We start from the raw sequence: 72089 nt of genomic DNA, 5'->3' as shown, positions 1-72089 counted from the left end.
ATTAGTTCATTAATTTTACTAATAATTGATTAATTGATGGGTTCTAACTAATTAGTTAATTAAATAACTTATTGAATAATTTACTTAAATTTATTAATCTACATTAAGGTTAATTATGTTTATTAAGATAATTAAGTTAAATAAAGTTAATTAGGTAATTAGATAACCTAATTAGACAATATTATTTAATTAGATAATTAGGGCTAAGTTAAAATAAATTATTACCTACGTGCCACCCCTAGGCTTGTGTAGCACGGCTTGGATTTATCAAAATAAAATACAATAAAATAAATTATTACCTAATTAATCATGTTGCCTACCATACATGATTAAAGGCAACCATATACGAAAAGAGCAAGTTAAAAGGCAACCATACATCATTTAACATGATTTTGAATAATGGGTCAAAATATGTCCCATTTGTCTTAATGGGTTAGTTAACATTGTTTTGAAAGAAAGTGTCATCCAACATTATTTAAATCGGATGTAGTTTTTATTTATTTATTTATTTTGGTATTAATCACTGACTGGCACCCTATAGGGGTCGTTACTACACTTTTAAGTGAACACTACAACACTATATTAATAATTCTTTTCTTATAGAGATGATAATAGCAGGATTCAAAACCACAATTCATCCAGTGCACCAACTGAGCTACCCCTCAGTTGGTTAATCAAATGTAGTTAAGGGTTCAGGTGTTAAGGGGATGGGCTACCTACTACCCCTGTTGTGTAGTCCCATGAAGCCAAAGAAAAAGAATAAGAAAAAAAAGTAGAATGTAATAATGAAATGTGTCAAATATGGGACATGTTTATCCCATAATTCCCATTTATATCATCTTCTTCATCTGTAATGTTAATATGGATACTTCCAGAAAATCGTTTTCTAACATGCTTTTGAATCCATATTTGACTCAAGGCATTTTTTAGAACATATTCAGGTTGCAAATCGTTATTTGATTGTTCAAAATACATAAAATAGGTTCTATATTTTGAGATTTTGCAACAAAAAGAAACGTAAGCGAAAGCGTAAATAAAAAACCTACCTTTTTTATCCAGAAGCAGGTGTCTTCTGTGTAGTTTCAATCCCAAATCTCACTTTCACTTAGAACATATTAATAAGTGATGGAAACATTCAAAGAAACTTAAAAGAAATAGGAAAAAATATAGTTGATTTTACAGATTTGGTTTTTGACAAATAAACTTACCACAGTGTATGTTCAGATCCACTTGGTATTCGCTAGATTAAAATAAAACTCAAGCAAAAATTCTCCATTTACTAAACTCTAGCTTAAAAGAGAAAATATATGATGTCGAAAAAACATGGTTTCGAAAGAATTTTGACCAATCAAAACCCACCCATGAATTTTGATAAATTCCACCTGATTGGTTAATACGTTTATGATACCAGTTGATTGGTCACAAACTTTTTTGGATATCATATCTTTCCATCCTTAATGTAGACCAACTTGGTATTTTCTAGAATGAAATAAAATTCAGGCAAGAATTCTCCATTAACTAAACTCTGGTTTAAAAACTTTAGTGCAGATCACATTATCAACTTAAACAAAGTAATGATGGAAAGGAAAAACAAAGATTGGAAGCAATAAATATGTAATTAATCTTTCCAAAATTTGTAGTTTCTTTCCCAATAACAAGTTACTATTTTGAAAGAGGGATGCCAACAAGTCTCTATCCCTCTAGGCTTTTGTAAACTTCCTTTTTGAGGTAATTTTATTTATAAAAATTGTTAAAGATAACAAAATTTTGAAAAGTTCTAAAAAGGGGGAAAAAGGTAAATAATTTATCTCAAAGGAGAGGGTTGGTAACATGGAAAACATTGCCATAGTATATCGATATACATAGATTCAAGAGGCAGATGGAGATAATTAATTGTTGCAAAGGGATTTGCCCCTCCAAGAGTTTAAGAAAATATCTTGGAGTATACTTAATGAGATAAATATAAATTTCCATTGATGGGTGATTGATAAATGTTATATCAATTTAATTTGCAAACTATATAATGTATATATGTAAATAAACTTAAATGGATTTCAAGTGGTTTAAAATTCAAACGATAAAAAGACTCACATTTGTTGCTAAAAGGGAATAAATCTTTCACTAAGGAGATTTATATAAACATTAGAAGGCAAAAGAATTATTATAAAATTATTTATCTGGTGAGATACCTCTTACATAATGCTTGATACTTGATTTTCTAACTAATAATTGGATAAAGAAGCGTCCAACAATTAAACATGAAACTGTGAAACTTAAGTAGTGCCCAATTGTGAAACTTTCCTTCTACTATTATCTTTGTTGCCATGATTTTTTATGAGAGGATAAGAGGGGCCCAATTCCCTTAATTCACCTTTTCTATAAGTACTTGATAATAAAATTTCAAGGTGAAAGTAAAACTCATTTAGACGAGAACTAAACAATTGAGACCAGGCAATGGGGACAATAAGCAATTTCATAAAGACCATAATTATTCACTAGGTGAAAAGATTTAGAGGGCATTCGCTTTTTGGATTTTAACAGGGGAAATTGGTCAATGGGATTATGTGTCCCATTGACTAAGAAACCTATGTTCCTTTTTTAGATTTATGTCGGGACTGGGGAAAATTTAGGTGGGTAAATAACTTTCCCACTTGGGGAAGTTGTCAACACTTGGATTGGACAAAAATTCCCCTTTTAATAATTGATTTTTTATGGTTAAAACGATTATTGTTTTATAATTTATCTAGGTAAATATTTTTCAAGAAACATTTATTTAGATAAATGCATTTACCTGAGTAATTAGGAACTTACCGAAAAGCGAACGGGGCTTTAAAGACTTCTCATATGATGACATATCAAGAGGATGGTACACAATGGTAGTATCAATCAATTCCCTAATGCCCCCTTCTAATAAATAAATGAAGTCAAGCTTTTGATGATTATAAAATTGATAATCTAGAACAATTAGGCATTGGAGAAATTATTAGAAATCATGTGAAAGATATTATTGTTGAAAACTATATAGAAAACACAAATTCTATAAATACAAAACCACAAGCAAGTAGCATAAAAGTTTAACCATAACATTGTAAGCATATCACTAAGGAGTGAAGAGGGACTAAGCCATAGTGAGATGGCTAAAGGTAGATAGATTTGGGTTAAGATTACAAGCAAAAATTTGTTGGATGCCTAGATAATTGGTTGATTCCATGGTATGTGGAGTTTATAGCATGTTTTAAGATAGGGAAAGTAGCTTTGGTATGTGGTTTGAGGTGTTGTTCTTAATGGAGCAATTATGTTCTATATGTATATTGTTCAATTTAGGGGCTTGTTAATCTCCCTTATATTATCTTTTTGTATTTGTTTCTTGTTCAGTATAAATAATTTTTTGCAATACCAAAAAAATAATAAATGCAAAAAATAAGAGGTATGATTTTAAAAGATTCTAGTGGGTTCTTTGTTAGTTTAGTGTAGTAGAAAATAAAATTAATTAATCTTGAAATGCCCATGGTGATGCACAAAACCTTATTTACATAACCAAAAACTTTATACATGTTATGTAGATTCAATTTATTGAAGCAAAACTTTAGTAATACTAATTCTAATTGCAACTTTACAATCGTTTGGTCTTTAATTAGTGGTTTTATTGCTACAACTATTTTATAAAACCATTGTTGAAAGACACTTATAGCAACAGTTCATCGTGAAAACTGTTACTACATAATACCTATAACAATGTTTATTTCTGAAAATTGTTGCTAAATAATACTTATAATAATGATTCATCATGCAAACCGTTTCTAAATAATACCTATAGAAATAATTTTTATGATGAACCATTTTTATATAATAAATATATTAACAATTCACCATGAAAATTATTGCTCAATAAAACCTATGGCAATAGTTACAACACATTTCTAACAATGGTTATTATATAGAACCGTTGCTAAAAGTTGCATATAGTAACAGTTTGACAAAAAAACCATAATTATTATAACATATATCTGGCAATGGTTTTTATACATAAGCATTGCTAAAATTCATTTAAAGTAAAGTCTTTATTTATGATTGATGCTAAAAGTTATTTCAAATAGTTTATCATACAAGCATTGCTATAACATGCTTCTAGCTATGATTGTTTATAAAAAATTGTGGTTACATACTTCTACCAACATTTTTTATAAAATCATTGTTAAAAGTCATCTATATCAATGGTTTTTTATGATAAACAATTGCTATAGTTTATTTTTAGTAATGGTTTTCTGTAATTTTCATTGCTATAATTAAATTTTAGTTATAGTTTTATGCATTTTTCATTGCAATTTCACATCATTATTATAACCCATCATAAGATAACTAGATGATTATCAAACCATTGTAACATGTTATAAAATAATTATATGGCTACCAAATCATTGTTATTTGTTATAACATAACTAAATGGTTATCAAACCATTGTTATAATCTATTACAAGATAACTGTTATTATCAACTTGTAAATTTTGATTTTCCTAATATACAAATGTAATCACAAAAACTATCACTACAAGAAAAATGACACTAAAAAACTATCACTAGAAACTTTACCAGCAATCGACAAACTGCCGCTAAAAGAATTGTCGCTAGAAGTTCTACCGGTAGTTTTCAAGGCTGCCAGTACAAATACAAAACTATCGCAAAAAAAAAAACTTTTAACAGCAGTCGTAATTGTTGCTAAATACTGAACTAACCGACGCTATAAGTCTGACACATGATATTTAGTGGCAGCCAAGGACATCTTTAGCGGCAATCGCGACTACTGCTAAATCTATGTTTTTTTTTCATAGAACCTTTTTTTTAATTTTTTCCTAATTACTTCAAATAACATGTTTTCTTATATTCATCTAAATTGAAATGAAATTCAAAAAATAAAAAAAAAACATTGATTACAAATAAAATTTAAAAACACATTCTCCATTCAAAACATTTGAATCACAAATACATCTTAATTTCAATTGAATAAATTCTTAGTTTGTACAAGAAATATTCCTTTTACAATGCCATTTTGAGAGTTTTTCAAAACAAGACTCATCCTACTTTCCTGTTCCCTTCACAAATACATCTTCTTTGTTGTTTGAATTCCAAGAGGAGAGTCAATTTGAAGAATCTTTGAGACCCTTTTTCCAGGTTGAGAAAAGCTTCTCTTTACGGTGTTGCAAACTAAGTCGACAATTTTGAAACTCCAGTTAATGGCTACCATGAAGAGCAATGAAAACAAAGCCTATTTTTCTGGAGCGCTTTGCGTTGGTTGTAAACATAGTTTATCAGATGATAATAAAGCAAAGAAAAAACATGATCCATATCCTCAAAATGTTGTGCTAGACAATTGAATAATAATTTATATTCTGGGTTGAATTAAATGTCATAATCGATGAAATAAAAAGTTATAGTTTAACATCTTAAATCAATACAACACCTATAGTGCCCTCATGCGTTGGATCATTATCCAAATTTAAATTTGATCATAGTATTATAGATATGGATATCAAATAGTGGATCCATTTATAACCAGATTGAGTGTGGATCAACCCCAATATAGTCCAAGTGTAGTTGCTTCTTTCATCACATTCATAATCTCGTGTGACAAATTAGTTAAATCCCAACCACTATGAGAATCCAATTGGACCCAAATACAAAAATATATTATACACTCTTTCCACATTAATTTAAGCTTAAAAAATTGTCTTTGGAAGGTAAAGGGTTCTCACACTCCTCGAAAGTTGTTAGCATTCCTCCTAGGTGCTTCTTCCTTAATCTCATTATAAGCTTGTTATGCTTGATGTAGATGCACACCAGTCTAACTTGTGCTCACCTTACATAAATTTCCTAATGCCCCCTCTAATAAATAAATGAAGTCAAACTTTTGATGGCTATAAAATTCATAATCCACAACCATTAGGCATTGGAGAAATTATTAGAAATCATGTGGAGGATATTGTTGTTGAAAACTACATAGAAAACATAAATTTTATAAATACAAAACCACAAGCAATAGCATAAAAGTTGAACCATATCAGTATAAGCATATCATTAAGGAGTGAAAAGGGACTAAGCCATAATGAGATGGCTAAAGGTAGATAGAGTTGGGTTAAAATTACAAGCATAAATTTGTTGGATGCCTAGATAATTGGTTGATTCCATGGTTTGTGGAGACATGTTTTAAGATGGGGAGAGTAGCCTTAGTATGTGGTTTGAGGTGTTGCTCTTAATGGATCAACTCTATTCTATATGTATATTATTCAATTTAGGGGTTTGTTAATCTCCCTTATATTATCTTTTATATATTTATTTCTTGTTGAATATAAATACATTTTTGTATTACTAATAAAATAATAAATACGAAAAAATAAGAGGTATGATTTTGAAAGATTCTAATGGGTTCTTTGTTAGTTCAATGTAGTAGAAAATAAAATTAATTAATCTTGAAATGCCCATGGTGATGCACAAAACTTTATTTACATAACTAAAAACTCTATACATGTTATGTAGATTCAATCTGTAAAAGCAAAACTGTAGTAAAATTAATACTAATTTTAATTTTAATTTCTCTACCCTCTGTCCTTCATGTTCCCAGATTGAGCACTAATTTGTTATTTGGTAGTAGTTTGACTAAGAACCTGAACTGCTCAGTAAATTTTTGTCCTGGTTGTTGTATTTTGCAGGATCTGGATTCAAAGAGGACGATTGGGAGTGGTCGTGAAGTGAATGAAATCTACCTCCTTGATGTACTTCCTTCTCATCAGAGTCATCATGTCATCAGGGATAGTGAGTCAAGGTCTGTGAGTCAAAGTATTCTTTGGCATAATCGTTTGGGTCATTTACCATTTTCTTCTTTGAGTTTTTTGTTTCCAAAACATTTTGAGTCTGTTAATTTATCAAGTCTCGAGTGTGAATGTTGTCAACTTGGCATGCATTGTAGACACTCATTTAAACCTAGTAATAAAAGATGTTCTTCTTCTTTTGATGTTATTCATTCGGATGTGTGGGGTCCTTACCATATTCCTTCTATGGGAGGCTATCGCAATTTTTTCTTATTTGTGGATGATTTCTCATGATACTCTTGGATTTACCTGATGAGATCCCACGATGAGGTACCATCCTTGGTGAGGCAATTTCATCAGATAGTACTAAAACAGTTTGGAACAAGAATAAAGGTGTTCAAATTTGACAATGCTAGAGAATATTTTGAAAGACGTCTTGCCTCATATCTGTTAGAATATGGTGTTGTCCATCAGAGCAGTTGCCCCTACAGCCCACAGCAGAATGGTGTTGCAGAAAGGAAGAACAAGCTGGAGCATGATCTACACAAAAGGTGTTGCAAAGAACAAATTGGAGCATGATCTACGCAAGTTGGGAATGTATGACATTTACTCCCAACTTGAGGGGGAGTGTTGAGTTGATCCGGTTTGTTTTTATTTAGTTAGGAAGTTGTTGGGCTTTAGGCCCATTAGTTCATGTTTTTTAAGTTGTGACTGTTCCCTACTAAGGGCATCCTTATAATATCTCATCTTTTTGAGTTAAGTATAAATATAATGAGAGGGGGGCAGCTAGGGTTATTCTTCATAATCCTAGTTGACTTCCTTCTCTCTTCTTCTTCTCCTTTCTTCTCTACTACTGAAATCTTCATCTTCCCCTCTTTCCTCCACAAGAAATTCGACTAAATCTGCAATTAGTGATCTCTACATAGTATCAGAGTAGGTCAAAGGTTCCTTGAAGTTGTTCTCTCAAGCAGCCCTAGATCGGCCGATTGCATGGTGATTTAAGAGGCTGATCAAAGCTCTCAACTAAGCTCAGTTTTTGGATTTTTTTTGTGGATTTGTGTGCCTTGTACCTGGTCTAGGGTTTCTCATCAAAATAAAAAAAAAACTAGAGAAAGGGGAAGAGTCCTGTTTCTGTTGGACTCTTCAATTTTGACCTAGGAAGTGGTGCCCTAATATTTTAGGGTTCCTTGGAGTTTTTTTTGTAAGGGGCGATTCAAGTCCTGCCTGATTTAGAGGCTTCTAGAGAGGGCGGCTGCCTCTTCTCTCTCTTCTCCCGTTCTACAGAAAAGGAATCTTTTGTGGGAAGAAAGTCTAGGACACCAGAAAGGTGTTGTTGGTTCCAAAAGGTGTTTTGTTTGATCTTGCTGCAAATTTCAGTTATTTTCTTTACATTTTTTTAGAAGCATGGAGGGTCACGGAGTTGAAAATAAGCCCGGGAGTGAAATGGGACCAGTGGGAGGAGGTGCTGGAGGCCCTTTTGGGGCTGGGACCATTACTATAGTTAGGTTAGATGGTGCAAATTACTTAGAATGGTCACTATTATGATTCGGCCTGCCTTGGAGTTCTATTTGTTTGAGATCAATCACGTAGAGAGAGATAGAAAGGTGGAAGAAAGAGAGAGAGAGAGAAAAGGAGAAAGTCTGGTTCGAACTGGAAGTCAAAAAACCTAACTCCCATTCGGCCAGACATGTGCTTTTATTATTAAAATAAATGGAAAAGACATATATGCCCTTATTTAAGTAAGGAGCACTGGTTCTAACATAATATTACAGATCAGCAACCTTAATATAAGTATAAAGACAGAAATACCCCTTACGCTAACACTTCCCCTCAAACTAGTGAGTATATATCATATAATCCTAGCTTGTTACATATGTAGTCCACTCTTCCCCGACTCAACCCTTTTGTAAATAAGTCTACCCACTGGTTTCCTGTATTAACGTATGTAGTGTCTAGCTCTCCATTCAGCACCTTCTCCCTCACAAAGTGACAGTCAACCTCAATGTGCTTGGTTCTTTCATGAAACACCGGATTAGAGGAAATATGAATTGCAGCCTGATTGTCACAATAGAGTTTCATTGGAGTATTGATGTTATACCCTACTTCCTGTAGAAGGTTCCTTAGCCACACTAATTCACAAGCAGTATGCGCCATAGCCCTATATTCTACTTTTGCACTACTTCTTGCCACAACTGTCTGCTTCTTACTTTTCCATGTCACCAAGTTACCCCTCAAGAAAGTGCAATAGCCTGTGGTAGACTGCCTATCAGACATAGAACCAGCCCGGTCAGCATCAGAATACCCTTCTATTCCTCGCATAGGGAGAACTTGAGAATGGTTTCTATGTTCTCCATCCTTCTCTAGAAACTAACATAACCGAAACTACATCGGGTGACATCCCCAAGAAAAGAACCCATAATACAGTTAATCCCATGTGTCTGTGGCATTACCGACTTGGCCATATTGTATCACAAGGTTGGTAAAAGATGGTCCTTTGGATTTTCTAACTATAGAAAATCTTCCAACCTGTGAACCTTGCCTTCAGGGTAAGATGACGAAATGGCCATTTAACGATAAGCCTAAAAGATGTACAGGCACGCTTGACCATATACATACTGATGTATGTGGCCCCATGAGTGTTAGGACACGTAACCAATACGTTTATTTTATAAGATTCACCGATGATTACTCTCGGTATGGTTACGTGTACCTAATGAGACACAAGTTTGAATCATTTGAAAAGTTCAAAGAGTTCAGACAAGTGGTCGAGAAGCAGTTAGGGAGAGAAATTAAGACCCTTCAATCGGATCGAAGTGGCGAATATCTCTCTGACGAATTTAGGGACTACTTAAAGGTCAATGTGATAGTACCACAGTTAGCTCCTTCTGCTACACCACAACTAAACGGTGTGTTAGAGAGGAGGAACCAAACTTTATTGGATATGGTCCGATCACTTCTCGTACACTCAGAGTTACCCACATCCTTTTGGGATTACGCATTAGAAACTGCAATATATGTGTTGAACCGGGTTCCAACCAAATCAGTTCTGAAGACTCCCTATGAGCTTTGGACTGGTAAGAAACCAAGTGTGAGACACTTGAAATTTGGGGTTGTCCAGCACATGTTAAAAGAACGAGTGCGGACAAATTGGAATCCAAGACCAGTCGTTGCCTATTCGTAGGCTACCTCAAAGGCTCTGTGGGTTACTTATTCTATGACCTAGGAGAACAGAAGGTGTTCTATAGTCGAAATGCCCATTTCTTGGAAGATGATTACATCCTGAAAAATCATCGTCAGGAAGTTGTTCTTGATGAGGAGAGCTCAGGGGTAGTGGGAGATGTCCCACAAGCTCCAGGTAATGACCAACCTAGAAGATCTACCCGGGTTTCTAGGCCTCTAGTGGGTTTCAGCTATGGCTAGGATAGTTACTTGGTGGAAGCTACGACTAGTGAGGAGGATCCTGTGACTTATACGGAAGCTATGTTGGACATAGATTCCTTGAAGTGGGTGGATTCTATGAGAGCTGAGATGGACTCAATGGAGACCAATGGAGTCTGGACTCTAGTAGATCCGCCCCTTGGGGTAAAAGCAATTGGTTGCAAATAGATCTATAAGAGGAAGAAGGGCCTCGATGGTAAGGCTGAAACCTACAAGGCTCGTTTTGTGGTGAAAGGGTACACTCAGAAAGAGGGAATCGATTATGAGAAAACCTTTTCGCCGGTGGCCATGCTTAAATCCATTAAGACCCTGCTAGTTGTAGCAGCAAAGCATGATTATGAGATTTGGCAAATGGATGTCAAAACAGCATTCCTGAATGGAGATCTTAGTGAAGATATCTACATGCAACAACCGCAAGGTTTCATAGCTGCAGGTCAGGAACACATGGTATGTAAATTAAATAGATCCATATATAGACTTAAGCAAGCTTCTACGAGTTGGAACATCCGGTTTGACTATACCATCAAAAGGTTTGACTTTGACCAAAATCTGGATGAACCCTGCGTTTACAAGAAATCCAGTGGGGATAAGGTTATGTTCTTGGTTCTATATGTAGATGACATTCTACTCATTGGGAATGATGTAGGAATGTTAACTACGGTGAAAGTGTGGCTTTCACAACAATTCTCCAAGAAAAATCTTGGAGAAGCCTCCTATATACTGGGTCTTCAGCTCTATAGAGATAGATTGAAGAGGATAATAGGATTATCCCAATCTACTGATGAGTACATAATTTACATACAATTTATAAAGATTTATGCAAGATTTTTATGGCAGTATATTTGAGTTTCACTCCATTTCAGCTTAATTTTATGAAATATTTCAGGGGAAACCAACTCAGGAGAAAAAAGGCATAAAACAAAAAGAAAAGAGCCAAAGTTGAGGTAATTTAGCCCAACTAGAACCATGGCCCAGCCGAGAGAGGTTCACTCGGCCCATGTAGCCCATGCTACACTCTTTGGGAGAACCCAAAGAGAGAGCCTAGAGCCTAGCAAGAAAGCCAATTCGGCCCAGCAAAGAGGAGGACAATTTCAGCTCAAGAGTAGCCTAAATTGCAACCCAAAAATAGCCCAAATTTCAGCCAAGGTGCAGCCCAAGAAGAGCTAGGGGCGGCAACTTCTAGAGAGTTCAAGAGAAAGGGGTAGCATTTTCTAGAAGGTTCAAGAGGAGAAAAGGGCAGCAAATTCTAGAAGTTTCAAGAGAGGCTAGAGGTGGCAGCTTCTAGACTCCTTGAAATCCTATTTAAGGAGGTCTCTTGGAGGGGAATGGTGTTCAATTGCCTAAGTTCAAGTCTCATGGTCTCTTGGGTTCAAAATTCAAGGAGAGGAGAAAGGAGATAGCTAGGCACAAGAGAAAAGGAGCTGAGGAGATCCAAGCATTCCAAGAAGAGAAGAAGGTGAATTCGAAGGAGGAGAAGCTTTTGAGAGATCTAGGTCACACTCTTACTTAATTTTTGCAAACTTTGTGTTCGAATTCAGCTAGAGATTATGTAATTTCTCCATCCATCTCTCTTTCTTGCTGTAATGGAAGTTTGATTGTTGTAAATTCAATTCTATAATTAGTTTTCTTCAATCATTCGAATAGATCAGATCCAACTTTGAGTTTCTTGATTATAATATTAATTGTAGAACTGATCAGCCAAACTGCTATCTTACAAATTCAGATTTGTAATTTGTAATGTCTGAATTGCTTGAGAGAGAATTCAGACATTCATCATCCAGTATTGGTCGATCTGTTCTAGACTCTTGGAGCAGGTGCTTAGGAGATGCAAAAAGACACATCTAGTGCTGAACTGGGAAAAGTGTCATTTTATGGTGCAAGAAGGCATAGTGCTTGGACATAAGATTTCATAGAAAGGTATAGAAGTTAACAAAGCTAAGGTGGAGGCAATTGAAAAGTTGCCACCACCATCATCCGTCCATTCTGTAAGAAGCTTCTTAAGACATGTTGGATTCTATAGAAGATTTATTAAGGACTTCTCCAAGATAGTCAAGCCATTGTCTACTCTGCTTTAGAAAGAAGTAGCTTTTGAATTCTCAGTTGAATGCCTACATGCATTTAACACCTTGAAAGACAAGTTGATCAATGCACCCATCATGATAGCACCAAATTGGACACTTCCATTTGAGCTGACGTGTGATGCGAGTGATTCAGCTGTAGGAGTTGTTTTAGGACAAAGAGTGAACAAACACTTTCAGCCGATTTACTATGCTAGCAGAACCTTGAGTGGAGATCAACTGAATTACACCACCATAGAAAAGGAACTATTAGCGGTAATCTTTGCACTTGATAAGTTTCATTCATATTTGATTTTGTCCAAAGTTATTGTGTATACAGACCACTCGGCCTTGAGACACTTGCTTACCAAGAAAAATTCAAAACCAAGATTGATCAGGTGAATCCTACTTCTGCAAGAATTTGATATTGAGATCTGTGACACAAAGGGTGCCGCAAACCTGCCTGCTAATCATCTCTCCCGGTTAGACAAGGTAGACTCAAAAGAGGAGATAATCAACAACATCCGAGAAGAATTTTCGGATGAACAGCTTTACTCCATTTAGGAATATTCATCTCCTTAGTTTGTTGATTTTGCAAATTATCTTGCTACACAAGTTATCCCTCCTAACCTTTCATATCACCAAAAGAATAAATTCTTTTCTGATGTAAAATACTATTTGTGGGAGGAACCCTTTTTGTACAAATTATGTACAAATCAAATCATAAGGAAATGTGTCCCCAAGGAGGAGATGGAGTCGGTACTCCAATTTTTCCATGATAGAGAAGTAGGAGGCCATTTCGGAGCCAGCCGCACAACAGCCAAGGTCTTGCAATCAGGTTTTTATTAGCCAACATTATTCAAAAATGCCCATAGGTATATGTCCACTTGCGACAAATGTCAGAGAACGTGTAACATTTCCTGACAGAATGAAATGCCCCTTTCTAATATCTTGATTTGTGAAATTTTTTATGTATGGGGTATAGACTTCATAGGGCCCTTCCCGAATTCTTTTGGGAATAAGTATATCCTCGTTGTTGTTGATTATGTGTCTAAGTGGGTGGAAGCCATGGCTTTACCCAAAAATGACTCTAAGAGGGTAGTACAGTTCCTGAAAAAGCTTTTCACCCGATTTGGCACTCCTCGAGCTATAATTAGTGATAGGGGAACTCATTTCTGCAATACTCAATTTGCGCGGCTGATGCAGAAATGTGGAATTAAACACAAATTGGCTACCCCTTATCACCCTCAAACCAGTGGCCAAGTCGAGTTGGCTAACAGGGAGCTCAAAAGAATTTTAGAGAAGACCGTAGCATCTGCCAGGACAGATTGGGCCATCAAGTTAGATGATGCATTATGGGCATATAGAATTGCATATAAAACACCTCTCGGCATGTCCCCATACAGGCTAGTCTTTGGTAAAGCATGGCATCTATCGGTTGAGTTAGAACATAAGGCCTATTGGGCACTAAAATTCTTAAAATTTGACTTACAGGCTACGAGCGCTAAGAGGCGGTTGCAATTGAATGAGATGGACGAATTCAGGCTTGCCACCTATGAGAATGATAGGGTTTACAAGGACAGAATTAAAAGGTGGCATGATAAGAACTTGCTGAGATGGGTTTTCATGTGGGCCAACAAATATTGTTATATAATTCCCATCTCCGCTTGTTCCCAAGCAAGCTGAGATCCAGGTGGTCTGGACCTTTCACAATTATACAGGTTTTTCCCCATGGGGTCGTAGAGGTCACCCACTTGGCTCAAGGCACATTTAAAGTGAATGGTCAGCGCCTTAAACAATATTTGGTGGGTGGAACAATGCCCCCCCCCCATCCACTATTTATCTAGACAACCAGTGACCCTCTAGACTGTTAAAATTCAGATACTTAGTCATAAACGGTCTGACTTGCGTACTGCTTTTCTCATCTATAGCATTTCACTTTTGATTATTTTTAAGATGTTAGTTAGAATAAAGCTTCTGATCTCTCCTTCTAGTACTTGGTGATTTTCCACAGCGAGACCCCTCATCAGCAAAGCCATTGTAGAATTTGAAAATAAACTTCAAGGAGTCCTCTATACCTCTCTCCTTACTTGATGATGCTCTTACTGGATTTATTGTTACTCCCTAACACTAGGAACATTGAGGACAATGTTCATCTTAAGTGTGGGGGAGTTAAGCTGAGGTCAAGGTGTGGGGCTGGAACCATGCACCTCAATCACCCCAACACACACATGCAGGCAATGACATGACGAATTAGAGTGAAATCCCTCAAGTTCATTGATGTTTATTAAGTGAATTTAAAGAGGGAGTATAAACACTTGAGAGAGACCAACGTATGTATTAGTTTTTATTCTTATGAAAGATCCAACTTAGCACATGCATGAGGTTAAGGGGGCTAAATATGTCTTTCATCATGACCAGCCCTAACTACCTTCATGTGTATGAAAGCACTTGATTTCAGAATTAATGAACAGTCGAGCTAGTTCACATATGAATTGTTAATGCATGAGATTCAACAACTACAAAAGGACAAAGTCCAATTGACTCCGCTATTCCAAGCTGAATAGTAAAACTAGCAATTTGGAATATGAGTCTTGTTATCTGCTTCAAGCCTGTGACTAATGTGAGATAGAGCATAAAATGCACTCACACTAAAAAAAGTGTGAGGTGGAACATAAAATGCACTCACACCAAAAGAAAAAGGAAAAAGTGTGAGATGGAGCATAAAATGCACTCACAACCAAAAAATTGAAGAAAGAAAGAAAATTTGGTGACGACTGAGGTTCAAGGGGACAAAATGCAATTGATCACTCATGAGGTGCAGTTACAGATTTGAAACCTAGTTCAAAGTGATGGTTAATTCTGGCGGTCAATGAGCTGATCTACATATTGAATGGGAGTGAAAGCTGGAACTTGAAGGATCTCATATTCTCCCTTTCTTTAGCTCTTATGCATATGGTAAAATGGTAGTTTATAGGAATAGGAGCAGAATACTTACAAAAGTTTTCCGACCACTCAATGCATTCCCCTCCTAAAAATTCATCCAGTAAATGGTGAGAATAAAAGCAGGGATGATCAATTTATGGCTAATGTCTTTGCTTGAGGACAAGCAAAAGCTTAAGTGTGGGGGTATTTGATGAGTACATAATTTACAGACAATTTATAAGGATTTATGCATGATTTTTATGACGGTTTATTTGAGTTTTACCCCATTTCAGCTTAATTTCAAGAAATATTTCAGAGGAAACCAACTCAGGAGAAAGAAGGCATAAAACAAAAAGAAAAGAGCCAAATTTGAGGTAATTTAGCCTAGCTAGAACCATGGCCCAGCCGAGAGAACAAGAGAGGTTCACTTGGCCCATGCAGCCCATGCTACACTCTTTGGGAGAACTCAAAGAGAGCCTAACAAGAAAGCCAATTCGGCCTAGAAAAGAGGAGGCCCATTTCAGCTCAAGAGCAACCTAAATTGTAGCCCAAATTTCAGCCAAGGTGCAACCCAAAGTTCAACCCAAGAAGAGCTAGGGGCGGCAACTTCTAGAGAGTTCAAGAGAAAGGGGCAGCATTTTCTAGAAGGTTCAAGAGGAGAAAAGGGTAGCAAATTCTAGAAGTTTCAAGAGAGGCTAGAGGTGGTAGCTTCTAGACTCCTTGAAAGCCTATTTAAGGAGGTCTCTTGGAGGGGAATGGTGTTCAATTGCCTAAGTTCAAGTCTCATGGTCTCTTGGGTTCGAAATTCAAGGAGAGGAGAAAGGAGATAGCTAGGCACAAGAGAAAAGGAGCTGAGGAGATCCAAGCATTCCAAGAAGAGAAGAAGGTGAATTCGAAGGAGGAGAAGCTTTTGAGAGATCTAGGTCACACTCTTACTTAATTTTGCAAACTTTGTGTTCGAATTCAACTAGAGATTATGTAATTTCTCCATCTATCTTTCTTTCTTGCTGTAATGGAAGTTTGATTATTGTAAATTCAATTCTATAATTAGTTTTCTTGAATCATTCGAATAGATCAAATCCAACTTTGAGTTTCTTGATTAGAATATTAATTGTAGAACTGATCAGCTGAACTGCTATCTTACAAATTCAGATCTGTAATTTGTAATGTCTGAATTGCTTGAGAGAGAATTCAAACATTCATCATTCAGTATTGGCCGATCTGTTCTAGACTCTTGGAAATTCTAGAGTGCTTGAGAAAGACTCTAGAATTTCAGATCTGCTACTCAAGAACTGAATTAAATGCAAGATTAGAGATAACTTGCATAATTTAGTTGGTGATCATTCAATCTGAATTTATGCCCTTGAAATGTTTGATCTAATGCATGCATGAATGATTACATTCTTGATAGGGATATAAGAATCATCATTCATTCATAGGATGAACATGCGCTTGAAAGAGGTTGTTCATTGCCTTGGGGTTTCACCAAACCAAGGCTGAATCAAATTCTATTTGAATGATTTAGAGAGCTAATTGCTGAATCATTTATGGGTATTTTTAGCTTATCCTCTCAACTTGAAAACAAGGTGTTTGAGCCAACTCCTAGTAGATAGTTTGTTAACTAGATTTTTAGATTTGAATTAGATTTAGAATCCAGCTAATCAGATAAGAGCAGGCTGATATAATACTAGTAGTTGCTACATAAGTCCTCGTGGGAATGATACTCTACTCACTACTCTATTACTTGAGCGGCTAGTGCACTTGCTAGTGTCACCAAGACACACCATCTGCTTACATTGACAAGATAGTCAAGAGATATAACATGGAGAACTCCACAAAAGGAAATGTTCCTTTCAGGCATGGAGTCACTCTCTCCAAGGGCATGTCTCCCAAGACATCCGAGGAGATTGAGGGCATGAAGGACATTCCCTATGCCTCAGCCGTATGGAGCATCATGTATGTCATGTTGTGCACTCGTCCTGACATCGCTCAGGAAGTGAGTATGGTAAGCGGATTCTAGGCCAACCCAGGGTAGGAGCATTGGACTGTTGTGAAAAACAACTCAAATACCTTCAAAGGACAAAAGAGTTTTTTCTGGTATTCGATGGTAGTTCACTACAGATCCATGTGAGTAGAGAGTGCAGCACTATACCTTGCAGTCGAGGGAGAGATCCTCTCTTGTTGGATAGTGTTTGATCATTATGGGCTGAAAGGTTAAGTGTAAGACCATTGAGGGTAATACCTGATGGGCTAATCTTGCATCTGCCCACAGTCCTTGGGTTTTTATAAGGTGGCTTGACCCAAGGACCATTTAGTGTAAATGTTGGGCCCATTAAGAGCCCATGGTGAAGGACTCATGGGTTCAATGTTTCCTACAGTGAATTCAGCCAGGCCTTGTAACAGAGGCTGGGTTGAACTCATGTGGATGATGTGTAGATCAATATTTGGGTCCCACGCCATACAAGGATATCCAACTGGGCAACAGTTTGGAGGATAAGAGAGCACATGCACTTAATGGGCCTAAAGCCCAATTCGAACTGGTTTAATATGATTAATTAAAGAAGGGGCGGTTCTAGGATTTAGATCAGCAGATAGGACAAGGAGTTATCCCTATCCACTCAGAGAGTCCAGATCCAAATAAAGATTTGGATTAGGAAACTCCTAATAAGATTAGGAGGGTTGATCTTTGTCTGCATATAAGATAAGGGATTATCCCTATCTCTTAAAGAGAGTTCAAATCCAAATACAAGATTTGGATTAGGAAACTTCTAATGGGATTAGGAGAACCTCTCTTTAAGGCTATAAATAGAGGAGAAGGGCGAACCCCAGTTCACCCCATTAGATTACAGATTCAAGAGAGAAGACAGCTCCAGTTGGACTGACGCCATCTTCTGCTCTTGCCTTCTCCTACTGTTGCTACCATAGCCAGTTCGATCTCCACCTGTAGGAGCGATCAAGAAAGGTTATTGATATCAATTTTTTGAGAAAAACTGATCTAAAGTCGTGCTCACTCGCCCTCCATCAGATTCTTGGTGAAGAATCAGGTTCTTGCTGAAGGACCACCCTGCTAATTCTGCTCCACCCTACACTATGTCATCTTCAGTGGGAGCAGTCGTTGGAGATCTCCTTGGGCGTGAACACCTTCATTGGAAGTTACAACTACTCTGTATCAGGTATATCCCTCTCCTACCTTTTGGTTTCAGATCTGGTCTGGTTTAGGGTTCAAGGTTGATACTTGAAAATGCAGTTTTCTAAAATAGGGAATGTGATTCCCACATGGGAGAGAGAGAAATTTTTGAAATTTCGCCCAACCTACCTACAAGGTTCGGCTATCCATATGATGGATCTCTCATCCCTTCAGATCTATCATTTTTCATACATGTTTTTTTTTTCAAAACTTTAGGGGCAGAGTATGGGGTTTCTCCTTGCCAGTGATACTCTAAGATGGTGGTAACTAGAAAGATATGTAAATTACTAATAATTACCTTACAATTTCTTTTTTTACTTTTTTACATCAGAAGTATTTCGTTAAGCTGAGTTTAGAGTCATGTTTTCTGGAATTGTACATGTCTAGTTACAGTGTGGCTTGTTCTTCAGTTTTTTTTCCCTCAAAATGGTGAGCTTTGTTTATATAGTCGATCCACAATTCACCATCATATACACAGCAGAAATATTGATCATGGAGTAGTCCAAAATTCTGTTGATTATATTATTGTAAAAGATAATATAACTGAGGATGTCCTAAACAATTATCCAGGGTCCTAAATATACTTATATAGAAAAACTCTATGCACAAAAAGTTGAATATGTATTTTTTGGACCTGGAACAATATGGATTTTCAACCACACTGTGAATATAACTATAGGATTTTTGTATATTAGCATAATCAGCTAACTGTCAAAGTAAGCCTAATTGTTATTACTATAATGACTGCTGGAACAATATCGATTTTTTTATTAAACCATATAGGGTATTATATTGTTATAAGTGAAGTGTGAAGCTCCACTATGATTAATGTACAGGCCCACTACTTAACCTGATTAGAAATAACTTACTAACAAGCCCACTATGATTAATGTACAGGCCCACTACTTAACCTGATTAGAAATAACTTACTAACAAGCCCACTATGATTAATGTACAGGGTATTGCTTAACACACTATAAGTTGAATTGGGCCCAAACCAACCTAATCCCATTCCATACTCAGATTTGGACTTGTATTTTGGCCCAAGACTGTCTCAATGTTCACCCATAGTTATAAGAATTTTGTTTTGAGGGCTAATACTACCAATGATTATTATTTTTAGGGCTGACTTGAAAACAGTCTGACTTCATTCAAACATTGGAACTGAAATGAGTTCATTTTGAGGGGATCTTTATCTTATCAGATTCTAGTTGACTGAGGGGATCTTTTATCTTAACGGCTGAACCTGAAGTTGGGTAGACCACTATTTCCTTTAAAATTTTATTACTTAATTATTTTAACAGCTAAACGACAAAGTAGTGTCCCAACTAGAAAATTGCTTAACAGAGAAGACTTTGAAAGTCCATAGCTCACCTACTTAATAAAGTAGTGTTGTTTGTGCAATAATGTTTAAAGGTGTATCACTCTACTTGTGAATGTTTATATTTTTTTCTTTGTGCAATAATGTTTATAGGGACTTAGGAATGGCTTCGGGGGATAACTATGATAAGGGGTATTGGAAGAAGCCAACCTTACAAAAGCTCTTGCTGGACCTCTGTATTGACGAGGTGACTACCTATGGAAGGAAAGGGGGTTCATTAAGGAAGGATTCATGGATACGGATACAAACGAAATTACATGAAAGGATTCAAAAGAACTTTTCACAGAAACAACTAAAAAATGGGTTTGACTACTTAAAAGAGAAAATATCAGCTGTAGGTCACACTAATTAATAGGACGGGTAATGGATACAACCCAACTACGGGTACAGTGGATTGGACCAATGAGCAATGGGAAGATTTTCTAAAGGTAACTAGTCTGCTATTTTGTTGTTGGGTATATCTTTGTGTGTAGGGTCTAATAGAGTGTAATGTTTGTTCACATGGAAACAGGCATATCCAAATGCAAAAGTATTTAGGTATGCGGACTATAATTTGCTGATGAATGCAAAGTGTTGTTCGATGGAGCCTGTGCAACTGGAGAAGTTGGCTGGACTCTAGTGGAAAATAGGCCAAGACCATTGTGCTCTACCAGTATGCCAGATGCTTCTCCACCTGAATTAGAGGGTGAGACCCCAATGGGTGGTCCTATTGAGTTTGACGACACACCTGTCACACCTCCCATAAGGCCTCAAACTCAGACACAACAAACATATGAAGAGTCTACAGGTCCAAGTGAACGACCATTTAAGAGGCAAAGGAAGGGCAATAGTGATATTGATAACAAGATGGAGAGGCTTCTTAACATCCTGATTGCTGAGGATGGAGGTCCAACTGTAGAAGATTGCATGCAGAAACTTCATGAAATTGGATGGACAGCCAGAACTCCTCTATACTTTGAGGCTACTATTGTCTTCGCAGAAACTTCGAAGGCTAGGAAGGAGTGGATCCCTTGGTGTGGAACATGTGACACACTCAACGAGGAGAAGGTGAAAAGGTGGATAGCATTGTGGGGTAGGAGGATGAACATCTCGTAGGATGACTTGACATAGTTTTTGGATATTTTTTTGGATATTTTGGATACTTATGGGTGGACATATTTTTGGATAGTTTTAGATATTTTTTGGATACTTATGGGTGGACATATTTTTGGATAGTTTTTGGATATTTTTATGGATACTTATGGATGGATATATGCAATATGTTTTTTTTTTTGGATATTTTGGATATGTATAAATGATATTATTGTATGACACTCGATGACTTGGCATAGTTGATATTTTCATATTTCTCTTTGTCATGCTTGAATATTTTCTTTTAGATTAATCTCAATGTAGAATGATGTCTATGTTGACACCCAGGATGAAGAGGTTGGGTATAATTATCCTCCTATATTGGTATATAAAAAAACTTTACAGAGGCATATTCCAAGGATGTCGGATTGTGAATCTTCACTACCCAGTTATATGTATACACAATAACTATTAAATGGAAATGATACCCAAACCATTGAGGTTATGAGGATGCCTGTTGAAGCATATGCACAGATATGTGGCCATTTTTGAAATCGTGGATCCACATGATAGCCAATACATATCAATGGAGGAGAAGATGGCTATGTTTCTTTTGTGTTTGTGCCATAATGAAAGGTTCTCCATTTTGAAGAGACGGTTCCAGCACTCCACTCAAACAATGCATAAATACTTCCATCAAGTGTTAGCTGCTATGATGGAATTTGCACGAGAGATGATTTGCCCAACTACATTTGACCCAAACCCAAACTACCCAAGGCACCTAAACAACTTCAACAAGTATTCAAGGTAACTAATTGAGAATGTCACATAGGTTTCATAATATTTTTTATAGGGGTTGAGCTCAAAATGAGTTTTATTTGTTTGTTTTCATTTGTTGTTGAAGGGTGTTGTTGGTGCTTTAGATGGCACACTTGTTCATGTTGTGGTACCACTATACCTGTTCATGGGTCGGGCTGAGCTTTCATTCTATATTAACAGATTTTTCTAAGGCCCAAGCCCGACCCTCATAAAAAGCCCGAAGCACGGGCCTGGGCTCGAGCCCGAAATTTAGCCCATGCTGTTACTACTGCTGAAGCGACTGAATAGAGAGAGAGATTATAAAGAAAAAATAAAAAATGTATATATTAAATTATAAATATATATATATATTTCAATAAATATTATATTATTTATATATTTTATATAATATATAAAATACATAATATGTATTTTATAAAATATATAATGCTGAGTCGGGTCAGGCCGGGCTCGGGCCGGGCTTTTTCGAAAAATCCCGAGCCCAGCCCAAAGCACAATCGGGCTTACTGTGTTAGGCCCGAGGTCAAGCCCGCGGGCCTAATTACATGACCAAGCGCAACTGGGGTGCAAGCCGGGCCGGGCCGAGCCACCAAGCTACCCGGCCCATGAACAAGTCTAGGTACCACCAGAGAAACAACTAGCATATTAAGGAAGAGGAGGGAAAGAATGTTTCCAAAATATGCTAGTTGTTTGTGATTTTAACATGGTGTTCACATATGTTTATGCCAGTTGGGAAGGAACAACACATAACACTAGGATTTTACACGAGGTTGCATACAACCCTGCCAACAACTTTCCATTTCCACCTGCTGGTAAGAATGATGTTCTAGGGCTATTCATTATTTTCTTGGTGAATTCATTTTTTGATAGATACATTTGATTGACGACAGACAAGTACTACCTATGTGATGCTACATATGCTAATACAAGACACTTTATGGCACCCTATCGAAATGTTTGATATTGGGTAGCAGACTTTCAACGTGTGTGTGCTAGGACTAAAGAAGAACGATTCAACCAAGCACATGCAAAGCTGAGAAATGTAATTGAGAGATAGTTTGGTGTCCTAAAAGCTCAGTTTCCAATTCTTAAACGGATGCCACCTTTCAATCTCCATGTCCTACGAGACATAGTCATTGCATGCTTCGCTATCCACAACTATCTAAGAAGGGAATCAATAGTTGATTCCCTTTCCAATGACTATGGTAAACCTGATGTGCAAGTGCCTAATGGAAATGTAGAGGAAGTAAAGACAAAAGGGCACAACGAGGGAGAGACACCTCATTGGAAAGCTGATACACAGTTTATGGCCTCATTGTGAGAGGAAATTGCACAAGAATTAGTAGATAGGAACATGCATTGAAATTTAATTTTAATCATAGTTGTGTACTATTTTATTACTAGAACTACATTGTAGTGAACTATTATAGTTATGTATGTGAACAAACTTTTTTTTATGTAAAGAAAATGGTTATTAGGCGTTCTCCAATAATATGTAGGGAAAATGGATATATTGAACTTTACAAGGCTGGAAATTTTTTGTAGTAAATGTTGTGTAACTTTAAATTTTTTATCATTTTTTATTTCTATTGGTCATTGAAGATTTTTTAATTAATTATAAAATATTTATATTTTAATAATTTATTTTAAATTCTTTAATTTCTTATATTCTTTAATTATTAAATATCTTAATTTTTTATTAATTAATTATGTTAGTAACCATTAATTTTTATTGATTACTTTAACTTTTATTAAATTTTAATCATTTTATTATTTTTAATAGTTATTAATTATTTTTACTAATTTAATAATTTTATTTAATAATTATTAATTATTTTTAGTAATTATTATAAATTATTATGTATTTACTTATTTTTTTATTCGTGACACTATTAATTATTAATTAGTAACCATTAATTTTTATTGATTATTTTAATTTTTATTAAATTGTAATCATTTTATTATTTTTTTTATATTTATTAATTATTTTTATTAATTTAATTATCATTTTTATTAATTATTAATTATTTTTAGTAATTATTATCAATTATTATGTATTCAATTATTTTTTATTCGTGTTAGTTCAATATTATTAATTATTAATTAGTTACCACTAATTTTTATTGATTATTTTAATTTTTATTAAATTTTAATCATTTTATTATTTTTATAGTGTTTAATTATTTTTTTTTAATTTAATTATGTTTTTTATTAATTGGTAAATTAATATTTTAATCATTTTGTATGATTTTAATATTATTTTGAATTTGGTAAATTATTTTATATTTAATAGTACAAATTGAGCTCAAATTTACCAAATAGTCTATTCTAGGGGTAAAATAGTAAAAACATGGCATTTCAGCTATTAACAGTTTGGTCCAATACAAACAAGCCAAAGTATTCAGAGCCTCTGAAAAGTAGAAAGCATCAATGCCTCTTTTCAGATTTCAGACAGTTTTAATATCTTTTTAGCTTTTCAGACTTCAGATTTCAGATTTATCAAATGCCACCTTATTGTGTCCTTCAAGCTGCTCTCTCATGTCTTCTTCTATTTCTTTATGTATTTTCTATTGATAGAAATAGTAACTAGCTTCATATCTCCTCCAACTGCATCAACACTATCTATCCATAGCAAAGTAAAATAACACCATTACTTGGTTTCTTCCTATAGTTTAAACTTCAATTGGAATGTGTTCTACATAAAATAATGACATTGAATCAATTTGATAATCATGAAGAAAGTTTGCGTAATATGGAACAAAAAATAAATCAACCATACTAAATTGCATTTGATTATAAGTTGGTCATTCCCAACAAAATTCCATCTAGACTCCATGTTACATGACTGATAGATATTGATGAATCTTTTACAATGGCAACCTACAAAAGATTATAAGTTACATGATTAGTTTCCTTATCAACCCATCTTAAACACTAATAGTTTCCTCAATTTGTATGACATTCGTAAAAGCCAAAACCAAATGTGGCATATAATTATACCCATTAGATTGACCTTAACTATTGGTTCAGGTCAATCAAATCAAATTCTAGAATATGAATGCCATAGTGCACCTTAATAAATTCTTCTTCTAAATGGTCACCCCATAATCAATAGCTAATGAGTTCGTATACATATGTTATTTTTCTATGTAAAACATTAAATCTATAAGAACTCAAAGAAGCTAAACAAACCAAGGTGTTCCAAAGAAAAATAGAAGTAGGGCACTGTTTTTTTTTCTTTTTGATGAATCTTTGACAAGAGATGAAAGAGAACTTCAAATGGCAATGAGCAATTTGCCATCTCCCATATCTTGAATGGCTTTGAGACCAACCTCTGTTGTAAAGCAATTTCTTATAGTGTAATTTCACCATTATCAGAACCAACTACATAAAAGATAGTCCAAGTCAGGAAAGAAAACATGATTGTGTGGTGATTATATCATAAAGTAAAAATTCCTCCATTGATTTAGAAGGGATACAGAAACGACAAGTTAGTAAAATACCAAGAAGTAATGTATGATGAGAATGATGGAATTCCATGCTAGTGACATTTGACCCTGGTGAATGGTACAAGCTACTATTTGTGGAAGGTCATCTAGTGACCATGAAGCTTGTTGAACTGGAGCTGGTTATGTGACCTGAATACATAAAAAAAAAGAGAGAAGTAATTAACAACCACCTACTCTATCAATCCATGAGAATAAACAAGACAGGATGGCTTTCATTTGCACAACCATAAAATTGCAACATATGTGCATAGTATCTAAGAATTGAACATGTAAAATTTGGTTCTACTAAATTACCTCATCAACAAGTTGTGCCCTCAGATGTTTCATTAATTGTTCATGACCACTACTTTAATAATCGACCATACTTAAAGCATTAGGAGGTGCTCTTGGACGTTTGAGGATTGAAACTATTAAAAGGCAAAAAAAATCTATGAAATTAGTTAAAGATCACAAAAATAAACATTAAAATTAAACATATTAATGTGAAAGAACTTAAGAATGTACAGACCTAAAAATACAATAATACCAAAAGGATTATCTTGTGAATAATATTGGTCATAATAGGAAATGGCTAATTATACTACATGGAATTCTTAAAATATTGATCATAATCATCAATGCCACTTTTTATTCTAATGTATAAGTTAGTTGTCATTTTTGCATAAGGCTGGAGGAATTGCCAAATAAGGTTAATTACATCTGGGACAAAGTCACGGTGGTTTAGGAGTACTTAAAAAAAAATCTTTGCCTTTAAAACGGTGATTTAAAAGGTGTGCCTTGGTGCACAAGTGAGACACATTTCAGGGTCTATGCCTCAGCTCAATTGTGTGCCTTGGTTAAACTTTGTGCTTTTTGAAGCAAGGTGGCTAGTTTGGGGGCTCTATGAACCCTCTTTCTTCTTAATTTTACCTTAACTCTTAAAAAAGGGAGTGAAAGACGCTTAACATCGTAATCATATTTTTCTTCCTAACCCTAACCCAACCTTCAACTGACCATTCGTTTTCAGGTTGGCTTTGGGCTAACCTGCTCCAAGTTGCACTCTTACCATAATCCGTTCATTTATCGATTGAACACATTGGGTCTAGTCTGATGAGATCCCACTATAACTAGACCAATGTGACAAACCTATATATACGCATTAATATGGGTAATAGGCTCGGTGTTCTTTTAGTAGATAATATCTCATTTAAAATTGAGCAATGTCCCCATATTGGTTGGTTAACTAACCTTTGAATAAGGTGTCTTGAGAATTATGGATCTGTTACATCATGCAGGTCCTATATCTAAAACCAAAACCAAAAGTATTGCATCAGATCTATAGTATACAGGATAACATATTTAATTATGGTTTTGAACAACCCATACAGCTAGAGTTCTTCTTTAAAAGTGTATAACTAATCTGTTCAACAGATTTCAATTTTATTAGATGTCTCAAAACAACCCATTTGGCTAATTTGCTTTAATTAAAAGGCCATAAAAAGATTTTGAAACCTGGTCACTAATCCTATTTATTAAAAAATGAGGGAGGCTTATCTTTGTCACATAAACCCAGTGTTGTTAGAATAAGTTGAATTGGTAACAGGTGACCAAGTTGGCCTTTTGGGTCTGACAACATTTTGCATATATGTCTGTCTCTGTCTAGTTTATTCAGATTCTTATCAGGCTAGATTAAGGTAGACCTAGTAACAAATCCAATTATTATCTAGTCAACTAAAATTGATTCTTGTGTTAACTCTATTGTATCATGAATGATGAAATTCTTGAGCATATTATGCCATGATCTTATGAATTATGTGCAACTTAGTGAATGATTATGTGAGTTATATGGAACATTATGATCATTATGTGATATTCTAAAACTTGTTTGATTAGCTTTTGAGGCGAAATCCTAGACAACATATTACTTTAGAGATGATTTAGGTCATCTTTGGATCGTTCGAGCCTTTTAAAGCCAACATTGATATATTTCAATCCTTAGTTACCCTTTTGAGCATTTTCAAAAGAATGGCATAAGCAAAGCATATGATTAGCCATCATTAGAATTCTTTCCTTTAACACTCATTGTACTTAACCTGTCAAATTCGAAAAACTATGATCTACCCTTTAAGAGAACTTAATTTTGCATAATGATGTTGATGAATGAAAAAAGGGAAGATGAAAAAAAAAAAGTGTTGAGAAAAAAAGATAGAAAAGAGGCTTAAAAAATAGATCATGAGTCTAAAATTATGTGCTGAAAAGTTTATTCACTGCCCGAGAAGATCAAATGAAATAAGTTTGGGGGTTGTGATACATGTGAAAAGAAAAATAAAGAATATGGGAATATATTGAGAGTACATTTATATGTACATATCCTTCTATGCTCTCTTGCTTTGTAATTCCTTATCCTTTTTTTGTTAGTCCCTACCTAGGCCTCACATTACAAGCTTAATAAAGACCTATTAATCTAAAGTTTTATAATTTTCTTTATTAGTGGAGAAGGACTATGAAAAACAAGCCTATGGAATATCCAAAAATTTTAATGATCAATTTCAAAGATCCATTGATTTGCATAATTTGAACTAAGAAGCATGCATGAAACTTGAAAATTGGCAAAACACACACTTCAATTTTCATGATGAGATTTTGTTAGCACAAGATTTATGATAATTCTTGACTGGTATTTTAAATGGTTTCTAAGTTATATACCTTATGCAATCTTTGAGGCATATGCTTTGGAAAATCAAGATAGCATGATTAATTTATGAACTCAAGTATGATTTTATTCGTATTTTGCTCGAGGAAGACCAAAAGCTAAGTTTGGGAGTATTTGGTAAGCTTATAGTTATATATATTTCCATACCTCTAACTTGGTGATTTTGGTAATAATGTTTTTTGGAACTAGTATGGTATTGCACTAATTATGAAGAAATTGTCTTGCAAGGTGATTTGAAACTTAATTGTGAAATTTTAAGAAAAAATTCGATTTAATTGATCAAGACAATCATAGAGGAAAGTCCATGTAGCAATGGTGTTCCATGATGTGGCCATGAAGAATAGAATCTATTGAAATCAAATTTGATATGCATGCACAAAAAACAAAAAAAATCCTGTTTTGACATAGTTCCCGTATTTTGGGCCTAACTTCTTGCCTATAACTCTGATTGAGGTGATTAAAATGGCTAATTAAATCTACGAGATAGGGCTACAACTCTTATGTTTACTACACACCCTAATTCTGACGTCAACCAAGTGCGATTTGAGCTACAAGTTTTGGGTCTGATAGTTGGCAGTGCAGAAAAAATAGGAATTCAACTTTAACTAAGACTAAGAGACCTAATTTGTGTTGAATTAGGAGTTTACATTGAGAGGCAATTGAGGGGGGGGGGGCTGAATTATAAAAAGGACTATAGACTCAAGGCAAAAACACACATCCCTAGAGAGAATTCAGCAGAAGAGAAATGAAGAGGCAGTTTCAGCATGCTAGAAAATGAGAGGAAGAAACCAAACCTAAGAGTGAGGAAAGCTTAGTTGTTGCATTTGTCTTCTACCTTCAAAGGCTAAAGTTTTCTTGTTGTTCTACTCATTCCTTGGTGTGTTTTTGCTGGGTTTCTTCTTTAAGATTCTTGAGTGTGTTAAATTTAATTATGTCAAACTAAATTCTCTTAGCTAAGGTTTAGATGGATTTTGATTTTAGAATTATATAATTATTTGTTTAATTCAATTCAAGACCTTATTATTATTTGCATGAGGAATTTTTTATTGTTGTATTTAATGCTTTAAAAGAATTGGGCAATCTTTTAATGATTCGATGGTTTATGCATGTTGACTAAATGATTGCTATGAATTAGATCCCTAGGCAATAAAAATCGCATGCTAGACTATGATATTGAAAGATGGTTAGCTCATGTGTGGGAATCAAGGAAGCTTGGTGAGTCAAATCTCCTTCCAAGATTAGAGGTTTTCAAAGAACATAACGCTTATTTTTTCCTTTTCACAACCACTTAGAAATTTGATGGTAAAATTAGATTAATAAAAGATTAACATGACTTGAGAAAGCTTATTAATTAATTTAAGAAAATCCACCATCACATGCAAATAACTTTAATATATCTTAGAGTAGTTTTGGCCTTGAGTTGGATTGAATAGGTAATTATATAACCTTGATTTAATGAAATCTAAATCCTAACTACATTCATTCATTGATTTAGTTTTTGTTAAGTTTTAGATTTGCATTAATTCTTCTTAGTTTTTATTCACTCAAGTGATTCATGAGTTCAACTTAGGTTAGTTTAAAATTAATTTGGTACTGTGATCTAGTCTTTATGGGATCGACACTCATCTCATCATTATACGCATATTTGATTAATGTACACTTGCCTGAATTAATTGTGTATAAATTACGCAACAAGTTTTTATAATATAGTGGTGAGCATTCTCGCCTGTCACGCGAGCGACTCGGGTTCAATCCCTGGAAACGGCGCTAAAAACTTGTTGTGTAATTTATGCATAGTTAATTCAGTCAAGTGTACCTTAATCAAATATGCGTATAATGATGAGATGAGTGTCGATCCCATAGAGACCAGATCACAGTACCAAATTAATTTTAAACTAACCTAAGTTGAACTCATGAATCACTTGAGTGAATAGAAACTAAGAAGAATTAATGCAAATCTAAAACTTAATAAAAACTAAATCAATGAATGAATGCAGTTAGGATTTAGATTTCATTATATCAAGGTTATATAATTACCTATTCAATCCAACTCAAAACCAAAATTACCCTAAAATATATTAAAGTTATTTACATGTGATGGTGGATTTCCTTAAATTAATTAATAAGCTTTCTCAAATCATATTAATCATTTATTAATCTAATTTTACCATCAAATTTATAAGTGGTTGTGAAAAGGAAAAATAAGCATTATGTTCTTTGAAAACCTCTAATCTTAGGAGATTTGACTCACTAAGCTTTCTTGATTCTCACACATGAGCTAATCATCTTTCGATATCATAGTCTAGTATGCGATTTTTATTGCCTAGAGATCTAATTCATAGCAATCCTTTAGTCAACAATGCATAAATCATCGAATCATTAAAATATTAGCTAATTCTTTTAAAGCAATAAATACAACAATAAAAATTCCTCATGCAAATAATAATAAGGTTTTGAATTGAATTAAACAAATAATTATATAATCCTAAGATCAAAATCCATCTAAACCCTAGGTAAAAGAATTTAGATAGATATAATTAAATTCCACACACTCAAGAATCTTAAAGAAGAAACCTACAAAAAACACATCAATGAATGAGTAGAACAAGAAAACTTTAACCTTTGAAGGTAGAAGACAAATGCAACAACTATGCTTTCCTCCCTCTTAGATTCGGTTTTTTCCTCTCCTTTTCTAGCGTGCTAAAACTACCTCTTCTTTTTTCTTCTGCCGAATTCTCTCTAGGGATGTGTGTTTTTGCTTTGAGTCTATAGTCCCTTTTATAATGCTGCCACCCCTCAATTGCCTCTCAATGCAAATTCCTAATTCAATACAAATTAGGTCTCCTAGTCTTAGTCAAAGTTGAATTCCTATTTTTTCTACACTGCCAACTGTTAGACCCAAGACTTATATCTCAAATTGCACTTGGTTGGCGGCAGAATTAGGGTGTGTAGTAAATATAAGAATTGTAACCCTCTCTCTTAGCTTTAATTATCCATTTTAATCACCTAAATCGGAGTTATAGGCAGGAAGTTATGCCCAAAATACAGGAACTATGTTAAAACAGGATTCCTTTTTTGTGCATGCATATCAAATCCGATTTCAATAGATTCTCTTCTTCATAGCCACATCATGGAACACCATTGTTGCATGGACTTTCCTCTATGATTGTCTTGATCAATTAAATTGAATTCTTCCTTAAAATTTCACAATTAAGTTTGAAATCACCTTGTAAGACAATTTCATCATAATTAGTGTAATACTATGCTAATTCCGATAAACATTATTACCAAAATCATAAAGTTAGATGTATGAAAATATGTATAAATATAGGCTTATCAGTTATATCCTTGAATGTTTGCTGTCAAGTGCTATTAACAACACTTGTTCTTTAGAAACTGAAGTCTAGAGCATGGTTTTTCTTTTCCTTTCTTTCATGTTGAAATTTTGAATGATGAATGACATTTGTCTAGTATCTATTGCTACTCTTTTGCTCTCCCTCTCTTTCATACACATAGACGTGCGTGCGTGCACACAAACATACTTTCAAATTTAAGGAGATCTATGATGTCATATACAACTGTCAAATGCGGAAGCAAGGACTTCCTAATATGACCAGAACACTCTCTTGGTCTTTTGATTGGTGACTTAAACAGATGTTTTGTGGATTTTGATACTTATGAGTGTTTTAGTCCATTGCATATTTTGGTCCTTTTTATCTATCCTAAAGGTTTTGTATCAGTTATGATTTGCACCTTGTACATTCTACTAATATCAATAAAATTTTATAGTTACCGATAAAAAATGAATTTTGTAAAAGAAAATATCCCATTAACGATTCAAAGAAATAATGTCCATATCATAACTCCTATGTTCAAAGTGCCATTAGAACCATTTTAATATTTCTCTTGGATAGCATCAACTTTAGACCATAAGACAATAATATATAATCCTCAATTTAAAAGGAAACAATTACATTTATGTAATATGCAGTATGCTTTACAATGCTATACTAAAAACACATCACTTGAGGAACATACACAGAAATGCAGACAATAATGTATTACTCCTAATTAACACCCTTATTTTCAATGAGGGGAACCTAACCTAATGGCATCAATCAAAAACTTAGTCCTAGGACAAAGAACTAAGAAAAAATAGACAAAAGAAGGCCATGTGGGTCAACTGTTAATAATCGGTTATTTGGATTGGAGAAATAAAGATAAATTTCAAGGAATTACATATTAGGTAAATCATCACTAAGAAAAGAGGAAAATATCATGCTTGACTTCTAGAAAAGAAAGGAATCATTTGGAGAAGCCCCATTTTTTTAATACAAGGAACACCCCAAATCATTAATTAAAACTATATTGGTTTTTATCATTAGAAATAGGGATTTTCTTTGTCTTTCCACTAATGACCTTGGTTTATCAAAAAGGGGGCGGGGGGCGGCGGCGGGGCAGACCAATAAAACTCAAGAAATATTACACCACATACAAAGGTGTAAAACAACTGAAACAACTAAAGGTAGTGAAGAAGAATAATAGGTAGAATGATAACAATATATGGTAGAAATATGTTTAGACTACTTAATTTCAATCACCCTTATTTATTTGATTTTTGAGTTTTGTTTGTTTACCTCACTAACAAGGACGGCTTATAATTTTCATTTTACCAGTGATGGAAGAAAAAAGGAAATTAAAAGATCACAAGAGCAACAAACCAAAAACCCACCCATCCCCACACATACAAGCGCTTGAAACCTCAACTTGCCCCAGGATTAGGAGCAAAGAACGTATAGAAAGTTATTTTGATATATACTAGGGTATGGATTTACGGCTTTGATGCAAGAATAGGAAAATGCTACTTTTCAAATGTTGTTTTTAAGGTAAGTATCATGTAATATGTAATCAAATAGTTAAAGATCTTTTGTTTTTAAAAAAATTATAGTTACTAATTTAACTAATCTTTTTTGCTTTTTGTCGTATTGATTTTTTCTTGTAGGTTGTAGAAGAAAAAGAATACAAATGGTGTCAAGATCAACTACTTTTTTTCTTTTCTTAGAATAGGAAGTGATTCATTTTTTGTAATTTTCTTTTCTTTTAATTTGTATCAATTAATATGAAACAATATCTAGAAACAATGGCTATCTTTTAATAGATATATGAATGAATTGTTTTAAATAACAAATTAAATGTTTTTATATAGGTTTATATAAGCTTTACATATGATAAAATAGTATTTTAAAACAGAAATAAATGATCTTCAGAGGCGGTAGCAAGTGCTTCTAAATAAGAGCAACCAAGTGGTAATTACAAGTGCTACTATAAAACATAATTAGGATTCTTAAAATTACTTTTAGAGGCAAATAAATTTGTCTCAAATTTAATTAAAATGCCTCTAAAAATATACATTTGATGGCATTCATATATGCCTCTACATAATGCTTTTTAGTGGCAATGCTTTGGAGGCATGATTGCGTGCTTCAATATCTTATTTTTTTGAGGCATTTTATAAAATGTGCCTCTAATTATCAGTCAAATGCCTCTATAACATTTAGAAGCTAGACATTTACAGACAATCACCTGAGTGCCTCTAATTATTTTTAGAGGCATTTTTTGTTGCCTTCATAGATGATTTTTTTAGTAATGGAATATAGGAGATGGTATCATAATATGATAATTAGTTGACAACAATATTATAAACAAACAGATCTAGCAATAATATTTTCTCCCACCTAATGGAGATAATAACAACTTTGATCCATGTATGAAATTCTTTTGAATGTGATGTTAAATTTTAGTTTTTATTTATGTAACAAATCATGTAGTTTAACTATTAACTATTAATTCTTAAAGTTTGTATGATGTCTTTATTATTTAGCATTTTGTTATCAATTTTAGTACTTTTTTTGGCTTTGTATAATGGTTTTGAATGTGATGCTAAACCTTAGTTTTTATATGTATAATATTATGTTATTTAAATGGTAATTGTGAACTTTTACAGTCAGTAGGATAATTTTATTATTCACTAATTCGTTATTATTTTAGTTTTTAGCTTTGTGTAATGGTTTGGAATAAAATAGTAGTCTAGAAAAATATACTAATATTTTTTATCATTTTACAAAATATCATTGCATATTTTCACATATTTCATAATATTTCCATAATGCCTATAATTTTTATAGTATTTTCATCTGACATTTTCAATATTTTGACATGTCCTATATTTGGGTAAGTGGCATTTATATTAACATTGGCATTTTGACATATGTATCTTACTAAGAACCTTTGTTTTGCTTACGATCATAGGGAACCCACATTAAATCACTAGTTTACAATGGAGAATCACCAATTCTAACCTATTCGAAAACACTTAACTAGGGGTGGAGTTAACCATAGGAGTAACCAATTACTCTTGCTAACTCCAACTAAGCCATTAAATCTAATAATACCGATGGAAAGTAAGAGAACTGCCAAAACTGGGGAGACCATACTTGAATATAGGATTTGTACACAAAAGTTGAACATCACCTTTAACCAAAAAATTTATGCCATCAAGTTGTAGGTCAATCCTTGTATGTAAGTCCCTTACACTTCTTATGTTTTTTCAGTGTGAGACAAAACCAATACATGTACATCCCTATGAGAAGCAAACAAATATGCCAATGTATTAGCAAACTAAACTTTGAGCCATATTATGTATTTTTTTTAAAGACCCCTAAATTTACTTTAGGTGGAGGGGGCTGTCATTTTAAACTTTATTAACCATTATATATCAAAAAGAGGGGGGTATAACTTGTTTTGCCCCAACAACAATAGAGCACACAACATTTCCCTTTTAACCTAACCCTTTACTATCTATACACAAAACAAGAAATCTTAAATAATCTTCTTAAAATCTATTAGAGCTCCTTGCAAGAATATATATATGAGATATTTCTTCATTTAAGACCATGTTAAAAGTGAGGTGTTTTCATTATTTTTTTAACTCTCTGATTTGTTTATTTTTTCTATTGAGGGATGGCATTATAGGATGTGATTCTCTAGTTTGCTTTTTCAGTTGAATAAAATAAAAAAAAATTAAATATATATCAATGATGATAAAAACTCAAAATAAAATTCTATTTTCAAATTATAATGAACTTTAATGAAAATTTCAATCTAAGGTAATATGTATCAAAGCATACTCTAAGACCTTTAAAAATGAGAATATACCATATTTTTGAAAAGAAAGGGTGAATAAAGGTGCTCAAGGAGCTTACAACATATTTGTTTTTACTCAAAATAATCTTTACAAACAATTATGCATACTTTAGTGCTGTGAGGTTGAGGAAAAGTATTTTTTTTTGTGCAAAACCGTTTGATTAAACTTTATGAAGTTAAAATTAGTCTTAAAAGCTCTAGGAAAAATTGAGCACTGACGTGGGTCACCACTAAGAGAAAATGTAAACTAAAAATCAATAAAATTAGACAAAAAATAAAATAACTTTAATCTATGAAAAGTATGCATTATTCTTATATATTTTAAATACTTTCTAGTAGAATATGCATAACATTTATCATTCATTTGAATATTTGTGGTACAACAAGAGCATGGAGACTACATTGCATTAATGAATATATGTGGCACATTAAATCAATATTTTAACCAATCACGCTAAATACATCACATGGTCCACTCATCTATATTTATATATCTATATTATTACAGAATGGATGTGCTCACCATTCAGTAAATGGAATCTACTCGTACGAGTAGATTAACAGTCTCACATGCAAACATTTTGTGCGTGTAGATGGAATCTAAATAGAGCATGACTTTCAAGAGAGCTCACCCTTTCGAGTCTCTTCACAAACTACTTTCGAGTTTCCCTACTGTTGCAAAGGGAGAACGGGAGAATGAATGAGTTTCCCTGTCAATTCTGGCAACCTTTGAGGAAGAAGGTCTCTTTTTCCCTCTCTATTTTGCCCTCCATGGCTTTGTTTCGGAATTCGAAGGAAAGCCTACATTCCACAGAAGAGACCTTGCACAGAAGAACGAAAGAGAAAATCCGACAATCCTAGCCAGCATGTATTACACGTGTGATACATGCTGCCTCGTAGATCTGATAGCCTATCACTTGCGAACATGATAACCTACTATCACTTGTATGCTCAACTGGGATTAATCTAATAGTCCATTACTTACATGCTTGATTGGGATTAATATGTCTCTTCGTATTTTAGTCAGTGTTTGATTGCCTAAGTGAATAGCCATAATAATTTCTTCTCCTCGTTAGATGATATTTGCCTGTTGATCATTTTCTATATATATTCCTTCTTATATGAACTTCATACTACTGTTCTCATTCTATTTTCTTCTATTTTCATTCTTGCTGTTTGGATTGTTGCCTGGGTTCTTCTGGTACTACCTTTTACTTGCCTGGGTTCTTCTGGTACTGCCGTTTGGGTTCTTGCATGGGTTCTTCTGGTGTTTGTATGTCTATGATTTATTTTTTCTCTTATCACCTATAAATGCTTTGTTTTTTCCCATCTCATTTTTTATGTTTGTATATCTGTGATTTATTTGCTTCAAACCAAGTTTTGTTGACTTGTCTTTTTTGTGTCAGGTCTCATTGAAGATTATTTTTCATTGATTCACATTTTATAAGATATACTTATCATCAAAACTTTAACAACATTAAAAAAGTTGAATGTAATGTACCATTTTATCATTGGTCCATGTTTTTTGCTTCACCCTGCATTCATACACCATAGATTTTGCCATATAGAAAAGATCTAGAATCACACTATTATGGTACTAATCTCCTATGTAAGACCCATCCAATAGAGGGTTATCAAAATAATAGTTGAAAAAAATATGGTGATAGGGAATTTGTTCTCAAGTCTCCACCAAAACATTCTTGAGATCTTACCAACTGATCTAGTTGGTACCATCTGTGGTTAAGTTTAAGGGAGAATGACGGTTCAGCCCAAGGTCAGAAATTATAGTTGGAAAGTATTGTTGGGGTAGGTGCCAGTTCAAAATTAATGCTAATTCAGGGCAGAAATTGGTGCATAGAGTGTTAAGTTATTGATATTTTGAATGTTTATAGCTGGATGGATTGGACTCGGGTTGATCACTTGGGCTTAGGCGGGTCAATTGGGTCCTAGTGTCGTGCTCGGGTTACCCAAAGTTCAAACTCGGGCCCAGCCCAATCAGCAAAAATCCAAATCCTGCTTCCTGTCCGCATGAAATTTCGGGTTGGATGAGTCGGGCTCGGATTGGGCCCGTCCAACAGCCCATTTTGCACCCGTAAAGTAAGGGAGCTGTAAAAGGCTACAGAGCGGAAGCAAACGGCAGTCTGTATAGACGTCAACGGCCAACCTGCAAGTCTACGAAACCTAACAGCCCCGAAGTAACAAAAGAACAAATTTTATTCAATAAATAAGTCTCTGCAATTTATATAAAAGTCTGTATTTTCTTCGGTTCCTCTCATCCATGGCTTCCAATGGGAATTCTCCGGTTGGTGGTTTATTTTTCCTTTACAAAATTAGGGTTTTGTTTCTCTTTAATTCCTGTACATAATTGGAAGAATGAAGGGATGATCAGTTGTCTTTTCTTTTTTTTTTCTTCTTTCTTTTTTCTTCTTTCTTTTTTCTTTTTTTTTTCCCTTTTTGTGTGAATCGACAGTTAGAGTTCTTTGATTTCTAAAATTCTTGTTTTCTTGGGATCTTTTGATATTGCAGCGAGTAGATGAGACTGGGAATAGCTTGGAGAAGATCAAGAGGCAACTGACGTCGGGTTCGGGAAAGAATCTGTTGCAGGGACCTCTCCTAAAGAGATCTGAAACGGTATGAGTTTCAGGATTTCTATTTAGCTATGGAAGTTTAGTATTCCCTAGTAAAACTTAGTGGAGGATTGCTGATGAAACTTGAAGCTCAGGGATCGTTTTAGTTGATTCATTTTACTTTCACCAATGGCTACAGAAAATTAGGTTTTTTCAAATTAAACATAGGTCCTAGTATCAATTGGTGTTCAGCTTTCCGTTTTGTGGTGAAATCTAAGGTTGATTCGCTTATTCTATGCTTAATTTGATGATCTCTGTTTTCTCTAACCCATTAGCTAGACAAAAATGCTTCCCATGAGATTGAGAGACAACAAGACAAGACTTCACATTGGAATTAGTTTAGTGATGTAGCTTTGGCAGTCCTTGTCCTTTCTAAGTCATCAGATTTATGTTTTGCTGATGGTGCAAAATAATTGATATGGAAATAGATCAAATTTTTAATACTTTTTAATCCATAATTAGTATAGTTATGGTATTGTCCAACGTTTCAAAATTTTAAGCGTTGCTGGTGTGGGAATATAATAAAGGTGCAGACTATGAAAACTTGCTTCAAACTTGAAATCATTTAAGGAGTCTGCTTGTTTGATTAAGGGATCTGAATGAGTAGTTGCTTTTTTGGTAAAGACAAGCTATATGGATTAGTAAAGGAAGAACCTTGCATCCTCACGAGGACTTCTTGAAATCATTTAAGGAGGAATAGTCCAAACTCATTTTGGTTGAGAAGATTTAATTTGGTGAATGGTGAACCACCTTATAAAAGGCCATTACCTAATGCTGGTCCCATCTATTTGGTGGCTTGGGAGGGGTGGACTGGATATGGACCTAACCTTTGGCATCTTTTTATGCATAAGATGGCTCCTCTCAAATTTGAACATGTTTTCTCATGCTTGTGAGCATGAGATTTTACCATTGCACCAAGCAGTGGCTCCTATATGCAAGTCTGGATCTCTTGCAAGCACAAATCTGGGCACATGGCATCTGGTCACACATTGGCAATTTCTCCCATACATATATGTTAAATTTACAGGGAGATGTTCCCAATATGTGGTTGGATGCCTGTGCTTGCAGGAGATCCCTTCGCCTATCTGCTGCCCAGTTAACAACTCTACTATTATACAAACAACAGTCCAAAAATTGATAACTGAGGCCCAAAATATTTTCATTGAGAGGCATTTACTGCCATGGAACATCAGTTCTACCCTTAATTATAGAATTTACAACAATCATGGTATTATATAATCTATCATGTGATGCAATTTATAGCCTCTTCCTCATTCAGGCTTTCAAAAATTGCTGTGACTGTTTTGAATCTCCTTAATGCCACGCTGATAAAAAAGAAATAACATTTTGTAGTTCCTAAAACTCAACCATGAAAACTGTTAAGGATAATTTTGAATCAGGTCCACATTATGATATGGTCTGACAAACCTCTATTAGGAGGAGACCATTTACAAAGGATATTTCTTCTCTTACTCTTTGAAGAAGATGGATTAAGCACAATGTTTGGAGGCACCTGGTTCCAAATATTATTTTCTAAATGACATTACCTGGATCTTGACTCTTCTAGAAAAGACAAACTCATTAATAGCCTCCCAAGTGCAGTAAGCTATTATAGGGGTGAAGCCTTCAGCTTGGCATTCCCTCCTTATTCCTTATTCTGACATTGATTGGGTCGTTTTGTTGCATTTTGTGTTTCTGATGATGTTAATGTTGTGAACAGCTAAGGAAATGGAATGAGCGATGGGTGATCTTAGACCCTACCACAGGCAAAATGGAATACAAGTAGTGTATCATGATGTATTTCTTTGAAAAAGCTTCTATTTCTGCTATTATCATTTTTCTTAAACATCAATGCATAGACTTTTAATATTGTTTCCCCATTTTTTTCATGCTGAAGGACACGGAGGAATGAAGCAGTTGTCAAGGGAACTATCATATTTGATGCAAACAGTACAATTACAGTTTCTCCTGTAAATTTTCAGTAAGATCAGTATAAAATTTTACTTCTGTTATTGTAAATGGCTAGTTGTCTGAGTGAGTTTAAGATGTTTACTGATCTATTTTTCTATTTTTATATGTTTCAGTGGACTACCAAAATATGATGGCTGTTGTTTCTGTATCCACTTGTAGCAATATCTCAAAATTTATTTTCGATGCTAGGGAAGATTTAGATATTGATTCTTATTGGTTGATTGACGGTCTATAGGTTAAGGATGGTGCTCTCAGTGCCATGATAGAATTCTTCTTAACTATATTTACTAGATATTGGTACCCCGCAGAAGAAAGAATACTTCCTCTGTGCTGAAACTCCTGGTGCTGCCAGAGCTTGGGTGTCAACTTTACAGTAAGCATATTGGATCTTTCTCTCTGTTAGATAATTGGAAAATGCTATATTGTTTAATTTTCAATATCATTGCTCTTTAATAATATGCTTTTTATCTAAATGTGGTTTGGATGATTCAAAACTTATATGGAAGTTCTTGCACAGGAATAATCAACTAAATGCAGTCTTTATGTTTTGCACACATGCCCTTTTTTATTTAGACAATTTATTTTGTATCTCTTGTTTTCTTTTTTTTTTTCTTGTGTACAATTTCTTTGTAAGTCGGCTTTTCTGGAATTCCCTCTTTTGGTTATAGGGTTTGAAGGCATATACCTTCTCCTTTGTTAATCAATCCTTTTCATTATAATGACACAAAGTCTCATTCTTTAATATTCTACACTACATGAAATGAATTCTTTGGAAAATAACTTTGAATGAATATGGAATTGGTTTTATGGGTCTATTATCCTCTTCTGTTTATTGAGGTGGCATTTCAGGTTATCAATTATTCTTTATGTTTATTTACATAGACAAAAATATCTGTGCACAACACAGTCCAAACCTGGACCAAATTGTGAATATAGGAATGTCATTTTGATTCATATAGATTTTGAATGCTTAAAAGTGCAATTTATAAACATTTAGAAATAAATGTTTAAGATGGGGAACCTCTTGTTGTACTCATGCCTATTTTTTATTAATGAAATCATTTCTGTGTTGCTGATAAAAAAAAAGTGTTTAAGATGGGGAATTAAGGAAAACATTCAAACTAAAGTTTGCATTATGGAGACATTTAGCAAAATGGTAGAAAGGGCTTCTTGGAAGGATTCAAAGTAGGAGGGGACCAAATAGGAGTTGTTCCGTTCACTGATTATACACTTTTTCTGCAATGCGTTGCAAGATTAACCAGAAATTCTCATGGCTATCCTCAGACAGTTTGAAGTTGTGACTGGTCTCCACATGAACATACACAAAACTGAAATAATAGCAGTTGGAGTTGTGTACGATAGGCAAGCTTCCTACTAATTTCTTGGGATGCCATTGGGAATAAAATGCATGTCTAAATCCATTTGGGAGCTGATTGTGGAAGCATGGTGAAGAAGTTGTCTTCTTGGAAGTCCAAATATCTTTCAAAGGGTGGTGAAACTTACGCTCATAAAAGTTGTCCTATTGTAGAATGCATGGAGAAGAAGTTGGCTTCTTGGAAGTCCAAAAATCTTTCAAAAGGGGGGAACCTACACTCATAAAAATTGTTCCATCTTCTCTTACAACATACTATCATCACTCTTCCCCATCCCATCAAGTATTTCAGCAACTTTAGAAAAACGAATGCAAGATTTTTTGTGCAAGGATGGGAAGAAGATTTTAAATACAACCTAGTGAATTGGAACAAGGTTTTTGTACCTAAGAAAAATGGGGGTTTGGGTGTAAGGAAGGTGAAAGAAATCAATGCATTCCTTTTGGGTAAGTTGTGATTACCACTCAGGTTAAAAAGGAAATTCTATAAAACAGCTATAAGGCTAGCAATGTTGTATATAGAGTGTTGGCAGTCAATCAAAATGTCCAAAAAATGAGTGTGGCAGAAATCTGTATGCTGAGATAAATGATGGAAAAACTAGAAAGGATAGGGGTCAGAAATGAAGTCATATCAAGGAACACAAGAGTAGCTCTGATAGGTGATGAAGTGAGAGAAAGTACATTAAGATGGTTTTGTCATGTGCATGGAAGACCATTTACAGCACCAGTAAGAAGAAGCTATCTGTTACAAGTTAAGGGGTTAGAAGGGCTACAGGCAGACCAAAAAGGATAATGCCGATATGGGATGAAGTAGTTAGAATTAAGCGCTCATAATTTAACAATGGATATGGCACTGAATAGAATGGAATGACAAAAAAGGATTCATGTAGCCAATCCCATGTAGTTGGGATAGCAAATGGATCGGATTGGATTCAAATCAGGGTATATTCGAATCCGGTCCGACATTGTTCATGTCGGATCCGATCTGACTGGATCTGATAGGACTCGGTTTGAATTCGAATCTTATCGGTAAGTCGGATCTTGGGATCTGATCCGATCTGACTTGTTTTCTTTAAAAATTAATAAATTATTAAAAGAAAAATAAAATATACTAATTTAAATAAAGTAAAAACAAAAAATACAAGTATCTTTTAATTATTCTCATCATATATATACATGTTCTTTATAAAAAATAAATAATATAACAAATTTATAATAATATCATATAAAAAATAATTATAAATAAATAACATATATATATGCATTTTATATTTATAAATATATAATATATATTGGATCAGATGGGGGGATCCGAATCCAATCCGATTCTGATCGGATCCTATTATCCAATCCAATCCAATCCAAAGATTCGAGTAGGGGTGATTCGAATTCGACCAAATAGGATCGGATCTCGGATCGGATCATGATCCGATCCATTTGCACCCCTAAGTTGGGACAAGGCTTAGATGATGATGAAGATGATAGAGATGAGAATGGGAATATATGTGGCCTGTATTCCAGACCTATAGATCAAGGTGACTCAGTGAGAGCTGAATTTTTGGCTGCTATTGTTGGGCTGCAAAAAGCTAAGGATATGGGAATTACGAGGCTGATTGTTGAAGGGGACTCAAAAATAGTCGTTGGCTGGTTGAAAAAAGGAGAAAGGGTTTGGTGGATGGATTGGCTAAGCAAGGAACTCATAGGCAGCATTTGTTTTGGGGTCAATGTTAATTGTGTGTGTGTGTGGGGGGGGATCTTTGCTGTAAAGGGTCTTTGACTTTGACCTAACAACTTCTTGTTGTACTGTTTGTTTTGTTCTTTAATCTTAAGAAAATTTTCTTGAGTTGTTGATAAAAAAAAAATGAAGATGATAGACCTTGATGGAAGCCTTTCCATAACAAAACAACATTGAAGAGTATTAATTGGTTAAAGAGCTTAGTGGTTGGGACCAACATTGAAGAGGATGTTCTGAGGATTATGGCAGATTCCCTAGGCCATGAGAAAGGAGAATGGCCTATAAAATGCTTAGACTTGCCTCTAGGAAATAACCCTAGATCAGCTAGTTTTTGCTCTCTAGTGATGGAAAGGGTTGAGAAGCATTTAGCTCTTACCCTAGCAAATCTTCCAGTGTACTACATGTTAGTGTTTAGGATGCCACATGAGAGTGAGGAAAATTGAAAAAATCACGAGGGATTTTTTTTGGGAGCCGGGGGAAAAAAAGAAGGATCATTTGGTTAGATGAGAAATTGAAAGCAAAAGGGGGATTGGGAATTGGTAAATGTTAAGTTGAAGAACCGGGCTTTGCTCAGCAAATGGCTATGGAGGTTTCCCAAAGAAAATGAGAAATTATGGCACAAGATTGTTGCAAATATTCATTGCATGTCAAGCTATGGATGGGATGCTGGATGTTTTCATAGAGCTACCTTTGCTGCCCCTGGAAGGCTATTCCTGAAATTCTTCCTACCTTTTTACATCATATCAGGTATGATTTGGCTTTGGGTCAGAAAATCAGATTTTGGGAGGATGTGTGGATTGGGGATACTCCTATGGGTGACAGATTCCCTTTTCTTTTTGACCTTTCTAGGTTTAAGGGTAGGCCTATTTCTGATTTTCTAAGTCAGCATCACCATCCTTAAAGACTGAACTAGAATTTTGGCTTTAATAGGAACCTTAGAGAATCTGAACTTCCTATTGTGACTGAGCTGTTGGGCTTGTTGAATTCAGTTTTCTTGGGTGAAGGTGGCATGGATTCTAGAGTTTGGGGTCCCAATTATGATGAGTTGTTTTCTTGTAAGTCCTTACATTCTTTGGTAGCCACCTTCTCTTCCCTTTCTTTCTCAATAAAGGAAATTTGGTTTTCTCCCATTCCCCCTAAAATCAGTGCTTTCTGTTGGGAAATGTTTCATGGTTGTATTAATACCTATGATCTTCTCCGAAGAAAAAGACCAAAGTGGTGCTTGTCCCCCCAACTGGTGTGTCCTTTGTAAATTGAATGATGAGACTGCAGTTCATCTTCTAATCTCCTGCTTTTTTGTTAGCTTTATTTGGGATTGGTTTGTTTCTCTCTTTGGCTGCAGGTGGTCTTCTCCTGATAGGCTGGATGGTTTGTTTAGCCCTAATGACATTAGCTATGCAAAAAAGAGGGGTAGGAGCATTATTTTGGACTGGTTGGGAGGAAAGAAATGCAAGAATATTTGAAGAAAAAGGAAAGAAGGAAGCCTTGGTAGAAACAATAGCTATGAGAGTGGCACACGGTGCCATCTAGTCACCTCTTTTGTAATCCTTTTTATTTTAATAAATCTTTTTTATATTACTCATAAAATAAAAGAGAGTGGCACACTGGGCAAAGAGCATGAAGCTGTTTTCAGACTTCAATTGAGGATTTTTCAGAGCTTGGGGTGTTATTGCTGCATCCTCATCTACAAGACAGAGATCTGTTGACACATGGTCTCCCCCAATAAATGGCTGGAAAAAACTGAACTTTGATGGGAGCTGTTTGGGTAATCCGGGCCCTTTAGGTATGGGGGGGGGGAGGGGCAATTAGGGATTAAAATGGGAACATACTTGCTTTATATTCTGGTCCTGTGGAGCAAGGTGATGTGGCAAGGTCAGAGTTCTTGGCAGCAGTGTATGGGGTTGAAAAGGCCAAAGAACGGGGTATTAGTAGACAGATTATTGAGGGAGACTTGAAAACTGTGGTAAAATGGCTGCAAGGTGATGTGGCAAGGTCAGAGTTCTTGGCAGCAGTGTATGGGGTTGAAAAGGCCAAAGAACGGGGTATTAGTAGACAGATTATTGAGGGAGACTTGAAAACTGTGGTAAAATGGCTGCATAAGGGGGAGGGGGTTACACGGCATCTCAATCCGAGTGAGATGGGTGAGGAGAACTGCCAATAGTTTGGCAGATAGCTTAGCCAAACAAGGGGTTCATAGAACACATATGTTTTGGGCTCAAATGTAATCTTCGTTTGGGTCAGCTTCTAAAGCTGGTTTTTATTTTCACAACTTCTTGTTGTAACCTAATTTTTTCTAATTAACGAAATCTTTTCTGTGTTGCTGATTAAAAAAAAGGAGGCTTCCGTTGCTGGTTATGTTGGAATACATAATAATTGTACTATTTAGAACCTCCAATTTTGAAGGAACTTAAATGGCAGGGAAGTGAGTCTGTTGTGGAGTTGCTGCAAAAGTTGTACAGCATAGAGGTGGACAGAAGCAGGGTGTAAAAAAGGTCATGGACATGGGAGAAATCAGGACATTTTTCTGTCAAGTCTTTTTCAAGGTTCAAAGTATCGATACAGTATGCCCTGTATATGATGTGACAAAAGATCCGGCAAATTATCAGCCATAACAGTAAAAAAAATGATTTTTTGTCATTTAAAATATTTGATTATTGTAATATTGATAGTTTGAATGATGGTCTTTTTACAACAAGCTGACATGGATCCCTGATGTAGAGTTCCCTACCTGCAGAATTTGGTGTGCTGGGGTCCCTTCAAAAGTGGCCTTTTTTGTGTGGGGCCTGTGGGCTCCTACTTTGGACAGAATTTTGACAACGGACAACTTTTTGAGGAGAGGGATGAAGTTTGAAAATGCTTTTTCTTGTGTTCTGTGAGGAATATGGATTGGTGAATCACCTGCTTCTACATTGCAAGTTATCCTATAGTATTTGGATGAGGCTGATTGGCTTATTTGCAGCAAATGGTTGTTTTCCAGCATTGGTCATGGAGTTCTTGAAGTGCTGGTCCCTGAAGGGGTTGAGCAATAGGAGCAGGATTGCTTGGAGTACAATTCCAGCATCTATGTTTTGGACTATCTGGGCTGAAAGAAATGCCCTAGTGTTTGAAAATAAAGCAAGTTCTGAAGAGATGGTGGTTAAAAGAATGGTAAGAATGATTCACTCATGGCTGGTGAATCACAAACTTTTTGAGGAGGGAATTATAAATAATTTTGTTTTTATATTTGGAAGTCTTTTTTTGGTAAATATTCAAGGGCTGATGATACATGAATACTTGTATAGTTTGCATCTTCCCAATATACAGCCCCTGCTCTATGGCTATGCTGTATAAAATATGGGTTTTTGAGGCAGTGGGGGTATGTGATAGAATAAATAGAGAAGGACAAGATACACAAAGATAAATCTGGTTTCAATCTATCTTGTACTTCATTGGTTGAGAAGGACAAGATACACAAAGATAAATCTGTTTCAAGCTATCTTGTACTTCATTGGTTGAGATCGATGTTCTCCCTAGGTTTGTAGCAACTGACAGTTGGGGGGGGAATGCCAGGTAGTTATTTTTCTGGATGAAGAATGGTGGTAATGGTCACCATTGGAAGCACACTAGGGAGGTTAATCATTTGGCTTCAACAACAAATATCTACTTCAATTCGACCCAATGATCAGTGAATTCACTGGCCAACAGCTTATCCAGAAGTACAGTGGAGGTTTGGTAGTGCCAAGTTAGAAAGTTAGAATTTTGAGTCTGTGTGTTTCAATTTTTTCCCTTTTCTTTTCCTGTGGATGTCTTTAAATTTTGTGGTCTAATTCTCATTTGGGGCAGTTGCATTTTCTTATTTCTATTTCTTTTCCCTTTGATTCTCAAAAGCTTTTATAGATTACAAGGAGGAAAAATCAAGTTGGTTCACTTGAGCCTATAGTAGTGAAGGAAGACATGCTACCCTTTTCTTCGTACTTTTTTATCAATAACAGAATTTTATTAGAATTATGAAAAGATGATCACAATATTAGGAGAGGTAAACTTTCTTAGCTCTCCACAAAGAAAATTGCTATTACAATTGAGCCCAAAGCAGTTGATTCCTTCCCACCCCTTGTTTTGCTAAGACATCAGCAAACCCATTTGCAGTTCTTGTAACTCAACTGAATTTCACTTCCATAATTTGTGGAAGCCACTTGAATCTCTTCTTTTCATTATTGAAAACCAGAATCCCTTTTCTTCCTTTCTCAGCCACTCCACTACCAGCTTTGGATCACCTTTTTTTGATCAGTGAATAGTAAGATTTATTAAATCATAGCCAAAGAGAGTACAATTTAGGGAGAGGCACAAGATGCTACCTCCCCTTTAAGGAGGGAAGATGGAGGATACCATCAACCCTTTAGTTAATAAACAAAACAAAGGACAGAGAAGCCCAATACAAAGAAACCCGATTAGCCCCTTGTTTAGCAAGATAATCAGCCAAGGCATTAGCTGATCTACTCACTGAAACCTAACTGTCATATTCCTCGAAAGCCATTTAACCTTTTTAAAAGTATCCTTAAAGCCCAAGTTACAGTACCCGGGTCAGCCAACCATCCTACTACCACCTTGGAATCTCCTTCAATTATTAAGTTCTGCACTCCAAGTTGATAAGCAATCTGTATCCCCTATACTGCAGCTAGGAGTTTAGCCCTCACAAAGTCTCCTATTCACACTGGTCCCGAAAAAAGAGAAAGAATGTTGCTGTTCTCATTTCTCAGTACACCATCAATACCAGACGGTTCTAGATTGCCCTGACTACTCCCATCAAAATTTAGCTTAACAAAACCCTCCATAGGTGGGATCCAAGTTACTTGAATTCTAGGCTTCTTAGAAGAAGTGAAGGCAACTGCAGACCAATTCCTCCTCATATCATCGAAGGAGTAATTTTCAAAGAGTTTTAAGGATTTTAGCCACAGAATAGCCCTTGTCAAAATGCATTCCTTGACCTCAAGAATGGTTCTTTCCTTCTCCTGAAAAATTCTGGCATTTCTCTTCCCAAATAGTCCACAGGAGAGCTGTTCTTATTACACTTTAACATAACTCTCCCTCTTCTCATGGCCTACACAAAGGTAGATGGAGAAAACAACAAATTTACCTTAACTGGCAAGCTCCACCTGCAACCAAATATATCAAATACCCAATTAGTAATAGCTGCAGAAAAGGAACAGGAAATCAATAAGTGGTAACAGTCCTCATTCTGCTCTTTGCACAAAGTCTAGTTAGGGGATAACCACAAGAAAGGTCATTCTTATGAGCAAGATTCCCTGGTCCTAGTCCTCCTTCCTTACTTCAACTAACTACCTCCCACCTAATCAAATGATTCTTCTTCTCTTGCCCCAGCTCCCACAAGAAATCCCTCATCATCTTCTCTATCTTCTTAGCTTCCCTAGTAGGAATCTTAAAGACAGACAAAAAGTAACTGGCAAATTAGCAAGTGTGAATCTGATCAAAGTCACTCTACCCCCCAAAGAAACATAATTCTTTTTCCAACTTGCCAACTTTTTTCCAAACTTTTCCACAACGGGGTTCCAAAATCGACTATCCATTGGGTTAGCTCCTAGGGAAAGACCTAGATAGGTTAAGGGCTAGGATGAGGTGGAAAACTCTAAGCAATTTGCAATAGCCTCCAATTCTTGATCATCCATGTTAACTCCAACCACACAACTTTTTTCAAAATTGATTTTCAGATTTGAGGCACTTTCAAAAAAAGTTATTAAATTCTTAAGGTTCCTTACCTTCCTCAAATCACTTCCTTCACAAAAGACTATAATGTCATCTGCAAATTGAAGGTGGGGTCACTGGAATACTATTTCTTCCTATTTTCCATCCACTCACAGTTTCCTCCCTATCTGTTTTTGAAATCATTCTACTTAACACATCAACAACAAGAGTGAACAGAAAGGGGGAGAGTGGTTCACCTTGTCTTAGGCCCCTACATGATGGGAAGAAGTTCTTAACTACTCCATTGACAAGGATGGATTAATGGCAAGAAGTGAGACAGCTCTTAATCAAATTGCACCATCTTTCCCCAAACCCACACTTAACACCTCTAAGATGAAGCTGTAATCCACCAAATCATAGGCTTTTTCAAGATCCAATTTGCAGATGAAGCCTTTATTACCCGATCTCTTCATCTCCTCCACACATTCATTAGTTATCAAGATTTGATCTATTATTTGTTTGCCTTATACAAAAGCACCTTGAGCTTGACTAATTAGAGAAGGGAGTACAACTTTGATCCTCAAGGATAAGACCTTTGCTAGAATTTTGTAAATGCTAGTCACCAAGCTGATTGGTCTAAAATCCTTAGGATGCTTAGGCTTTGTTTGGCAAGTGATCAAGGATTAGGTGGTGACAACTTGAAGACACTGCTATGACAATGACACATGTTTTTTATGGTTAATTTTAGGCTTAGGTGGTGACAACATGAAGACACTGCTATGACAACGACACTTGTTTTTTATGGTTAATTTTAGGCTAAATGTGGGTGGATTTGCAAAACTGATGTTAAGAAATAGTTTCATTATCCAAACACTATTTCTATTCCTGTAGAACAAAAATTCGTTCTGGAAGAACAATTTGTCAAACAAAACTATTACTCCTGAAGAGCAAGAAATAAAATTCTTGTTCTGGAATAGGAATTTCTAAAAGAACAGGAACATGTGGGAACATTGCCAAACAAGGCCTTAGTGACTACCTTCTTGGGAACAAGAGCTAAAAAAGTAGCATTAACTCTAGGGCTAACAACAAAATTATCCTCAAACTCCCCAAAGACCTCAAATAAATCATTTTTAACTATGTCTCAACAATCTTGATAAAAGGCCTTCGTAAATCCATATGGCCTAGGAGCCTTAGATCTATCCATTAAGAAAACTGCTTGTTTGATTTCCTCCTCAAAGTTTCTTTCCAACCATCTCCTCTCCCTCTCAGAAAGACTTGGCCAATTTAGACCATCCACTTCCACCCTACAATTAAGGGGTCTTCTGATGGGGGCCCACAAGGTCCACGACACCCAATACAGGTTTAGGCCCATGATGAGACCCAGGTAGCAGCAGAAGAAGGCACTCAGTCCCGTCGTTCGATTCGCAATCTGTACTCCAGGAGGATGAAGGCGACGTCGGACTAAGCGATTAGAATCTGCATAGGGAAATACCAGAATTGGTTAGAGTCTCAGTAGTGGGTAATGATTGTAATAAGTATTATAAATAGTAGTTGGGAGAGTGAGAGAGGGCATGTCAAGAGATATTTTGTTTGTCTTCTTCCTCTTCTTCTTCTTTGGAGGTGAACCCCCTCAAAGTGGTTCCTATATTGTGCCGTAACCCAACATTCTCGTATCAGAGCCGATGTTGGCGACAAGAACGGCTACCATGGATGATTGTATGAACAAGCTCGAAGTTGACGTTCACAAGGTGTTTGGGGAGCCTAGAGAGTTGAAGGAGATGCTATCTGTAGTGGTGCTGCAATTCCCTAGTGCAGCCAATCACGAGTCCGAGGTGGATGGCAACTGATCTGAAGGGTTAAGGTAGAGCAGAATATTGGAGGGGAGTAGGTCCTAACATTCCGACGCCCAAGCTGGATTTTTCGTCATTCTTAGGTGAGGATCCAGTCTCCTGGATTTACAAGGCGGAACGTTATTGTGGGTATTATGATGTCATTGGCTCGCATTGGGTGACTATAGCTTCCATCTATTTGATTGGCGATGCCCTGCAATGGTTCCAATGGTATTGTTGATCACGCCCATGTCTCACTTGGGGTGAGCTCACGGAAGTGGTGTGCCAAAGGTTTGGTGTAACAAGCTATGATAATCCCGATGAAAACCTCATCAAAGTTAGACAAACGGGAATTGTTTTGGAATACCAGAACGAGTTTGAGAAGCTAGCCACTCGCATCCACGATTGGCCAGAGAGGGCCCTAGTGTGATGCTTCATCGCGGGATTAAGGGATGAGATTTGATTGGACGTGAAAACATGGCATCTGACAACTGTGGTTGTCACTACCTATTTGGCATGCATCCATGAAGAGAGGTTGGACCGCTTGGAGAAAGTAAATTGGGGCTCCTCTCCCATCCTTCCCACTCCAACAAAAAAGGGTGACTCGAACCAACCCAAAACCCCAGGCCCAGGACCTCACCCGACCACCGTTGTAAAAAGCAATAGATGGGGAGGGTAACCTGCTGAGCCAGGAAGAAGGGCAGCTTGACCTAATTGACACTATTGAAGATGAATCCTCCGACCCTCTGAAATTTCCCTTCATGCCTTAATTGGCAAGATGCCCCCTCAAACCATGAAGTTGAAAGGGCAAGTTGAAGGTTGGAGTGTAACCATATTGGTCAATAGTGGGAGTTCTATGAACTTTGTCACCCAGACCCTCACCAGGCAACTCAGGCTAGCAGTATAACCCGTAAAACCCTTCAAAGTGCATGTGGCAAATGGAGGTTACCTTTACTGTGAAGGCCTGTGCAAAGACATCAAACTAAAGGTACAAGGGTAGGAATTAATGGTGGACCTACATCCGTTGGGGTTTAATGGGTCTGGTGTGGTCCTGGGAATCCAGTGGTTAAGTCAATTGGGCCAGGTCGTTTGTAATTGGGCCCAAATGATTATGGAGTTTTCAAATGGGTCCCAGAGCTATAAGTTAAGTGGGAACCCAAAACAAGGAACGCGAGACGAGGAGTATAGGTTCGTCCTCAAGACTTGTCAAACCGAGGGGAGCCCAATGGTCATGTACTTGGGCCTGGGCTCAATTGGACTAGAATTAACCACCCTTGTTCAGGAACTGGAGAGCAACCTCCATCAATAGGCCTTAACCCAGCTTTTACATACCTATGCCTCTATTTTTCAAGAGCCCATTGAACTTCCCCCCACTAGGCCAATTGACCACTGAATTCCCATTCAATGGGGGCCCCACCAGCCAACGTCAAACCTTACCAGTACCCCCACTTTCAAAAGAATGAAATAGAGAGGATAGTGCAGGAAATGCTTGAGAAGAAATATATCCAACCTAGCACCAGCCCCTATTCAGCTTCGACCCTTCTGTTGAAGAAAAAAGATGGATCGTGGAGGTTTTGTGTGGACTATAGGGCTTTGAACAAAATTACAGTCAGACCATATCCTATACCTATGTTTGATGAGCTATTTGATGAATTGTAGGGAGCCACCATATTTTCCAAATTGGACCTAAGGTCCGGCTACCACCAAATACGAGTTCACCTGGAGGATGTCCAAAAAACGGCCTTCCGCACCCATGAGGGCTACTACGAATTCCTAGTTATGCACTTTGGTCTCTCCAATGCACCCTTTACTTTCCCATCCCTTATGAACGAGGTTTTTAGACCCTACATCTGCCACTTCATTTTGGTGATTTTCGACAACATATTGGTTTATAGTGCAGGCTGGGATTCCCATCTAAATCACCTGAAGCTTACATTTGAAGTCATGCAATGTCACCAATTGTTTGCCAAGGAATCTAAATGCTCATTCAGAAAGGCTGGGATACACTATTTGGGTCATATAGTTGAACATGGGAGGGTCATGGCTGACTTTGACAAGGCTTCGGTGATGATGACATGGGCTCGGCCTGGCTTTGTGAAAAGCCTCAGAGGCTTCTTGGGACTGACCAGCTACTATTGCCGCTTCATTAAGGGTTATGGACAGCTGACCGCCCCCTTGACCTGACTTCTCAAAAAGGAGGGGTTCCAATGGGACGCTTCGGCTGAACAGGCATTTGAGAACCTTAAAACTGATATGTCCACACCACCCACACTGACTCTACCCAATTTCTTTAAAACCTTCATGGTTGAAGCCGATGCCTTAGGAACCGGTCTAGGGGCAGTACTAATGCAGGACAACCAATTGATTGCATTATACAGCAAGGCCCTTACACCACAGGCCCAAACCAAGTCACGAAAAAGAATTAATGGCAGTGGTATTGGCAGTACTAAAGTGGAGAACTTATCTCCTATGCCATCGGTTTATAATACGGATGGACCAGCAAAGCCTTAGACACCTCACACCTCCTGGACCAATCGGTTCTGACCCCTGAACAATAGAAATGGGCCTATAAGCTGATGGGCTTTGACTTCTAGATAGAGTACAGGCCAGGGGCCACAAATCGGGTTGCTGATGCACTTTCACGAGCAACTGAGTTCCTTGCCTTGGGCATCTCCAAGCCAACCTACCCTCTACTAAAGAAGATCAAGGAGGAGGCCCGCCATGATCCTGCCTTGGCCCGTGTCAGAACCTTGTGGGCACAGGACCCTTCAGCTGTAACCGGATACCACATGGCCTAGGGAGAGCTCCTCTACAAGGGACGGTTAGCTGTTGCACCTGCCTCTCATTACCATTAGGCATAGTTGTCAAGGCGACACCTAGGCGACAAGGTGGCCTTTGAGGCTTGCCTTGCCTAATCACCAAGCAGTTTCCTACTTCCTACTATAAAATACTTTTTTATTCATTCTTTTTTTGTGATTATAATTATAAAATAGACATTATTAAACTAAAATAATCATTTTGTGTGTTTATATACTAATTTCTTTTTATTATTTTCTTATTTATTAAGGTTTAATCAACATAGACATTGCTAAATGCTGTATTGAACCCTCAAAGACTTAAAAACCTGAACCAACAAGTAAGGAAAAACTTAAAATTTTATCTAATCAGCACATTTTCCTCTTCCATATATTCTTCTTCTTCTTCTTCTTCTACTACTACTACTACTACTACTACTACCACTACTATTATCAATAATTTTTATTTTCTTCTTTTCCTATAACAAAAATAAGGGTTCAACTCCTATATTTTTTGAATTTTATTTTCCTTCTTCCTTTTCTTCTCATGAATATGTTGATTTTCTATACTTTAATATGAAATTTATACTTTTCTTATGAAAATCATGAATAATTATTAAAGAAATATGGTTAAGGTACCTAGGGAACTACCCTAGGATCTATGTTTTTAACATAAAAAAATCCATCGCCTAGGCGACGCCTAGGGCGCCCCCTAGTCGCCTAGCCTTGCCTTGGCGCCTTGAAAACTATGCCATCAGGAGCTCCTCCGCTAATTCCACCAATCAGGTATAGTAGGACATTCGGGGATCATGCACACCTACAGGTGGCTTTCAAGTCATTACTTTTGGCCAGGCATGAGAAAACAAGTGAAGGACCTTGTAGCTGTGTGCCATGTGTGTCAACGGAACAAGTATGAAGGTCAAACCCCTGTAGGGCTCTTGCAACCCCTACTCATACCCGATAGGGTCTGGGAAGAAATCACCATGGATTTCATCACCGACCTACCAACTTCCTATGGTAAGACAGTGATTTTAGTGGCCGTGGATCGGCTTACAAAATACACCTATTTTTTTGCCCTTTCCAACCTCTACACAGCGTCTTAGGTGGCACATATTTTCATCCAAGACGTCGCCAAGTTGCACGGCATGCCGATATCCATCGTAACGGATTGGGACCCGACTTTAATGAGCAGGTTTTGGAAGGAATATTTCAAGGCTTAGGGGACTGAGTTGCATTACTCTACCAGTTACCACCCCCTAGACGGACGGCCAAATGGAGGTGGTGAACCGGACCTTGGAGATGTACCTTCGTTGCTTTACCGGGGATAGACCTAAGTAATGGACTAAATGGCTTCCATGGGCAGAGCTTTGGTATAATACATCTGTAGGTTTTCAAGACTGCAATTCAGTCTTGATCACTAAGAGATTTTAGGTTCGATGAGAAGAGAAAGTGAAGAAGATGTAGAAGAAAGAGTGATGGAAGAGCAATAGAACACAAATTTTGAGGAGAAGAACAGAATGTCAATATTTTGCTGCCGCCACTTTAAGTTAATATATATAGGTTATGCTAGTTACATGAAAGGACATATCTGCCCTTGGTGTTTACATCATAACTGCTAACAAATAACAACCAATATAAAACTGAAACTAGAAATAACAGAACAACAAAATAACCACAGCTGTGACTAGATACATTCTACCCTAAGGACAGAGTGGTACCACAGTTGTGGGGCCCACATCAATGTTTTCTACACTCCCCCTCAAGTTGGGAGTATATGCTCATCATTCTCAACTTGGATAGATCCGCCTCTAGCTTCTTTCTTGATATGGCTTTAGTAAGAATGTCGGCTAGTTGCATACTGGATGTGATGTAAGGGAGGCATACTTCTTGAGATGAGACCCTCTCTCGCACAAAATGGCAGTAAACTTCAATGTGTTTGGTTCTGTCATGCTGTACTGGATTATGTGCTATATTAATGGCGGCTTGATTATCACAGTACAACATCAGGGGCTTCTCATATTCAATACCCAACTCCTCAAGTAGAGATCTTAGCCATAGGATTTCAGCCACTCCATTGGCCATGGACCTGTATTCTGCTTCAGCACTTGACCGGGAGACCACACTTTGTTTCTTACTTCTCCAGGAGACAAGGTTTCCTCCCACAAGGGCACAATATCCCGAGGTAGACCTTCTGTCATCAACACTCCCAGCCCAATCTGCATCAGTATAAACCTCCACCTTCATGTGATTGTTGTTCTTGAAAAGTATACCTTTACCTGGGCATCTCTTCAAGTAGGCTAAGATTCTTTCTGCCGCAAGAAGATGTGTGGTTCTAGGAGAATGCATGTACTGGCTGACAACACTAACAACATAAGTAATATCTGGCCGAGTGAGGCAGAGATATAGGAGCTTTCCTACTAGTTGCTGGAACATAACTTTGTCTTCAAGAAGCTCCCCACTCTCGGCACTAATCCTGTGATTTTGTTCAATCGGTGTATCTGCAGGCTTGACACCTAACTTTCCAGTTTCTGCCAACAGGTCTAGGACATATTTCCTCTGAGATATAAAGATCCCCTGTTTGGATCTAGCAACCTCAATACCCAAAAAATACCGGAGTACACCAAGGTCCTTCACCTCAAATTCTTGGTGAAGAAGCTGTTTAAGAGACTCAATCTCATGGCTATCATTCCCTGTGACCACAATATCATCAACATATACTGCCAACAGTGTCAAAGAGGACTCCACCCTCTTGATGAATAGGGTATGATCTGACTGGGCCTGTACATATCCAAACTTCACAAGTGCTAGTCTGAATCTATCGAACCAAGCCCTAGGTGACTGTTTCAAACCATACAAAGCCTTGTTGAGCCGGCAGACCTTCTTACCTACTTCTGCATCATAGAAGCCAGGAGGCAAACGCATGTAAACTTCTTCCTACAGATCTTCATTCAGAAAGGCATTTTTCACGTCCATTTGGTATAAAGGCCAAGTGTGACTTGCTGCAAGGGACAATAGAACTCGAATAGTAGTCATCTTGGCTACCGGTGCAAATGTCTCCAAGTAATCTATGCCATAAGTCTGTGTAAACTCTCTTGCAACTAACCAGGCTTTATACCTCTCAATAGATCCATCTGCATTTTGGTTCACCGTAAATACCCATCTGCATCCAACTGGTTTCTTTCCTTTTGGCAAATCAACTACCTCCCAGGTGTTGTTCTTCAACAGAGCATCCATCTCAACATGCATTGCATCTTTCCATTCAGGGACGGATAGGGCTTCTTGCACTGTTCTTGGAATAGGGACATTGGAAATGGAGCTAAGGTAGGACCTGTAGGTAGGAGATAGGCGATCATAGGATAAAAAATGGGAAATACAGTGGGCTGTGGATGTGGTACAATGTCGTTTCCCTTTATGGACTGCAATTGGAAGGTCAAGATCATCTGTAGGGGAAGCCTCTGTGGGCTCTGGTACTGAAGTATCTGGACCTGGAGCTGCAGATGAGATTGGAGCTGGTCTGGACTGCTGATGATCAGGATCAACCTGCCTGCACCGCCTGTGATAAACCCTCAACTCCTGATCCCTCTGACCACCCTCACCATTGCAGCTTTCCCTCAACTCCTGATCCCTCTGACCACCCTCACCATTGCAGTTCTCATCACCCAATGGAATAGGTAAAGGAACTGCCCCACTCTCACTGCTCTCCCCCTGAGAAACACAGTTCGGTCCAGGGTTTGATGTAAAACCCTAGGAAATCGAAGAGAGAAAGAGCTAGAATGGTTCGGCCTTCCTCTCCAGATAGGTCCAACCTATCTTCTCTGAAAGAACTTCTATTAAAAAGTAACAACTTACAAGGAAAAAATAGTTCGCTGCCTTCTAGGGTTACCTGAACCCTAGTCTTCTCTGATCCTTCCTGACCACCAACACTCTGCAACCCTAGCAAGTTTCCAACAGCTGCTAGTACCTCTGGCGATCTCCAAGAATCAGTCTGCGAATCCCTCCTTTTCAGCTTTCAGTCCTAGGAGATTCTCATGTGGTCGGCTGGTATTAGACTCACATGAAAAACCCTAACTTGGCTCTGATACCATGTAGGTTTTCAAGACTGCTATTCAGTCTTGATCACTAAGAGATTTTAGGTTCGATGAGAAGAGAAAGTGAAGAAGATGTAGAAGAAAGAGTGATGGAAGAGCAATAGAACACAGATTTTGAGGAGAAGAACAGAATGTCAATATTCTGCCGCCGCCACTTTAAGTTAATATATATAGGTTATGCTAGTTACATGAAAGGACATATCTGCCCTTGGTGTTTACATCATAACTGCTAACAAATAACAACCAATATAAAACTGAAACTAGAGATAACTGAACAACAAAATAACCACAGCTGTGACTAGATACATTCTACCCTATGGACAGAGTGGTACCACAGCTGTGGGGCCCACATCAATGTTCTCTACAACATCCTTCCATGCATCAGCTGGAATGACTCCCTTCCAAGCACTATATGGGAGGGTGCCACCGTCCATTCTACCTTACGAAAAAGGGTCCTCAGCCGTTGAAGAGGTAGACAACCACTTGACAGAGTGGGATGAGATCATTAAGTTGTTGAAGGAACACTTACGACGGGCCCAGTCCCACATCAATGTTCTCTACAACATCCTTCCATGCATCAGCTGGAATGACTCCCTTCCAAGCACTATATGGGAGGGTGCCACCGTCCATTCTACCTTACGAAAAAGGGTCCTCAGCCGTTGAAGAGGTAGACAACCACTTGATAGAGTGGGATGAGATCATTAAGTTGTTGAAGGAACACGTACGACGGGCCCAGTCCCAGATGAAGCACTACTATGACAAAAGGCATAAGTGCAGTTCCAGGTGGGTGATCTTGTCTATCTGAAACTTCAGCAGCAAACCAGAAACTATCTCCTCGTTACTATGGGCCATTTCCAGTGGTGTCTCGGATAGGAGTAGCTTACCGGCTGGCTCTCCTGCCCACCTCCAAACTACATCCTATATTTCACGTCTCCCTCCTGAAGTGATGCCTCAGCCCAAATGCTCAGGTCTGCAACTCTCTACTGGATTTCTCCAAAGATGACACACCTCAGTTAATTCCCTCTCGGGCAATGGACTATCGTTGGGTCAAAAGAGGTAAGAAGAGTGTGAAAGAGGTCCTAATTGGTTGGGTTGGGTTCCCTGTAGATGATGCAACATGGGGATCCTACTCGTATATTAGACAACAATATACCGGTTTCAACCTTGAGGACAAGGTTACTGTTGAGGGGGAGGCAATTGATGGGAGCCCACAAGGCCCGCAACACTCAATACAGGTCCAGGCCCATGACGAGACCCAGGCAGCAGCAGAAGAAGGCACTCAGGCCCGTCATCCAATTTGCTTTGTGTACTCCAGGAGGATGAAGGCCACGCCAGATTAAGTGGTTAGAATCTGCACAGGGGAATACCAGAATTGGTTAGAGTCTCAGTAGTGGGTAATGATTGTAATAAGTATTATAAATAGTAGTCGAAAAAGTGAGAGAGGGCATGTCGAGAGATATTTTGTTTATCTTCTTTGGAGGTGAACCCCCTTGAAGTGTTTCCTGTATTGAGCAGTAACCCAACATCTTCTCAGAATTGACTTGAAATGATCTACAAAACATTTGCTATCTCTTCTTGAGAAGAGATTTCTTCTCCATCAATCTCAAGCTGTGCCACAAAAATTTTCCTCCTCCATTGGCCATCGCATGAAAAAATTGTGTTCCCATCTCCTTCCTTGATCCACTTAACCCTTGATTTTTGTCTCCATGATATCTTTTCTCGCAACAGGACCACTTCTAATTCCTTCTTTAATTGCCACCTCAAATCTCGTTCTTGTGCACTCATAGTCCTTTGGGATTCCTTCTCATCCAATTCTTCAATTTGAGTCAACAAGGAAGATTTTAAATCCTCAATTCTCCCAAAATGGTCCCTATTCCAGGAATTTTGTCCTCAAATTTCTTAGTTTTTTATGAAATCTAACTCCTCTCCACTTCACCCCCCTTAGCTCTTCACTCCACCATTCCTCAACCTTCGATAATCAGCTTCCTTATGTTCACCCCTTAGCTCTTCACTATTCCCATCAAAGTTAGATTGATGTAGTCACTTGTTGGTGGAGACCAAATAAGGCTTGTATTGGACTTACGACAATCAGAACTAACCACTTCTAGATTTTCATAATATCATCTATTGAGAAATCTGCAAACATCTCCATAGATTTTACCCAATGAACCACTCTCACCGTGATAGTTTCTATGACAGTCTCTCTGGTTCTTTCCTTGCCTGAAAACAATCTTGAATTCCTTTCTTCCCAAATGGTCTTACTCACTACAGCCCTCACACACTTCCATAACACCCGTCCCCTTTTCTTTGGCCACCTCAAAAATGTAGAGAACAAGCTTCGCACATTAATTGGGGAGACCACCTACACCCAAACAACAAGAAGAATCATTCCCAAATAAAAGTTACAAAGGGGCAGGAAATTAATAAGTGAAAGCAAGCTTGTCCATAGCATAACACACCAGTGAGGGGATAAGCACCAATTATTTCTTTTCCTTTGGAGTAAATTGCAAGTATTAATTCTTTCTAGGAAGACTTCCCAACAAAACCCTCCAACTCTTTGAGGGATAGAATTGCTCCAAACCTCCTCCATCGGAAAAGACAGCCCCAATGAATTGGAAGGTTGAGTAAGAGCCTTGAAGAAAGAAGCTTCGGAATAAACACCAAAGGAGGAAAGGGTCCAAACATGACTGTCAGGTTTCGAGGAGTCCAAATAGACCCCATCAAGAATATGAAGCAAATCCAAAACATCATTTAGTTCCAACCTTTTTCTTTGTAGTTCCTCTTGTATCAAAGTTTTAAGCCCATTTACCTCTTCCATCTGTGTTTCCAATAAAAGCCATTGGATTAGGCCCAACTCCTAAAATTAGAGATTTTACCTATGAGGTTATGCACAAAAGATAAATACTTGTGAAATTTGTTAGCACAGGAGGAACCTTTGGCCTTCATGAGGAAACCTATTAACTCTTTGTTAAATGTGCTTATGTTTCGTTTCAAAGATCTGGAGTCACTTCATAGCTCTATCTGACATTCAATGGCAACTACTGGAAGAAATCCCCACTTTTGGTATACTGAGTTCTCCTAGGACAAAAAGGGGGAAATCATGTGGAAGTGTGTAAGAGCAGCTGTTCTATGGTCAGTTTTGGAAGAAAGAACTTAGTTGATGCTTAGGTGGCATCTAGGTGTTGCTTGGGCAACAAAAATGAACAAATTAAAACATGCATATTTTGTAATGTATGTATATAACATATGGAACTTTATGTTAATTTTAAACTATTATACCACTAGTTAAACAAGTGAATGAGGAAATGACTACTTAGGGGTCATTTTATGATAGCTAAATGGCTAAATTGAATGACTTATTGTTTTATCTTTTAGTGTATAAAATAATTAAACTATAAAAAATTCAATTATAAAATATTCAAAGGCATTGTAATCAGCCCAAGTTCATCTTCAGCTATTAAGGCGTTCATAACCTCCTTAATAATTCATTCACTAAAAGACAAAGCAAAAATCAGAAACATGCATTAATGGGAAGGGTAGCAGGGGTTGGCTCAAAACAAAGGGTGCTCAAACTCAGTACTGATTGTATTCAAATTCTATATCATTAATCAATAAAGTTCCTGATTGCTACAGACATTAAAAAAGGTCCAAGCTAGATGGACCCCAGAAGAACACTTAACTAGATGCCTTGGGTCCTAGCCAATGCATTAGCTGAACTTGGGTCCTAGCCGAATATGTAAATTTCTTTTTCATTATTGCCAAGGATTAAAATTTCGATACGATACACCCTGTATTGGGCATATCGTATCATATCGTTGGGGTCCCGATACACCTGTTTACAGGTGTTTCAGGCACCCCCTTTTTTAATAAAAAATATAGTTAAATACACCCCCCAAAACCAGGTTTTGAAAAAAGAAACTAAAAAAAATATAAAAACGCATGGTTCAAAGTACTGATGTGCCTCTGCCAATACACGGGTGTATTGATACTTTGAACCTTGATTATTGCATGATCAACAAGCTTTGTTAAAATAAAAGAAAGAGACAAACCCAACAGTTCAATATAGAATTGAAGAGGACAGATACAATAGCAATTAACTGACATATATTCCATATCTTTGTTCTGGGCTTCAGTTTTTGTTGATTAAAGGAGATATGCACCTTGCAGCTCCTCCTTTTACTTTCTAATACTTCTGGCTTATTTTTAATTAAATCTCTCTTCTACTCACTGAAAATAAAAAAAAAAGAAAAAAAAGACTTAAATTCTATGCCTTGCTTTCAAGGCATTATCAACTTCTCACCCAGAAGTAGGATGCTAAGTATTCTCAAAAGCAAATCCTGTTCTGTCATTTGTTAGGAATTCTTTTTGGTGTTAACATATTAGCATACTCATCTAACTAATTATTCTAAAAATTCAGTGTCACCCCTCTAGATGGATTACATACTTAATATGCTTTACTGCTACAGGGATGAATGGAATTAGTTCTCCTGTTCTTTGCCCTTTCCTGCTATAAAAATCATTTTAACTCTGCTTTTGGAGGCCTGATCAATTATCAGATATCAGTTATCACCACTTGCTTTTAGAGATTCTTTGGCTATTTTCTTACCATATTTTCTTTCTCATGTAACCATCAGTGCAACACAGTTGGTTCTTAGGGCCCATAAAGATGCTATAAATTCCTTGAGTGGTAATAGTTCTGCAAAGTTGGGCACTGTTGCAACAGTAGTTGCAGCAGCAAACTCAACAGCCCAAGAATCTGCTAAAGAAATTGAAGCAGCAATGAGGATCTCTATGAGAGCAGCTCTAGGTATGGTGACAAATAAAGTAAATGATGGTCAAATGGATGATCTGGCGATCATGAAGGTATGTGTAATTACTAGATTTTCATTTCATATTTGTTCATTGTGGCATCTGAATCTGTAAATCTGAAATTGCATGCATATCATCATTCGTGCCATATGAAGGTTCAGTTCTGAATTCATATCCCAATGTTTTGGTCTCACGACTCAATAAATGCTACTAAATAAGACCCTATCCCATCTATGGTTCATGCAATTTTGGAGGTGAGCATTGGTGTTGGATATGGATTTGGTGCCTGATACAGGTAGGCACAAGGAAGATGATTCAGATAAATGAAATATATGAAGATATTGGGATTTTAGAGTAATTGAACCATAATTCATTAGATATCACTTTCTTTTTATCTTAATGTCATGATTACTTTAAAAATTTTCCTGTCCATTTCTTTTATACCTCCTTTTTCTAATAAGAGAGAAAGGGAAGTAAGGAAGGTTTCATGTGAAGTTGTGAACCGCTGGCCTTCCTGGAAGCTAATATGTCCAGGTATGAACAATTATATGGAAAACATGGGTTATGCTCTTCATTTCTCAAAACTCTGGACATAAGACATGCAATCCTTGCAAGTTCTAGAACCCAAAATGTCCAGAAATGAAAAACATGGATAGAATTTATCATTGTCAGAATTCTGGATGTGGTACATTCAACAAATATTTGACCAGAAAAAGGAGAACTTGTTCAATACACAAATATTCTGGATGTCGTCGTCAAGCTTCTATTATGTCTCCTTATTCATGATCCTCTTGGACAGTTTTTTTTTCCTCTTTATTATATTTTTATCAGGAATGCATTTATAGAATTTGATTGCTATAAAAGGTATGCAACAGTATAAAGCTGGCATTGCCTGTATTCCCACTGGTTGGGAAGAGAGACAAGTCTACTGACAAACTCAAGTCAATGGAAGATTACATTACATAGCATTTTCTTTTTTCCTGTTTAATTTTTATCATCAGCAAGGATCATCCTTCCTCGTTGTTCATCTAGAAATTCTTGGAAAAATGGGTTAACAATGAACGATATAGTTCTTCCACACTAAGTTGATTCATAAGATGGCTGGTCCTTTCAATAGATCTACTTGGAGAACTTGCTGGGTTCGGCATCAGCACACAGCTGCACTGGTTTTCCTCATTAATTTCAAGTCATGGGTAAAGGATAGGGCGAAAATGATATTGTTATGAACTTTTTATTTCTTTCTTTTATTTTTCAGTTTTCTCTGCTATTATCATGCTTCATGATTTGTTCAATTCTTACTGGATATTTGATTGGTGTTATTCAATAGGCAACTAATAAAGGCCATTACCCAGTGTTGGGCCTATCTATCTGGGGTCTTGGGAGGGTGGATTGGATGCAGCCCTTGCCTTTGTCAATTTTCACAGTGTCTGCTCTCATACTCGAACCCATGTTTTGTGCCTGGAGGATGCGCCGTCCCCCCTCCCCTTGCCTAAAAAAATTAATTTTGTTAGTTTTGATTATTAATTTACAAGAAAGTAATATCAGTTTGCTTTCTCTACAATGACCTTGCAGGAGACACTACGAGTTAAGGACGAGGAATTACAACATCTGGCAAGGGATCTTCGTGCTCGGGATTCCACGATAAAAGAGATAGCTGGGAAACTATCTGATACTGCTGAAGCTGCTGAGGCTGCTGCATCTGCAGCTCATGCAATGGATGAACAAAGAAGATTAGCTTGTGCAGAAATTGAGCGTTTAACAAAAGATTCACAGAAACAGCTCGAATCATCTATCATGAAGGTACTTCTTTTAATTATGGAGGTTAAAAGAATTTACTGGAACTATATTTATATGATTGTAATGTGAAACCAAATGCACAAATGCAAGCATGCAAGGTTTTTGCAATATTGTTGCTTGCTACTGTGACTGCCCTTGTTAAGTACAAATTTCAATCTTGGGGTCAGACTTACTGTTCGAAATTTTCTTCTTTCAAAGAGCACAAAATTGAAGATAAGGAGGAAAAAATTGGTCTCACTTACCTCAAAGGAACCTCTTATATCCACTTCGAATATGTTGTTTTGTTTCCACTAATGAACCTGGATGATAGATTTGTTCCTTGTTCCTAATCTTTGTCTACTATGACAAGTACCAAGACTTTTCATGGTTACTGATAATGCTCCAGATTTTACGTGTGAGCTATTTCATCATTTCGATGTCTTAAGATTTTTCATTAGCTTCAATTCAAGCTTTCTACTGATAATGCAAATATGATTGATTAGTTGGTTATCTGACCTCCACTGATATTAGATTGCTTATTAATCTATAGTTGAGGGTATCTGAAGAAAAAAATGCAGTCCTAAGTAAGGAGAGGGATCAACTGTTAAAGCAAAGAGACTCTGCTCTTCAGGAGGCACATCTGTGGCGTTCTGAGCTTGCAAAAGCTAGAGATCGTGCTGTAATATTGGAAGCTGCTGTTGTCAGGGCCGAAGAGAGAGCACGAGTTGCAGAGGCAGAGGCAGAATCCAGGGTAAAGGAAGCCACAGAGAAAGAGTTGGCTGCTGTAAAGGACAAGGAAGAGCTTCTAGCTTATGTAAATTTACTGCAAGCACAAATACAAAGGTATATCTTCTGATCTTTCTTTATCATGCCAGATTCAGTTTTTTCCTTACACTTTATGATCATTGTGTTCTGTTTTCTTTTCCTCATTGTAATAATATTATTTTGTAATTACTCTGTTTCAGCTATATGTTGTGGTTTCATTTGCATTTGGACCCATCTTGAATGCCAGGTTTTTTTGTTTTAAGTTTTTTTTTTCTTGTATTTTTCATCATCATTAAACGTCCATTCAATCTCGGTGCAAGACCAAGGTTGTGTTTGGTACATAGTTGTCAAGGCGATTAGGCGGTTTTCCATGGGCGCCTCGCCCAAACGCCCCGAATTTTGTATACTAGGTGCCCGCCCAGAGACTTAAGCAGGTGCCTAGGTGACTAGGCAGGCACCTATATACAAGGCAGCCACCTACATACATCTACTAACTTTTTTTTTTTAATTTGTTATTTTGATATTTTATTAGATGTTTTATTCTTTTAAAATAAAACCGGTTACATACTATCGTTATTTTATTATTAAGACAACAATACAAAGTGTTTTTCTTCTTCTTCGGTTACATGCATAAGGGTTTCTTCAGTTCGGTTGGAGAGGGAGGAGAACCGAAGACTTCATTCCCCAGCCCAACTCCATCGCACCTCAGCTTCAGCAGGTAAGTTTTTCTCTTCTTCTTCTTCTTCTTCTTCTTCTTCTTCTTCCAACCCAGCTTCAGTCATTTTTTGCCTTTTTTTTTTTGAAAAAACAGGGACTCCGCCCCTATACCCCTCCCTTCCTCCACAGCTCCACTCATTCTTGTTCTTCTTCTTCTGCCCCTGATTGTTCTCAGTCGCTAGTCCTAGTCTCAGTCCCCTATTTGTTTTTTGAAAAAGCAGGGGCTCCGCCCCTATACTCCTCTCCGCCCTTGACTGTTCTCAGTCAATAGTCTCAGACACTCAGAGCCTTTTTTTTTTTGAAAAAACAGGGGTCTATTACTCCTCCCTCCCTCTAATCCCCTATTCTTCTTCTTCCTCTTCTTCTTCCACCCCTATACTCCTCTCCTCCCTTCCTAGTTCCTGCACTTATTTATTTAGTTTTTTTTTCAGTTAATAGTTAGTGTACATGCTTGCTAATTAGTGTATAGTTAGTGTACTGTGTACTTGCTTGCTAGTTTTTAATTAGTGTATAGTTAGTGTACTGTGTACTTGCTTGCTAGTTTTTCAGTTAATAGTTAGTGTACATGCTTGCTAGTTAGTGTATAGTTAGTGTACTGTTTACATGCTTCTAGTTATATGAAATTTATAGTTTTATACTCATTTGAATGATTTATAGAGTTAATAGTTAGTGTACATGCTTGCTAGTTAGCACAGAAAACCAATAAAATAGCTTACAAAAGCATAGATAAAGTAAAAACTCAAAAAAATTAATATTTTAAAATTCCAACGCCTAGGCACCTAGGCGCCTGGGCGCCCTGTGGTCGCCTAGCCTCACCTTTGCACCCTGAAAACTATGGTTTGGTACCATTGCTGTTTCTTCATGCAATGTTTTGGGGTTGATCAATAGAAAATGATGAGAAAGATGATTTGTCATGTTACATAAGGGAGTAACTTCAACTGAAAAAGTGCATGTGGGGACTGATAATTGCTGTTTAGGGTTGAAACATCAAATTTAATGTTTGAAGTAATTGATCAACCCAAAATGTTTCTGATTGTGTGACATGACAACTCATATTTTAACTCCTATTTCTATTGATCGACCCCAAACGTTTCATGAAGAAACAGCAATGGTACTAAACATAACTCAAGGTTGTGAGAAGTTGAAGTGTGATTGAAGATGCTGTTGAGAGTTATCGTCAACAGAGCTGGAGGATGATGTCTAGGCAGTCTAGCTGGTATTGTTGGTAGATATTCCAACAAGAACATTCTCTAGCAGTTGACAATTGGTGGTGAAAGATGTTGGAAACTTACGGAACTGAGTAAGATTTCCAGAGTGGTCTTATCAAAAGATTTTTGTAATCTATCCAGAAGAGTTCCATTTCAGATTGGGTTTCTCATATATAGTGGTTGGGTTTGCAAACTAGGTTAAAGTCATTCTTGGGGATCTCTTTCTGTTTCCACAATAAAGAGGACTCTGGTGGCGCTCAACTAGGCATGGTCTTATTATCACTTGAATTTAGGATTGATTAGTGGTGCCCTTTGGCAGGTTGCATTAAAAATGATAAATTCTCAAAAGTGGTCTGCACCGTCATTGCAGGAATTCCTCTCCATGCGTGGTGTTTGCATGATATGATTAGATGGTATTGATAAAAAAATGATATGATTAGATAGTTGTGACATACACTAGATGATGTAGGACAGTACCACCCACCTTTTACTTTTCCTAATACTAATTTAATGCCAACCCATTGCCCCCCTCCCCATCCTCTTTTTCTGCAAAATTAAGCCTGCTTTTTATAAATTTTATATTAGAAATTAAAACTTTGATTGAGATACAAGGTGGGAAATGGCTGACATGGATTCATCATCATCATCATCATCCATGCCTTTTCCCAACTATATGGGGTTAGCTACATGAATCCTGTTTCACCAATCCCTTCTATTTAAAGCCATATAAACTATTGAATTATTAGTGCTTAAATCATTTGTTACTACTATCCTTGTCCTTTTTGGTTTACCCTAGCTCTTCTAGCCCCTTCCACTTGTAACAAATCACTTCTAATTGGAGTTTTTGGTGGTCTTCTAGCCCCTTCCACTCTCTCATTTTATCACCTATTGGAGCTACTCTTAGGTTTCCATGGATGACTTCATTCTTGATCCTATCCTTTCTACTTTTTCCACTCATCCATCTTAGCATTTGCATTTCTACTACACTCGTTTTCTGAACATGTTTCTTATTGCCTAATACTCTTTTCAATACAACATAGCTAACCTTACAATTGTTTTACAGAATTTTCCTTTTAATCTAAGTGGTATTCGCCTATCACACAAGTCTTAATGCATTCCTCCCTTTTTCCAACTTGCTCTAAATCTTTGGGTGAGTTATTGAACCAAGGTATCGGAAATGGTCACATGAAGTTATCTCTTGGTCTCTAATCCTAAGTGTATCTTAATATACACTCTTGTTATTACTAAATTTACATGTCATATGCTTTATTGTAGTTCTACTTATTTTGAGACCTCTTGTTTCTAAGGCATTTGTCCATAAGCTTAATTTTGCATTTAATCCTTCATTAGTTTCATCAATTAAAACAATGTCATCCACAACAGTGCAAATAGATAATGGCCAAGTGCTAAACCTTGGTAAAGACCCATTGTAACTGTAAAATCTAAAGTCTCTCCCACTAGTGTTCTAACATTGGTTGTTGCCCCCCATAAGTATCTTTAATTTGGTTTATATACCTATTTTGGACCACTTTTCTTTTCCAAGACCCACCGTATTATCTCTCTAAGAACTGTATCATATGCCTTTTTCTAGATCAATGAACACCATATGAAGATCTTTTTTCTTCTCTTTGAACTTTCCATCAATCATCTCAAATGAAATATAGCTTCCATGGTTGATCTCCTTAGCATAAAGCCAGATTAGTTCTCTGATACACTTGTTTCAAGTCATAATCATTGTTCATTTATTCTCTTCCAAAGTTTCATAGTGTGGCTCCTGATTTTAATCCCTTGATAATTATTACAACTTCTTATGTCACCTTTATTCTTAAATATAGGCACCATACTATTGTTTCTCTAATCATTAGGTATCATTTTTTACCATCTTATTCAATTAGTTAGGTCCTAATGGTTTTCCTTTCTTTATCTTAGTTCCTCTTATTTTTTACTATCTTATTCATTTTTTTACTATCTTATTCAGTAGGTCTAATAACTCTACGAAGGTATGCATTATTTTTAAAACTACTATTATTGCTAGCTTTTCCTCCATTAGCACCCTCTCCTTGCTGTTCATTTAGTAATTTTTTCAGAATAGTTTTTTCATCTTTGTTTGATTTCCTCATCTTTTAGTAAGACTCTTGATCTTCATCTTTAATGCACCTGATATGGTTCAAATCTCCGCATTTCCTTTTCCTCAGTTTTGCGAGTTTATGCATTCCTTTTTCTCCCTATTTAGTGCCTAATTTATGGTAAAGCTCATCATAAGCCCAACATTTAAATTCATTCACTTTCTTTTTGACTTCCTTTTTTAGGGTTTTATGTTTTCCCAGTTTTCTGCATTATTATCTTTTTGCCATTCTTTGTAACATGGCTGACATGGATTGTGAAAATGAAATTGTGGCATGGACAGTCTGAATCAGCTATAAGATCCCATCACATGATAGAAATAGGTAGACCCCACCATCATGCTCCTTTGCACAGATTTATGTGCTTATATATCTCATATACACATCATAGTATTATACGTCCTAAAAGTTTGGAACTTCTCAAATTTGTCAGTTTAATGATTTGCTCATACTCCAGTTCAGGCTTCAAGCTTCCACTTCTGTGAACTAAGGTATGATCGACACAGGATACTACTATGTGTCAAAAGAGAAACCTGTTTCATCATAAGAAAATGGACAATGAACTTAAAATGCTGTTTGTAATTCATTATTATTGTTTTCGTTTGCTTCATACAAGGACTCGTGAGTACTCTTTGTTATTACTGTTTCTCATAGAATTTTTTTTTGGTAGGGTTGTTTAAATCAGAGTTGACAATGAATCTTTGTCCTTTTAACAGACAGCAGAGTGATACAAAACAAGTTTTTGAAGAGAAGACTGAATCCTGCCCAGATGCCAAAGACAACCTTCCATTAACAAAGCATGTGGACTTATCAGAAGAGAATGTGGACAAAGCATGTCTCAGTGTTTCAAGATCACTCCCTATTTCTGGGGATGGTATGCAGTTGGCTGTAGATCAGGTTGATCTCCGATCCATTGGTGATGGGGAGTGGAGTGACATTCGAGCAACAGAGGCGACAATAGCTGATGTAAGAGAGATCTCCCCTGAAACGGAGGGAAGCAGCTTGGATATACCTGTTGTGAGTCTTCCAGTTGCCGATCATCATCATCATGAGCATGGGGGCAACTCATTTCATCAGCCTTGATATGAAAAACAATATATATATGTTTATAGGGTGAACTAACTTAAAAGATTGTGGGGATTGGAAGTTTCAACAATGTGGAAAAGATTATTTCCACGTGGGTCTTTTATTTAGATAAAGCTCTTCGAGGGGCCATTTTGATGAATATGTAGAGTATATCCCTTTTCCCTGGAACCTGCAGTCTCTTTAATTATCAGGAGATAAACAGGAAGTAAGCATAAATTGTTTATACACAGTCCAATTGCGAAACAAGCAATTTCTAAAGGCTGGGGGCCCATTTGGTTCGCAGGAATGGAGATCTGGAATTGGAATCGGTCCAATCGGAATAACCCATTTTGATTCCAACTGTTTGATTGGGCGGAGTCGTTATCGCATTCCCATTCCTGGTGTAATGGCATTCCCCCCAATTTGAGGGAATGGCCATTCCCTTGCCCTCCCTTTGGGAATGGAAATCCATTCCAGTTGGTTCTAATTTCCATTCTTATTTCTGTCTGAACCAAACAGACTAGGGGGAATAGACCATCCAGTTTAAAACTCAATAAAGTTACGAGCCCATGGTATAGAAATCAAACGTAAAGAATAAAATCCAAAGAAATAAAATGCATAAAAATTGAAAAATAAAAACGCCTTTTAAGCCTAGCGAGTTATACTTGGTTCTACTCCAAATCAAATTTAAATCTCATTCTAATAGATGTATGGTACGATTCGAAGAACAGAGAGAGAGACCCTTCCAACTTCAATGCAAAATAGAGGAGGAAATATTGGATTAGGACTTGGGTTAATAAAAAATATATATTTTACAAATATAAATATTTATTTATTTATTATATAATATAAAATTGGGGCGGGCTTGGGCTTGGGTTAGGCCTTTTTGAGAAATCCCAAGCCCAACCTGAAAAATACCGAGCTTGGTGTTTTGGGCCCAACCTCAAGCACAAGGGCCTAAATTGATTTCCAAGCCCGAGTGAGAACGATCTAGGCTGACCCATCGGGCTACTTGACCCCCCCAAGGTTTAAATTTCGAAACGGGTGTATTGTATCGTATCTTTGAAAAATAGATATGGGATACATAAGGAAATCGGACTCTTAATCTTTTTTCACGTGTATTGGACCCGTATTGAGGGCGTATTAGAGGTGTATTGGGGGTGTATCAGGGCATATCAGTAGCATATCGACGAAAAAGATACAACCAAAAACTAAAAAAAATTTAAAGGGGGAAATAAAGTTTCTTTTCCCCGAAATAAGCATTCATTCACCCCCCAAATCTAAAGCTCTAAACTTCATTCCTAGAGTATTAGATTTGCAAAAGTTTGCAAGAAACAAATGTGAATTGTTAATTTTTTTAAAGATTTTTTAAATTTTGAAAAAATATGACAAAAATAGGTAATTTTTTTAATATTTTATAATATCTTGTGATTTCTTTTTCTTTCTTGAATGTTTAAATTTATATTGATCTATATTTCTTACATTCAAAACCACAATATAAATTAACAAAAAATTTGAAAACGTAATTTTTTCTCTATCTATAAAGACTACCTATGTTTTAGATCTATGGATTTATCTATCATATCCTTAAAGCAGTTGAAATTTCTTCTTTAATATTTTTTTTATTTTTAATATTTTTAGAATTAAAAATAAATAATATTTAATTATATTTTATCATTTGATCACAACAATTGAATATATTATAATTCTATGGATAATCTATCATATCCACAAAGCAATTGAAACATCTTCTTTAATAATTATTTTTTTTATTTTTATATTTTTAGAATTAAAAAATAATTAATTAATTAATTATATTTTATCATTTGATTACAATGATTGAATATATTATAATTCTATGGATGATCTGTCATATCCACAAAGCAATTGAAACTTCTTCTTTAATCTTTAGTAACTATTTTTTGAATATATTATATAATGTTTATTTATTTTTTTATAATTTTTGGAAATGAATAATAAATAATAATTATTTAAATAATAAATAATTATTAATTATATTTTCACATAGAGGTTGTGCCAGTGCATGTTTTATGGTTGGATAGGAGAGTTGGGTTTTTCCCATCCCATAAAACATTAAAGCTTAAGAATTATAATTTATAAATTATAGTTAAGGATAAGATTTTTAATGAAGTTATAATTAACTACAATACATTTCTTCATAAAACCATTAAAATATATTAATTTAATGTATATACACCTCATTGAGTTCTTATAATTAGTATTGTTGATTTATTTTATGATTTATTAAAGTATTTATAGTGTTTCCAAGTGTATCTATGTATATCTTAATTTTTCTCCGATACGTCTCTTAAAATTGCTTTTCCGATACACTTGGCGTTTCTGATACTTTGAACCTTGCCTCATCCATGAACAATTCTATCAATTACCTTTATTCAATGATCAAAATACTTATATATGGCTTCAGGC

At 36.3% G+C, this 72089-nt stretch overlaps 1 protein-coding gene across 2 annotated transcripts; it reads left to right on the top strand.

The window, feature by feature from the left end:
* Positions 1-37202: 37202 nt before the first annotated feature.
* On the top strand, positions 37203-69801 carry SWAP70 (Pleckstrin homology (PH) domain-containing protein). Of its 2 annotated transcripts, XM_010273994.3 has the most exons (10): positions 37203-37387; positions 37612-37716; positions 39433-39494; positions 39610-39693; positions 39797-39828; positions 39975-40056; positions 61813-62041; positions 63560-63787; positions 64314-64606; positions 69293-69801. In XM_010273994.3, the coding sequence occupies exons 1-10, from the start codon at positions 37364-37366 to the stop codon at positions 69657-69659; spliced, it is 1506 nt and encodes a 501-aa protein (XP_010272296.1). In that variant the 5' UTR covers positions 37203-37363; the 3' UTR covers positions 69660-69801. The 2 variants fall into 2 exon arrangements, with proteins under 2 accessions (XP_010272296.1, XP_010272297.1); XM_010273995.3 differs by lacking the exon at positions 37203-37387 and having other exon boundaries at positions 39433-39509.
* The last annotated feature ends 2288 nt before the right edge of the window (positions 69802-72089 follow it).

The sequence above is a fragment of the Nelumbo nucifera genome, chromosome 7 (genome assembly GCF_055504915.1).
Source record: "Nelumbo nucifera cultivar China Antique chromosome 7, China Antique-T2T, whole genome shotgun sequence".
NCBI lineage: Eukaryota > Viridiplantae > Streptophyta > Magnoliopsida > Proteales > Nelumbonaceae > Nelumbo > Nelumbo nucifera.
The sequence above is the reverse complement of the archived record's forward strand: the minus strand, read 5'-3'. Positions and strand labels throughout refer to the sequence as shown.

Coding starts and splice junctions, on each gene's coding strand:
- SWAP70 (XM_010273994.3), top strand. CDS start 37,364: ATGGCTTCCAATGGGAATTCTCCG. Junction 39,829..39,974: donor ATATGATGGCTGTTGTTTCT/GTATCCACTTGT, acceptor TATATTTACTAG/ATATTGGTACCCCGCAGAAG. Junction 40,057..61,812: donor GCTTGGGTGTCAACTTTACA/GTAAGCATATTG, acceptor TGTAACCATCAG/TGCAACACAGTTGGTTCTTA.